General features: G+C 41.9%; 11 protein-coding genes and 1 pseudogene across 17 annotated transcripts in view; 6 read left to right on the forward strand and 6 right to left on the reverse strand.

Annotated features, from left to right (window-relative positions):
- The first annotated feature begins 10,168 nt into the window (after positions 1-10,168).
- Positions 10,169-21,110, forward strand: LOC113566430 (protein CDV3 homolog). Of its 2 annotated transcripts, XM_026991913.1 has the most exons (2): positions 10,169-10,738; positions 20,876-21,110. In XM_026991913.1, the coding sequence occupies exons 1-2, from the start codon at positions 10,184-10,186 to the stop codon at positions 21,017-21,019; spliced, it is 699 nt and encodes a 232-aa protein (XP_026847714.1). In that variant the 5' UTR covers positions 10,169-10,183; the 3' UTR covers positions 21,020-21,110. The 2 variants fall into 2 exon arrangements, with proteins under 2 accessions (XP_026847714.1, XP_026847713.1); XM_026991912.1 differs by lacking the exon at positions 20,876-21,110 and having other exon boundaries at positions 10,169-10,973.
- On the reverse strand, positions 11,473-12,553 carry LOC113566433 (borealin-like). Of its 2 annotated transcripts, none has more exons than XM_026991917.1 (3): positions 12,288-12,553; positions 11,743-12,233; positions 11,473-11,680 (listed from the first exon to the last, which is right to left on the reverse strand). In XM_026991917.1, the coding sequence occupies exons 1-2, from the start codon at positions 12,550-12,552 to the stop codon at positions 11,806-11,808; spliced, it is 693 nt and encodes a 230-aa protein (XP_026847718.1). In that variant the 5' UTR covers position 12,553; the 3' UTR covers positions 11,473-11,680; positions 11,743-11,805. The 2 variants fall into 2 exon arrangements, with proteins under 2 accessions (XP_026847718.1, XP_026847719.1); XM_026991918.1 differs by having other exon boundaries at positions 11,739-12,233.
- Positions 14,452-15,247, forward strand: LOC113566432 (protein CDV3 homolog). The gene has a single exon (XM_026991916.1). The coding sequence runs from the start codon at positions 14,467-14,469 to the stop codon at positions 15,163-15,165; it is 699 nt and encodes a 232-aa protein (XP_026847717.1). The 5' UTR covers positions 14,452-14,466; the 3' UTR covers positions 15,166-15,247.
- On the reverse strand, positions 15,706-16,772 carry LOC6604276 (annotated as a pseudogene).
- Positions 21,111-21,559: 449 nt separating the features above from the next.
- LOC113566429 (borealin-like) lies at positions 21,560-22,606 on the reverse strand. 2 transcript variants are annotated; one of them, XM_026991910.1, is made up of 3 exons: positions 22,324-22,606; positions 21,826-22,269; positions 21,560-21,767 (listed from the first exon to the last, which is right to left on the reverse strand). In XM_026991910.1, exons 1-3 carry the CDS (start codon positions 22,574-22,576, stop codon positions 21,619-21,621), a joined length of 846 nt encoding a protein of 281 aa, XP_026847711.1. In that variant the 5' UTR covers positions 22,577-22,606; the 3' UTR covers positions 21,560-21,618. The 2 variants fall into 2 exon arrangements, with proteins under 2 accessions (XP_026847711.1, XP_026847712.1); XM_026991911.1 differs by having other exon boundaries at positions 21,658-21,767; positions 21,830-22,269; positions 22,324-22,576.
- Positions 22,607-24,233: 1,627 nt separating this feature from the next.
- On the forward strand, positions 24,234-25,023 carry LOC113566431. Its single transcript, XM_026991914.1, has one exon. It carries the CDS (start codon positions 24,234-24,236, stop codon positions 24,930-24,932), a length of 699 nt encoding a protein of 232 aa, XP_026847715.1. The 3' UTR covers positions 24,933-25,023.
- Positions 25,024-25,472: 449 nt separating this feature from the next.
- LOC6603967 (borealin) lies at positions 25,473-26,540 on the reverse strand. Of its 2 annotated transcripts, none has more exons than XM_026991903.1 (3): positions 26,288-26,540; positions 25,743-26,233; positions 25,473-25,680 (listed from the first exon to the last, which is right to left on the reverse strand). In XM_026991903.1, exons 1-2 carry the CDS (start codon positions 26,538-26,540, stop codon positions 25,806-25,808), a joined length of 681 nt encoding a protein of 226 aa, XP_026847704.1. In that variant the 3' UTR covers positions 25,473-25,680; positions 25,743-25,805. The 2 variants fall into 2 exon arrangements, with proteins under 2 accessions (XP_026847704.1, XP_026847705.1); XM_026991904.1 differs by having other exon boundaries at positions 25,739-26,233.
- A 1,901-nt stretch (positions 26,541-28,441) lies between these two features.
- On the forward strand, positions 28,442-29,246 carry LOC113566422 (protein CDV3 homolog). The gene has a single exon (XM_026991895.1). The coding sequence runs from the start codon at positions 28,457-28,459 to the stop codon at positions 29,153-29,155; it is 699 nt and encodes a 232-aa protein (XP_026847696.1). The 5' UTR covers positions 28,442-28,456; the 3' UTR covers positions 29,156-29,246.
- A 449-nt stretch (positions 29,247-29,695) lies between these two features.
- Positions 29,696-30,826, reverse strand: LOC113566426 (borealin-like). 2 transcript variants are annotated; one of them, XM_026991901.1, is made up of 3 exons: positions 30,574-30,826; positions 30,029-30,519; positions 29,696-29,903 (listed from the first exon to the last, which is right to left on the reverse strand). In XM_026991901.1, the coding sequence occupies exons 1-2, from the start codon at positions 30,824-30,826 to the stop codon at positions 30,092-30,094; spliced, it is 681 nt and encodes a 226-aa protein (XP_026847702.1). In that variant the 3' UTR covers positions 29,696-29,903; positions 30,029-30,091. The 2 variants fall into 2 exon arrangements, with proteins under 2 accessions (XP_026847702.1, XP_026847703.1); XM_026991902.1 differs by having other exon boundaries at positions 30,025-30,519.
- Positions 30,827-32,727: 1,901 nt separating this feature from the next.
- LOC113566423 (protein CDV3 homolog) lies at positions 32,728-33,532 on the forward strand. Its single transcript, XM_026991896.1, has one exon. The coding sequence runs from the start codon at positions 32,743-32,745 to the stop codon at positions 33,439-33,441; it is 699 nt and encodes a 232-aa protein (XP_026847697.1). The 5' UTR covers positions 32,728-32,742; the 3' UTR covers positions 33,442-33,532.
- Positions 33,533-33,981: 449 nt separating this feature from the next.
- On the reverse strand, positions 33,982-35,049 carry LOC6603966 (borealin). Of its 2 annotated transcripts, none has more exons than XM_026991899.1 (3): positions 34,797-35,049; positions 34,252-34,742; positions 33,982-34,189 (listed from the first exon to the last, which is right to left on the reverse strand). In XM_026991899.1, exons 1-2 carry the CDS (start codon positions 35,047-35,049, stop codon positions 34,315-34,317), a joined length of 681 nt encoding a protein of 226 aa, XP_026847700.1. In that variant the 3' UTR covers positions 33,982-34,189; positions 34,252-34,314. The 2 variants fall into 2 exon arrangements, with proteins under 2 accessions (XP_026847700.1, XP_026847701.1); XM_026991900.1 differs by having other exon boundaries at positions 34,248-34,742.
- Positions 35,050-68,251: 33,202 nt separating this feature from the next.
- LOC113566425 (protein CDV3 homolog) overlaps positions 68,252-68,319 on the forward strand; it is an 805-nt gene continuing 737 nt past the window's right edge. Inside the window, exon 1 of the mRNA XM_026991898.1 lies at positions 68,252-68,319. This exon is cut by the window's right edge and continues 737 nt beyond it. Within this exon, the coding sequence (XP_026847699.1) occupies positions 68,267-68,319 (53 nt within the window). The 5' untranslated portion in view covers positions 68,252-68,266.

The following is a 68,319-nucleotide window of genomic DNA, read 5'->3' on the forward strand; positions in this document are numbered from 1 at the left end:
AAGTTGGCTTACATATGCACATAAATTGTGAATTATAAACAGCCTCTCGATTTTCATTAACTTCAAATTGCAACAGTTATTAAAAACGCTTAATAGCTTAACAACGGACTTAAATGAGATAAAACATTTTATCGGTATCAGAGTAGAAATGTTTGAAGACAAAATATATTTGAGTCAAGCTGCATATGTAAAAAGAATTTTAAATAAATTTAACATGAATAGTTGCAATTCAGTCAGTACTCCATTACTAAATAAACTAAATTATGAGTTACTTAACTCAGATGAAGACTACAATGCTACACTCCAATAAGGTTACGTTATTGGATGTTTAATGTACATAATGCTGTGTACACGACCAGATTTAACTACCGCTGTAAATATCTTGAGTAGATATAGTCGCAAGAACAATGCTGAGTTATGGCAATGTTTAAAAAGGGTTATTAGATATTTAAAGGGAACTATCGTTATGAAGCTTATATTTAAAAAGAATACATAATTTGAAAATACATTAGTTGGCTATGTAGATTCCGATTGGGGTAGTAATGAGATTGATAGAAAAAGTACAACGGGTTATTTGTTTAAAATTTTCGATTCCAATTTAATTTGTTGGAATACAAAAAGACAGAATTCAGTGGCAGCTTCATCAACTGAAGCTGAATATGGCCCTATTTGAAGCTATAAGAGAAGCTTTATGGCTAAAGTCTCTTCTAAATAGTATTAATCTTAAACTCGACAAACCCATACAAATTTATGAAGACAACTAAGGCTGTATTAGCATTGCAAATAATCCATCATGTCATAAAAGAGCAAAGCATATTGATATAAAATATCATTTTTCAAGAGAACAGATAGAAACTAATTAGATTTCTCTTGAGTATATTAATACAGACAACCAACTTGCTGACATCTTCACGAAGCCACTACCTGCTGGAAGATTTGCGGAACTGCGGAACATATTAGGACTACTACAAGAAGAATGATTCCAACTTAATGAAAACATGAACATTAACGAATTTATTACATTAGTTCATAGTTTTATTTTTTTTTTTTTTGATTTGAACCAAAAGAACCAATGAATTGTTAAAATAATTTAATTTTATGTTAATCTAATTTTAAAGTTTTCTTATCGGGTTTTTCTGGGTTTTCCCCGTATCCTTAGAGCAAATGCTAGATCACATAACACTTCCCAGAATGCACACCAACCATATTAGAATAACAATTGAATGTTACCTTTTTGATTTAATGATGAAAACTTTTTTTTTTATTTTTATGATTTTGATGATGAATGTTATTAATATAATAACATTAAATAATATTATCACACTTGAAGTGTCCACTCTCTCTCTTCTTTTGTGTGATCTCGAATTGAATGTGTGGATCGGTGTTGCAGCAAAAATAAATCAAAGAATACATAAATAATCATTAAAGAAAAACATAACTTAATACTGTCATTCGCTTACTAATTAACATAGCTAGTCAACCAATAGCCCCAATAAAGCCATTCTTCTTTCATCTCACTAAATATTGGGGTGAGTGAAAGTGGAACCGGGGGTGAGAGCACCGGTGAATGACGATCGGCGATAGGGTCTTTCGAGTGGAGAAGAGAGTGTGGGAGTTGGCGGACATGGAGTGTTCCACCATGAACCTCGTCTGCCACTCTCATCTCGTCCACCCGCTCGAGAGGTTGCGATCGTCGGACGTACGTTTATAACCGTGTCGTGTCGTTTCGTGTCGCCTTTTGATTGTTTTTGCCGTGTCGCCATTTCCGTTTTTCCGTGGTGCCCTGTTTTCTTGTGGTGTCTGTCGTGTGCCGTGCCGTGCCCCCTTTCTGCTCCCCAATAAATAACATTAATTTACAAAAAACGAGGGGGAACGTTGTGAGTTGCTGCGGACACCGCAACTCTAGAGTTATACCCGATACTAAGTCAGTATGGCTCTCCTCCGGCAGACGCCGCTAATATTTAACGACACGACAAAGAGTGCGTGCGAGAGAGACAGAAAATCAGTCTGAGCGTGACGTCGGGCGCTGCGTAGCCACTGCAAATTGATTTGTTCCTTTTGGCTAAAAAAATGGTCTGATCTGATCCAGATTCAGCAATCTTTTAGATATGGTCATTATCTATGATTCTGCGTTTTTAGTTTTCTCAAATCTGCAATATTGTGGATGCAACAGATTTTCGTCCTTTGTGGGGGCGGATGGGGGTGGGGCGAAATTCTGAGATATACGTTTTATAGTGACATCTTAAAGGAGTGTGTGTACCAAATTTGGTTACTCTAGCCTTAATAGTCTCTGAGATTTGTGGTTGCCTCAGATTTTCGTCCTTTGCGGGGGCGGAAGGGGGTGTGGCGAAATTTGGACATGAAACGGTCAAGGTTCGATATCACAGGAGTGTGGATACCAAATTTGGTTGCTCTGGCTTTTATAGGTTCTGAGATCCTTGAACTCATATTTTGCAATTGGCAAAACCGACCATGAAACCTGTGTGTTAGAGTGAGACAGAGCGAGAAAGAGTGAAATTGTTTTCGTGATTCTGGCTATAATAATTATACGATCTGGTTCAGATTTTGCACTCTAGAAGATATAGTCATCTTCTACGATTCTGCGTTTTTAGTTTTCTCGTATCGTCGAAATTGTGGATGCCACAGATTTTCGCCCTTTGTGGGGGCGGAAGTGGGCGGGGCAAAGTTTTGAAATATTTTTGGAGCAGTGACATATCACAGAAGTCTGGATCCAAAACATCGTTGTTCTAGCTCTTATAGTCTTTGAGCATTAGGCGCTGAAGGGGACGGACAGACGGACAGACGGACGGACGGACAGACAGACAGGGCTCAATCGACTCGGCTATTGATGCTGATCAAGAATATATATACTTTATAGGGTCGGAAACGATTCCTTCTGGACGTTACACACATCCACTTTTACCACAAATCTAATATACCCCAATACTCATTTTGAGTATCGGGTATAAAAAAACACACAAACTAACGAGAGAAAACTGTGTAAAGAGTTAGAAAGTGCCAATAAATACATTAAACACAAACACACACACACAAGAGACTTTTCAATTAAAAACAACAAACAGGCAGCAAATCGCCAACACACAAACTAACAACAACCATGACGAAGGGAATGGTCAGACGAGGGTCAAACAGACGCCACAGCGACGGCGGCAGAGCGGCCCGCAGAGGGGCCCTAGCGGCAGCAGCAGCAGCCATCTACACCAACACCAATTCCGCCAATAGCAGCAGCAGCAGCACAGCCCTCGGCGCAGACGCCAACACCAACGTCAACGCCAATGCAGAGCGCCAACGCAACTCTACAGTTATACCCGATACTAAGTCAGTATGGCTCTCCTCCGGCAGACGCCGCTAACATTAAGCGACACGACAAAGAATGCGTGCGAGAGAGACAGAAAATCAGTCTGAGCGTGACGTCGGGCGCTGCTTAGCCACTGCAAATTTATTTGTTCCTTTTGGCTATAAAAATAATCCGATTAAGCAATCTGATAGATATATCATTATCTATGATTCTGCGTTTTTAGTTTTCTCGAATGTGCAATATTGTGGATACAACAGATTTTCGTCCTTTGTGGGGGCGGAAGAGGGTGGGGCGAAATTTTGAGATATACGTATTATCTGAAATCTTAAAGGAGTGTGTGCACCAAATTTGGTTACTCTAGCCTTAATGGTCTCTGAGATTTGTGGATGCCACAGATTTTCGCCCAAAGTTTTGAAATATTTTTGGAGCAGTGACATATCACAGAAGTCTGGATCCAAAACAACGTTGCTCTAGCTCTATAAACGATTCCTTCTGGACGTTACACACATCCACTTTTACCACAAATCTAATATACCCCAATACTCATTTTGAGTATCGGGAATAAAAAAGGAGACGGAACATTGTGAGTTGCTGCGGACACCGCAACTCTACATTTATACCCGATACTAAGTCAGTATGGCTCTCCTCCGGCAGACGCCGCTAATATTAAACGACACGACAAAGAGTGCGTGCGAGAGAGACAGAAAATCAGTCTGAGCGTGACGTCGGGGCTGCGTAGCCACTGAAAATTGATTTGTTCCTTTTGGCTATAAAAATGATCCGATCTGATCCAAATTCAGCAACCGGATAGATATGGTCATTCTCTATGATTCTGCGTTTTTAGTTTTCTCGAATCTCCAATATTGTGGATGCAACAGATTTTCGTTCTTTGTGGGGGCGGATGGGGGTGGGGCGAAATTCTGAACATTTTATAGTGAGATCTAACAAAAGTGCGGATACCAAATTAGTTTACTCTAGCCTTAATAGTCTCTGAGATTTGTGGTTGCCCCAGATTTTCGTCCTTTGCGGGGGCGGAAGGGGGTGTGTCGAAACGCTTAACAGCGTCCCCGAGCAGCTCTATCGCTCTCATACGCTCTCGCTCGCGTGTAAGCTTGCTGCATAGGGCCCGGCAATTTGGCCCGACAGCCCTTTCATGGGCAGTCTTGAGCTAATCGTCGCAGCTATTAGATTAACATCCTCGCATCAATCGTTCGCCCAATCATCCCCATATGTACATACGCGATAAGTTGGTTTACATATGCAAATAAATTGTGAATTATAAACAGCCTCTCGACTTTCATTAACTTCAAATTGCAACAGTTATTAAAAACGCTTAATAGCTTAACAACTGACTTAAATGAGATAAAACATTTTATCGGTATCAGAGTAGAAATGTTTGAAGACAAAATATATTTGAGTCAAGCTGCATATGTAAAAAGAATTTTAAATAAATTTAACATGGATAGTTGCAATTCAGTCAGTACTCCATTACTAAATAAACTAAATTATGAGTTACTTAACTCAGATGAAGACTACAATGCTCCATGTCGTAACCTTATTGGCTGTTTAATGTACATAATGCTGTGTACACGACCAGATTTAGCTACCGCTGTAAATATCTTGAGTAGATATAGTCGCAAGAACAATGCTGAGTTATGGCAATGTTTAAAAAGGGTTATTAGATATTTAAAGGGAACTATCGATTTAACTATCGAGCTTATATTTAAAAAGAATACATCATTTGAAAATACATTAGTTGGCTATGTAGATTCCGTTTGGGGTAGTAATGAGATTGATAGAAAAAGTACAACGGGTTATTTGTTTAAAATTTTCGATTCCAATTTAATTTGTTGGAATACAAAAAGACAGAATTCAGTGGCAGCTTCATCAACTGAAGCTGAATATGGCCCTATTTGAAGCTATAAGAGAAGCTTTATGGCTAAAGTCTCTTCTAAATAGTATTAATCTTAAACTCGACAAACCCATAAAAATTTATGAAGACAACTAAGGCTGTATTAGCATTGCAAATAATCCATCATGTCATAAAAGAGCAAAGCATATTGATATAAAATATCATTTTTCAAGACAACAGATAGAAACTAATTAGATTTCTCTTGAGTATATTAATACAGACAACCAACTTGCTGACATCTTCACGAAGCCACTACCTGCTGGAAGATTTGCGGAACTGCGGAACAAATTAGGACTACTACACGAAGAATGATTCCAATTTAATGAGAACATGAACATGATGCTTTATTAACGAATTTATTACATTAATTCATATTTAATTTTTGTTTGTTTTGATTTGAACCAAAAGAACCAAGAATTGTTAAAGTAATTTAATTTTATGTTAATCTAATTTTAAAGTGTTCTGATCGGGTTTTTCTGGGTTTTCCCCGTATCCTTAGAGCAAATGCTAGATCACATAACACTTCCCAGAATGCACACCAACCACATTAGAAAAACAATTGAATGTTACCGTTTTGATTTAATGATGAAAACTTTTTTTTTTATTTTTATGATTTTGATGATGAATGTTATTAATATAATAACATTAAATAATATTATCACACTTGAAGTGTCCACTCTCTCTCTTCTTTTGTGTGATCTCGAATTGAATGTGTGGATCGGTGTTGCAGCAAAAATAAATCAAAGAATACATAAATAATCATTAAAGAAAAACATAACTTAATACTGTCATTCGCTTACTAATTAACATAGCTAGTCAACCAATAGCCCCAATAAAGCCATTCTTCTTTCATCTCACTAAATATTGGGGTGAGTGAAAGTGGAACCGGGGGTGAGAGCACCGGTGAATGACGATCGGCGATAGGGTCTTTCGAGTGGAGAAGAGAGTGTGGGAGTTGGCGGACATGGAGTGTTCCACCATGAACCTCGTCTGCCACTCTCATCTCGTCCACCCGCTCGAGAGGTTGCGATCGTCGGACGTAAGTTTATAACCGTGTCGTGTCGTTTCGTGTCGCCTTTTGATTGTTTTTGCCGTGTCGCCATTTCCGTTTTTCCGTGGTGCCCTGTTTTCTTGTGGTGTCTGTCGTGTGCCGTGCCGTGCCGTGCCCCCTTTCTGCTCCCCAATAAATAACATTAATTTAAAAAAAAAAAACACAAACTAACGAGAGAAAACTGTGTAAAGAGTTAGAAAGTGCCAATAAATACATTAAACACAAACACACACACACAAGAGACTTTTAAATTAAAAACAACAAACAGGTAGCAAATCGCCAACACACAAACTAACAACAACCATGACGAAGGGAATGGTCAGACGAGGGTCAAACAGACGCCACAGCGACGGCGGCAGAGCGGCCCGCAGAGGGGCCCTAGCGGCAGCAGCAGCAGCCATCAACACCAACTCCGCCAATAACAGCAGCAGCAGCACAGCCCTCGGCGCAGACGTCAACACCAACGTCAACGCCAATGCAGAGCGCCAACGCAACTCTACAGTTATACCCGATACTAAGTCAGTATGGCTCTCCTCCGGCAGACGCCGCTAATATTAAACGACACGACAAAGAGTGCGTGCGAGAGAGACAGAAAATCAGTCTGAGCGTGACGTCGGGCGCTGCGTAGCCACTGCAAATTGATTTGTTCCCTTTGGCTATAAAAATAATCTGATCTGATCCAAATTCAGCAACCTGATATATATGATCATTATCTATGATTCTGCGTTTTTAGTTTTCTCGAATGTGTAATATTGTGGATACAACAGATTTTCGTTCTTTGTGGGGGCGGATGGGTGTGGGGCGAAATTCTGAACATTTTATAGTGAGATCTAACAAAAGTGCGGATACCAAATTAGTTTACTCTAGCCTTAATAGTCTCTGAGATTTGTGGTTGCCCCAGATTTTCGTCCTTTGCGGGGGCGGAAGGGGGTGTGTCGAATCGCTTAACAGCGTCCCCGAGCAGCTCAATCGCTCTCGGGCTATCATACGCTCTCGCTCGCGTGTAAGCTTGCTGCATAGGGCCCGGCAATTTGGCCCGACAGCCCTTGCATGGGCAGTCTTGAGCTAATCGTCGCAGCTATTAGATTAACATCCTCGCATCAATCGTTCGCCCAATCATCCCCATATGTACATACGCGATAAGTTGGTTTACATATGCAAATAAAGTGTGAATTATAAACAGCCTCTCGACTTTCATTAACTTTAAATTGCAACAGTTATTAAAAACGCTTAATAGCTTAACAACTGACTTAAATGAGATAAAACATTTTATCGGTATCAGAGTAGAAAGTTTGAAGACAAAATATATTTGAGTCAAGCTGCATATGTAAAAAGAATTTTAAATAAATTTAACATGGATAGTTGCAATTCAGTCAGTACTCCATTACTAAATAAACTAAATTATGAGTTACTTAACTCAGATGAAGACTACAATGCTCCATGTCGTAACCTTATTGGCTGTTTAATGTACATAATGCTGTGTACACGACCAGATTTAACTACCGCTGTAAATATCTTGAGTAGATATAGTAGCAAGAACAATGCTGAGTTATGGCAATGTTTAAAAAGGGTTATTAGATATTTAAAGGGAACTATTGATATGAAGCTTATATTTAAAAAGAATACATCATTTGAAAATACATTAGTTGGCTATGTAGATTCCGATTGGGGTAGTAATGAGATTGATAGAAAAAGTACAACGGGTTATTTGTTTAAAATTTTCGATTCCAATTTAATTTGTTGGAATACAAAAAGACAGAATTCAGTGGCAGCTTCATCAACTGAAGCTGAATATAAGGCCCTATTGGCTAAAGTCTCTTCTAAATAGAATTAATCTTAAACTCGACAAACCCATTAAAATTTATGAAGACAACTAAGGCTGTATTAGCATTGCAAATAATCCCTCATGTCATAAATGAGCAAAGCATAATGATATAAAATATCATTTTTCAAGACAACAGATAGAAACTAATTAGATATCTCTTGAGTATATTAATACAAACAACCAACTTGCTGACATCTTCACGAAGCCACTACCTGCTGGAAGATTTGCGGAACTGCGGAACAAATTAGGACTACTACAAGAAGAATGATTCCAATTTAATGAAAACATGAACATGATGCTTTATTAACGAATTTATTACATTAATTCATATTTAATTTTTTTTTTTTTGATTTGAACCAAAAGAACTAATGAATTGTTAAAGTAATTATACCCGATACTCAAAATGAGTATTGGGGTATACTAGATTTGTGGTAAAAGTGGATGTGTGTAACGTCCAGAAGGAATCGTTTCCGACCCCATAAAGTATATATATTCTTGATCAGCATCAATAGCCGAGTCGATTGAGCCATGTCTGTCTGTCCGTCTGTCCGTCCGTCCGTCTGTCCGTCCCCTTCAGCGCCTAATGCTCAAAGACTATAAGAGCCAGAGCAACGATGTTTTGGATCCAGACTTCTGTGATATGACACTGCTACAAAAATATTGCAAAACTTTGCCCCGCCCACTTCCGCCCCCACAAAGGGCGAAAATCTGTGGCATCCACAATTTTAAAGATACGAGAAAACAAAAAACGCAGAATCGTAGAGAATGACCATATCTTTTAGACTGCAGAATCTGAATTGGATCGTATTATTATAATAGCCAGCATCACGAAAACAATTTCATTTTTTCTCGCCCTGTCTCTCTCTAACACACAGGTAGCATAGGCGGCTTTGCTTAGAGTAAAACATTAGCGCCTAGATCTCAGAGACTATTAAAGCTAGAGCAACCAAATTTGGTATCCACACTCCTAATATATCGGACCGAGACGAGTTTGTTTCAAAATTTCGCCACACCCCCTTCCGCCCCCGCAAAGGATGCAAATCTGGGGACAATCACAAATCTCAGAGACTATCAACGCTAGAGTAACCAAATTTGGTATCCGCACTTCTGTTAGATCTCACTATAAAACGTATATCTCAAAATTTCGCCCCACCCCCTTCCGCCCACACAAAGAACGAAAATCTGTTGCATCCACAATATTGCAGATTTGAGAAAACTAAAAACGCAGAATCATAGAATCAGATTGCTGAATCTGAATCAGATCAGATCATTTTTATAGCCAAAGGAAACAAATCAATTTGCAGTGGCTACGCAGCGCGTGACGTCACGCTCAGACTGATTTTCTGTCTCTCTCGCACGCACTCTTTGTCGTGTCGTTTAATATTAGCGGCCTCTGCCGGAGGAGAGACATACTGACTTAGTATCGGGTATAACTCTAGAGTTGCGGTGTCCGCAGCAACTCACAACGTTCCCCCTCGTTTTAGTTTAGTTTAGATCTTTGAGCAGAAGCTCCTGGTCTTAATGAAAATACAACTTGGAGATATATACATTATATATATACAGTATAATTACATTATTTTCTTATGGTCATTCACTATGATTGTGCGTTTAATTTTCGCGTATCTTCTAAATTATAGATGCCACAGATTTTTAGTCCATTGTGTGGCTGGAAGAGGGCGGGGCAATTGTAACAGCGAAATCTAACAGGAGTGTGGATAACCAGATGGATGCTGATCATGAATATATATACTTTATATATACTTATATACAAATGCAATAATCCAATAATTGATAGAAGAAGCTCAGATCGATGTCCGTTTTGCTGTAGTAAATTTCAGTGACAACTGTGGCTGCGATTCATCGGAAGACGAGGTGCATAGACGCCCCATGAGCTGCGGCGTTAGTCTATTTATTTCTCAATATCAAGTAGGCTCTTATTAACCAATAGTTTTGCTGTCAATTTCAGACGAGTTTCTCCAAAAATAGATATTTCGCAGAAAAATTGTACTAGTAGGAAAAACAATCCGAAAGTTTTGTTCCTGGCAGAGACTAAAATATACATACAAATATACAAAAATGTCCAATCTCGAAGATTTCTTTTCCAAAAAGGATAACAAAAAGTCAAAAAGAAGTGCCGAATATTTGGCCGCTGAGGAGCTGTACAAAACGCTCGAAGAATCAACGAAGTATTCGTCGGAGGACAACTCCAACCTGGAGGATGCCTTTCAATCGGAGGCATCGGGAACTGATTCTAAAGGAGCCTCAGCTTCGCTGAAATTCGGGATCCGTTTCTCAGATGAGGCCTTCAGCGAAGAGGATGAATGGTCTGACTTCACCGAGGAGAATCGTCGTCAATTTACTTACGTGCCACGCACCTTATCGATGGCGCTTACATCCCCTGTCCCTGCACCTGCCCCATTCGCTGGTGACGATCTGAAGGAGGAGCCGGAGCAGCTGGACACTGGAGGTGATGGCGTTGATGTGGGATCAAAGGATGGGGAACGCGCGCTTGCCACAACATGTCCCTGGCAGAAGTCGGAGCAGGATAGCCAGGGACAATCAGACAGGAAAGCGAATACCCCGGTGGTCAAGAAACAAATCTACATTCCCCCGGCTCTCCGTCAGAGCCAGGGCGACTTTAACAAACGCAAGGCGCAGCCACTTCAGCGCAAGGCTCCGTCTACGATGCCGTTCAAGCCCCAAGCCCCCGATCTCAATAGCCTGGAGTACTTTCCGTCCTTGAGTGACTCAAAGATATTGAAGCGCCCTAAGTAACAGCCGGGACGCCTCTACTTGTTCTGTTCAAATTTAAAATCAACCATAGCTCCCTTAATAATAAATACAACAAGAAGACTCACTCTCCCTATTTTCACCCTGTATATTCTGACAGACAAATTGGCACTCCATAGACCCATTAGCATTACACGACTCGCTGGTGGTCCCCGAGGTGTCATTAGCTCTAAACGAGCCAAATATTTACAATAAAATCGGCTATAGCTTTAAATGCACCCCGTGGACTTCGAGCAAAACCCAACCCAACAGCAGTCCTGAAAAATTTAACTCCCCAATACTAGCCTGGTCTGCAGGAAAACGTGGAAAACGTAAAAAAGGCATGGGTGGCAATTTCTGTGGGGTTCTTCCACGGTTAAAATGTTGTCTGTAATTTTCTTCTCTACTTCTTTTGGCTAATAAATTGAGGTTGATGGAAGTGAAAGTGGTTTGAAAATGAATGAACAAAACGGCTTCGTTATTCAGTAAGCTAGATGTACGTAAAAGGTACTTTTTATTCCCATTGTAATGTGAGTTTAATGTTCTTATGCTACAGCTGGCTTGACATGGGATTACCAACTGATACGAGCACATCATTGGTTTTAATATAATTTATTCATCATTCTGTAGAGGATACAAAATGAAACGAAAAAAGTTAGTTGGGATGGAGCAGCAGAAGGCATTGTTGATTGGAGGATTGGTTGATTGGGTTGGATAAGGCGTGGTTCGTGGGAAGATCAAAGTCGAGTTTAGCAAGCAAACTTAAGTTTGCCATTTGTTCCATATGAGTAATCCATTTTGTACCTATGTAATATAATATTATTTTATACTTAGAAAAATGTATTATCCACTTATTTCTTACATACATCTTTGTCGGGTATTACTGGTTGTAAGCTCGTCCAAAGTAGCGGTCCAGGGCAGGGCGTACACTACATCTTGCCCATTTTGGTGGCCATGTCCACAATTACTTCTAGATTACTCTTCAAAGTCTTCACTTGGTTCAGTACATTCGCGTCCAGTTGCATGAGCACCTCACGGTTCACCTGCTTCATTTTAAGAGGTTTTACCATGAACACGCCCTTTTTGGTGGGTATGTGTACGTCGGCACAGTCCTCCCGCCGATCAGTCTGAACAGCCAGCGGGCTGCCTCCACTGGACAGCACCAACTCTCCGGCGCGTGGAAAACGTAAAAAAGGCATGGGTGGCACTTTCTGTGGGGTTCTTCCACGGTTAAAATTACCCCCGTCCATCGATTGTGTGAGTGAGCGCGGCAGAAGGGAGGTCTGGGGAGTACGCGAACGTCCGCGAGCGGTGCTGATCGAGCTGCTGCGTGCTCGGCTGGTTGGTGGCTCGGGAACTGAAGAGGATAACTGTGAGGCTGTCATAGTAGCAAGTATTTGCATTCACTTACCCTTCCACTTGTAGTCGGTGAAATATTTCAGCTTCAGATTCAAAGACTCCGACATTTTCATCTCAAGCAAATGATTGTCAGTCCGGGCGTGGATGAGCTTGATTTGAGTGTATACCTGATTCTTGGCGCGCTTCTCAAGCTCATCGACCTGCTCCAGAACGGCATCGATCTTGATTTGAGTTAGGCGTACCTTCTCCTCTTGGTCGGCTTTCTCGCGCTTCGCCTGACGCGACACAATTCGGGTGCGAGGCATCTTTCTGAACATCCGACCGACTTATGAATTATGATACTTGCTACAATAATTATAACGAATACAATAATTCACAGGCTACTTGGTTATGAAAAAACATTAACTAGTGCATTATTTCTGAACTGAACTTTATGGAAACATACTAAAATAAATTACATCTAGATACGATTTAGCACGTTGAATGAGAAACAAAACTCAAGGATAGATCGATTTTATCAGTAAAATTGTTGTTTTTTATACCCGATACTCAAAATGAGTATTGGGGTATATTAGATTTGTGGTAAAAGTGGATGTGTGTAACGTCCAGAAGGAATCGTTTCCGACCCCATAAAGTTTATATATTCTTGATCAGCATCAATAGCCGAGTCGATTGAGCCATGTCTGTCTGTCCGTCTGTCCGTCTGTCCGTCCGTCCGTCTGTCCGTCTGTCCGTCCCCTTCAGCGCCTAATGCTCAAAGACTATAAGAGCCAGAGCAACGATGTTTTGGATCCAGACTTCTGTGATATGTCACTGCTACAAAAATATTTCAAAACTTTGCCCGCCCACTTCCGCCCCCACAAAGGGCGAAAATCTGTGGCATCCACAATTTTAAAGATACGATAAAACCAAAAACGCAGAATCGTAGATAATGACCGTATCTTTTAGACTGCGGAATCTGAATTGGATCGTATTATTATTATAGCCAGCATCAAGAAAACAATTTCATTTTTTCTCGCCCTGTCTCTCTCTAACACACAGGTAGCATAGGCGGCTTTGCTTAGAGTAAAACATTAGCGCCTAGATCTCAGAGACTATAAAAGCTAGAGCAACCAAATTTGGTATCCACACTCCTAATATATCGAGACGAGTTTGTTTCAAAATTTCGCCACACCCCCTTCCGCCCCCGCAAAGAATGCAAATCTGGGGATAATCACAAATCTCAGAGACTATCAACGCTAGAGTAACCAAATTTGGTATCCGCACTTCTGTTAGATCTCACTATAAAACGTATATCTCAAAATTTCGCCCCACCCCCTTCCGCCCACACAAAGGACGAAAATCTGTTGCATCCACAATATTGCAAATTCGAGTAAACTAAAAACGCAGAATCATAGAGAATGACCATATCTATCCGGTCGCCGAATCTGGATCAGATCGGATCATTTTTGTAGCCAAAAGCAAGAAATCAATTTTTAGTGGCTACGCAGCGCCCGACGTCACGCTCAGACTGATTTTCTGTCTCTCTCGCACGCACTCTTTGTCGTGTCGTTAAATATTAGCGCCGTCTGCCGGAGGAGAGCCATACTGACTTAGTATCGGGTATAACTCTAGAGTTGCGGTGTCCGCAGCAACTCACAACGTTCCCCCTCGTTTTAGTTTAGTTTAGATCTTTGAGCAGAAGCTCCTGGTCTTAATGAAAATACAACTTGGAGATATATAATTACATTATTTTCTTATGGTCATTCACTATGATTGTGCGTTTAATTTTCGCGTATCTTCTAAATTATAGATGCCACAGATTTTTAGTCCATTGTATGGCTGGAAGGGGGCGGGGCAATTGTAACAGCGAAATCTAACAGGAGTGTGGATAACCAGATGGATGCTGATCATGTATATTTATACTTTATATATACTTATATACAAATGCAATAATCCAATAATTGATAGAAGAAGCTCAGATCGATGTCCGTTTTGCTGTAGTAAATTTCAGTGACAACTGTGGCTGCGATTCATCGGAAGACGAGGTGCATAGACGCCCCATGAGCTGCGGCGTTAGTCTATTTATTTCTCAATATCAAGTAGGCTCTTATTAACCAATAGTTTTGCTGTCAATTTCAGACGAGTTTCTCCAAAAATAGATATTTCGCAGAAAAATTGTACTAGTAGGAAAAACAATCCGAAAGTTTTGTTCCTGGCAGAGACTAAAATATACATACAAATATACAAAAATGTCCAATCTCGAAGATTTCTTTTCCAAAAAGGATAACAAAAAGTCAAAAAGAAGTGCCGAATATTTGGCCGCTGAGGAGCTGTACAAAACGCTCGAAGAATCAACGAAGTATTCGTCGGAGGACAACTCCAACCTGGAGGATGCCTTTCAATCGGAGGCATCGGGAACTGATTCTAAAGGAGCCTCAGCTTCGCTGAAATTCGGGATCCGTTTCTCAGATGAGGCCTTCAGCGAAGAGGATGAATGGTCTGACTTCACCGAGGAGAATCGTCGTCAATTTACTTACGTGCCACGCACCTTATCGATGGCGCTTACATCCCCTGTCCCTGCACCTGCCCCATTCGCTGGTGACGATCTGAAGGAGGAGCCGGAGCAGCTGGACACTGGAGGTGATGGCGTTGATGTGGGATCAAAGGATGGGGAACGCGCGCTTGCCACAACATGTCCCTGGCAGAAGTCGGAGCAGGATAGCCAGGGACAATCAGACAGGAAAGCGAATACCCCGGTGGTCAAGAAACAAATCTACATTCCCCCGGCTCTCCGTCAGAGCCAGGGCGACTTTAACAAACGCAAGGCGCAGCCACTTCAGCGCAAGGCTCCGTCTACGATGCCGTTCAAGCCCCAAGCCCCCGATCTCAATAGCCTGGAGTACTTTCCGTCCTTGAGTGACTCAAAGATATTGAAGCGCCCCAAGTAACAGCCGGGACGCCTCTACTTGTTCTGTTCAAATTTAAAATCAACCATAGCTCCCTTAATAATAAATACAACAAGAAGCCTCACTCTCCCTATTTTCACCCTGTATATTCTGACAGACAAATTGGCACTCCATAGACCCATTAGCATTACACGACTCGCTGGTGGTCCCCGAGGTGTCATTAGCTCTAAACGAGCCAAATATTTACAATAAAATCGGCTATAGCCTTAAATGCACCCCGTGGACTTCGAGCAAAACCCAACCCAACAGCAGTCCTGAAAAATTGAACTCCCCAATACTAGCCTGGTCTGCAGCAATCGGCAAGCTAATGTTGTCTGTAATTTTCTTCTATACTTCTTTTGGCTAATAAATTGAGGTTGATGGAAGTGAAAGTGGTTTGAAAATGAATGAACAAAACGGCTTCGTTATTCAGTAAGCTAGATGTACGTAAAAGGTACTTTTTATTCCCATTGTAATGTGAGTTTAATGTTCTCATGCTACAGCTGGCTTGACATGGGATTACCAACTGATACGAGCACATCATTGGTTTTAATATAATTTATTCATCATTCTGTAGAGGATACAAAATGAAACGAAAAAAGTTAGTTGGGATGGAGCAGCAGAAGGCATTGTTGATTGGAGGATTGGTTGATTGGGTTGGATAAGGCGTGGTTCGTGGGAAGATCAAAGTCGAGTTTAGCAAGCAAACTTAAGTTTGCCATTTGTTCCATATGAGTAATCCATTTTGTACCTATGTAATATAATATTATTTTATACTTAGAAAAATGTATTATCCACTTATTTCTTACATACATCTTTGTCGGGTATTACTGGTAGTAAGCTCGTCCAAAGTAGCGGTCCAGGGCAGGGCGTACACTACATCTTGCCCATTTTGGTGGCCATGTCCACAATTACTTCTAGATTACTCTTCAAAGTCTTCACTTGGTTCAGTACATTCGCGTCCAGTTGCATGAGCACCTCACGGTTCACCTGCTTCATTTTAAGAGGTTTTACCATGACACGCCCTTTTTGGTGGGTATGTGTACGTCGGCACAGTCCTCCCGCCGATCAGTCTGAACAGCCAGCGGGCTGCCTCCACTGGACAGCACCAACTCTCCGGCGCGTGGAAAACGTAAAAAAGGCATGGGTGGCACTTTCTGTGGGGTTCTTCCACGGTTAAAATTACCCCTGTCCATCGATTGTATGAGTGAGCGCGGCAGAAGGGAGGTCTGGGGAGTACGCGAACGTCCGCGAGCGGTGCTGATCGAGCTGCTGCGTGCTCGGCTGGTTGGTGGCTCGGGAACTGAAGAGGATAACTGTGAGGCTGTCATAGTAGCAAGTATTTGCCTTCACTTACCCTTCCACTTGTAGTCGGTGAAATATTTCAGCTTCAGATTCAAAGACTCCGACATTTTCATCTCAAGCAAATGATTGTCAGTCCGGGCGTGGATGAGCTTGATTTGAGTGTATACCTGATTCTTGGCGCGCTTCTCAAGCTCATCGACCTGCTCCAGAACGGCATCGATCTTGATTTGAGTTAGGCGTACCTTCTCCTCTTGGTCGGCTTTCTCGCGCTTCGCCTGACGCGACACAATTCGGGTGCGAGGCATCTTTCTGAACTTCCGACCGACTTATGAATTATGATACTTGCTACAATAATTCTAACGAATACAATAATTCACAGGCTACTTGGTTATGAAAAAACATTAACTAGTGCATTATTTCTGAACTGAACTTTATGGAAACATACTAAAATAAATTACATCTAGATACGATTTAGCACCTTGAATGAGAAACAAAACTCAAGGATAGATCGATTTTATCAGTATGTTTGTTTTTGTTTTTTATACCCGATACTCAAAATGAGTATTGGGGTATATTAGATTTGTGGTAAAAGTGGATGTGTGTAACGTCCAGAAGGAATCGTTTCCGACCCCATAAAGTATATATATTCTTGATCAGCATCAATAGCCGAGTCGATTGAGCCATGTCTGTCTGTCCGTCTGTCCGTCCGTCCGTCTGTCCGTCCCATTCAGCGCCTAATGCTCAAAGACTATAAGAGCTAGAGCAACGATGTTTTGGATCCAGACTTCTGTGATATGTCACTGCTACAAAAATATTTCAAAACCCACGCCCACTTCCGCCCCCACAAAGGGCGAAAATCTGTGGCAAAATTTCGCCACACCCCCTTCCGCCCCCGCAAAGGATGCAAATCTGGGGATAATCACAAATCTCAGAGACTATCAATGCTAGAGTAACCAAATTTGGTATCCGCACTTCTGTTAGATCTCACTATAAAACGTATATCTCAAAATTTCGCCCCACCCCCTTCCGCCCACACAAAGAACGAAAATCTGTTGCATCCACAATATTGCAGATTTGAGAAAACTAAAAACGCAGAATCATAGATAATGACCATATCTATTAGATTGCTGAATCTGAATCAGATCAGATCATTTTTATAGCCAAAGGAAACAAATCAATTTGCAGTGGCTACGCAGCGCGTGACGTCACGCTCAGACTGATTTTCTGTCTCTCTCGCAAGCACTCTTTGTCGTGTCGTTTAATATTAGCGGCCTCTGCCGGAGGAGATCCATACTGACTTAGTATCGGGTATAACTCTAGAGTTGCGGTGTCCGCAGCAACTCACAACGTTCCCCCTCGTTATACCCGAAACTCAAAATGAGTATTGGGGTATATTAGATTTGTGGTAAAAGTGGATGTGTGTAACGTCCAGAAGGAATCGTTTCCGACCCCATAAAGTATATATATTCTTGATCAGCATCAATAGCCGAGTCGATTGAGCCATGTCTGTCTGTCCGTCTGTCCGTCCGTCCGTCTGTCCGTCCCATTCAGCGCCTAATGCTCAAAGACTATAAGAGCTAGAGCAACGATGTTTTGGATCCAGACTTCTGTGATATGTCACTGCTACAAAAATATTTCAAAACCCACGCCCACTTCCGCCCCCACAAAGGGCGAAAATCTGTGGCAAAATTTCGCCACACCCCCTTCCGCCCCCGCAAAGGATGCAAATCTGGGGATAATCACAAATCTCAGAGACTATCAATGCTAGAGTAACCAAATTTGGTATCCGCACTTCTGTTAGATCTCACTATAAAACGTATATCTCAAAATTTCGCCCCACCCCCTTCCGCCCACACAAAGAACGAAAATCTGTTGCATCCACAATATTGCAGATTTGAGAAAACTAAAAACGCAGAATCATAGATAATGACCATATCTATTAGATTGCTGAATCTGAATCAGATCAGATCATTTTTATAGCCAAAGGAAACAAATCAATTTGCAGTGGCTACGCAGCGCGTGACGTCACGCTCAGACTGATTTTCTGTCTCTCTCGCAAGCACTCTTTGTCGTGTCGTTTAATATTAGCGGCCTCTGCCGGAGGATATCCATACTGACTTAGTATCGGGTATAACTCTAGAGTTGCGGTGTCCGCAGCAACTCACAACGTTCCCCCTCGTTATACCCGAAACTCAAAATGAGTATTGGGGTATATTAGATTTGTGGTAAAAGTGGATGTGTGTAACGTCCAGAAGGAATCGTTTCCGACCCCATAAAGTATATATATTCTTGATCAGCATCAATAGCCGAGTCGATTGAGCCATGTCTGTCTGTCCGTCCGTCCGTCTGTCCGTCTGTCCGTCCGTCCGTCTGTCCGTCTGTCCGTCCCCTTCAGCGCCTAATGCTCAAAGACTATAAGAGCTAGAGCAACGATGTTTTGGATCCAGACTTCTGTGATATGTCACTAATACAAAAATATTTCAAAACTTTGCCCGCGCACTTCCGCCCCCACAAAGGGCGAAAATCTGTGGCATCCACAATTTTAAAGATACGAGAAAACCAAAAACGCAGAATCGTAGAGAATGACCATATCTTTTAGACTGCAGAATCTGAATTGGATCGTATTATTATTATAGCCAGCATCACGAAAACAATTTAATTTTTTCTCGCCCTGTCTCTCTCTAACACACACGTAGCATAGGCGGCTTTGCTTAGAGTAAAACATTAGCGCCTAGATCTCAGAGACTATAAAAGCTAGAGCAACGAAATTTGGTATCCACACTCCTAATATATCGGACCGAGACGAGTTTGTTTCAAAATTTCGCCACACCCCCTTCCGCCCCCGCAAAGGATGCAGATCTGGGGATATTCATAAATCTCAGAGACTATTAAGGCTAGAGTAACCAAATTTGGTATCCGCACTCCTGTTAGATCTCACTATAAAACGTATATCTCAAAATTTCGCCCCACCCCCTTCCGCCCACACAAAGGACGAAAATCTGTTGCATCCACAATATTGCAAAATCGAGTAAACTAAAAACGCAGAATCATAGACAATGACCATATCTATCCGGTTGCCGAATCTGGATCAGATCGGATCATTTTTGTAGCCAAAAGCAAGAAATCAATTTTTAGTGGCTACGCAGCGCCCGACGTCACGCTCAGACTGATTTTCTGTCTCTCTCGCACGCACTCTTTGTCGTGTCGTTAAATATTAGCGGCGTCTGCCGGAGGAGAGCCATACTGACTTAGTATCGGGTATAACCGTAGAGTTGCGGTGTCCGCAGCAACTCACAACGTTCCCCCTCGTTTTAGTTTAGTTTAGATCTTTGAGCAGAAGCTCCTGGTCTTAATGAAAATACAACTTGGAGATGTATAATTACATTATTTTCTTATGGTCATTCACTATGATTGTGCGTTTAATTTTCGCGTATCTTCTAAATTATAGATGCCACAGATTTTTAGTCCATTGTATGGCTGGAAGGGGGCGGGGCAATTGTAACAGCGAAATCTAACAGGAGTGTGGATAACCAGATGGATGCTGATCATGAATATATATACTTTATATATACTTATATACAATTGCAATAATCCAATAATTGATAGAAGAAGCTCAGATCGATGTCCGTTTTGCTGTAGTAAATTTCAGTGACAACTGTGGCTGCGATTCATCGGAAGACGAGGTGCATAGACGCCCCATGAGCTGCGGCGCTAGTCTATTTATTTCTCAATATCAAGTAGGCTCTTATTAACCAATAGTTTTGCTGTCAATTTCAGACGAGTTTCTCCAAAAATAGATATTTCGCAGAAAAATTGTACTAGTAGGAAAAACAATCCGAAAGTTTTGTTCCTGGCAGAGACTAAAATATACATACAAATATACAAAAATGTCCAATCTCGAAGATTTCTTTCCAAAAAGGATAACAAAAAGTCAAAAAGAAGTGCCGAATATTTGGCCGCTGAGGAGCTGTACAAAACGCTCGAAGAATCAACGAAGTATTCGTCGGAGGACAACTCCAACCTGGAGGATGCCTTTCAATCGGAGGCATCGGGAACTGATTCTAAAGGAGCCTCAGCTTCGCTGAAATTCGGGATCCGTTTCTCAGATGAGGCCTTCAGCGAAGAGGATGAATGGTCTGACTTCACCGAGGAGAATCGTCGTCAATTTACTTACGTGCCGCGCACCTTATCGATGGCGCTTACATCCCCTGTCCCTGCACCTGCCCCATTCGCTGGTGACGATCTGAAGGAGGAGCCGGAGCAGCTGGACACTGGAGGTGATGGCGTTGATGTGGGATCAAAGGATGGGGAACGCGCGCTTGCCACAACATGTCCCTGGCAGAAGTCGGAGCAGGATAGCCAGGGACAATCAGACAGGAAAGCGAATACCCCGGTGGTCAAGAGCCAGGGCGACTTTAACAAACGCAAGGCGCAGCCACTTCAGCGCAAGGCTCCGTCTACGATGCCGTTCAAGCCCCAAGCCCCCGATCTCAATAGCCTGGAGTACTTTCCGTCCTTGAGTGACTCAAAGATATTGAAGCGCCCCAAGTAACAGCCGGGACGCCTCTACTTGTTCTGTTCAAATTTAAAATCAACCATAGCTCCCTTAATAATAAATACAACAAGAAGACTCACTCTCCCTATTTTCACCCTGTATATTCTGACAGACAAATTGGCACTCCATAGACCCATTAGCATTACACGACTCGCTGGTGGTCCCCGAGGTGTCATTAGCTCTAAACGAGCCAAATATTTACAATAAAATCGGCTATATCCTTAAATGCACCCCGTGGACTTCGAGCAAAACCCAACCCAACAGCAGTCCTGAAAAATTTAACTCCCCAATACTAGCCTGGTCTGCAGCAATCGGCAAGCTAATGTTGTCTGTAATTTTCTTCTCTACTTCTTTTGGCTAATAAATTGAGGTTGATGGAAGTGAAAGTGGTTTGAAAATGAATGAACAAAACGGCTTCGTTATTCAGTAAGCTAGATGTACGTAAAAGGTACTTTTTATTCCCATTGTAATGTGAGTTTAATGTTCTCATGCTACAGCTGGCTTGACATGGGATTACCAACTGATACGAGCACATCATTGGTTTTAATATAATTTATTCATCATTCTGTAGAGGATACAAAATGAAACGAAAAAAGTTAGTTGGGATGGAGCAGCAGAAGGCATTGTTGATTGGAGGATTGGTTGATTGGGTTGGATAAGGCGTGGTTCGTGGCAAGATCAAAGTCGAGTTTAGCAAGCAAACTTAAGTTTGCCATTTGTTCCATATGAGTAATCCATTTTGTACCTATGTAATATAATATTATTTTATACTTAGAAAAATGTATTATCCACTTATTTCTTACATACATCTTTGTCGGGTATTACTGGTTGTAAGCTCGTCCAAAGTAGCACAATTACTTCTAGATTACTCTTTAAAGTCTTCACTTGGTTCAGTACATTCGCGTCCAGTTGCATGAGCACCTCACGGTTCACCTGCTTCATTTTAAGAGGTTTTACTATGAACACGCCCTTTTTGGTGGGTATGTGTACGTCGGAACAGTCCTCCCGCCGATCAGTCTGAACAGCCAGCGGGCTGCCTCCGCTGGACAGCACCAACTCTCCGGCGCGTGGAAAACGTAAAAAAGGCATGGGTGGCACTTTCTGTGGGGTTCTTCCACGGTTAAAATTACCCCTGTCCATCGATTGTGTGAGTGAGCGCGGCAGAAGGGAGGTCTGGGGAGTACGCGAACGTCCGCGAGCGGTGCTGATCGAGCTGCTGCGTGCTCGGCTGGTTGGTGGCTCGGGAACTGAAGAGGATAACTGTGAGGCTGTCATAGTAGCAAGTATTTGCATTCACTTACCCTTCCACTTGTAGTCGGTGAAATATTTCAGCTTCAGATTCAAAGACTCCGACATTTTCATCTCAAGCAAATGATTGTCAGTCCGGGCGTGGATGAGCTTGATTTGAGTGTATACCTGATTCTTGGCGCGCTTCTCAAGCTCATCGACCTGCTCCAGAACGGCATCGATCTTGATTTGAGTTAGGCGTACCTTCTCCTCTTGGTCGGCTTTCTCGCGCTTCGCCTGACGCGACACAATTCGGGTGCGAGGCATCTTTCTGAACTTCCGACCGACTTATGAATTATGATACTTGCTACAATAATTCTAACGAATACAATAATTCACAGGCTACTTGGTTATGAAAAAACATTAACTAGTGCATTATTTCTGAACTGAACTTTATGGAAACATACTAAAATAAATTACATCTAGATACGATTTAGCACGTTGAATGAGAAACAAAACTCAAGGATAGATCGATTTTATCAGTAAAATTGTTGTTTTTTATACCCGATACTCAAAATGAGTATTGGGGTATATTAGATTTGTGGTAAAAGTGGATGTGTGTAACGTCCAGAAGGAATCGTTTCCGACCCCATAAAGTATATATATTCTTGATCAGCATCAATAGCCGAGTCGATTGAGCCATGTCTGTCTGTCCGTCTGTCCGTCTGTCCGTCCGTCCGTCTGTCCGTCCCCTTCAGCGCCTAATGCTCAAAGACTATAAGAGCTAGAGCAACGATGTTTTGGATCCAGACTTCTGTGATATGTCACTGCTACAAAAATATTTCAAAACCCACGCCCACTTCCGCCCCCACAAAGGGCGAAAATCTGTGGCAAAATTTCGCCACACCCCCTTCCGCCCCCGCAAAGGATGCAAATCTGGGGATAATCACAAATCTCAGAGACTATCAACGCTAGAGTAACCAAATTTGGTATCCGCACTTCTGTTAGATCTCACTATAAAACGTATATCTCAAAATTTCGCCCCACCCCCTTCCGCCCACACAAAAAACGAAAATCTGTTGCATCCACAATATTGCAGATTTGAGAAAACTAAAAACGCAGAATCATAGATAATGACCATATCTATTAGATTGCTAAATCTGGATCAGATCAGATCATTTTTATAGCCAAAAGGAACAAATCAATTTGCAGTGGCTACGCAGCGCCCGACGTCACGCTCAGACTGATTTTCTGTCTCTCTCGCACGCACTCTTTGTCGTGTCGTTAAATATTAGCGGCGTCTGCCGGAGGAGAGCCATACTGACTTAGTATCGGGTATAACCGTAGAGTTGCGGTGTCCGCAGCAACTCACAACGTTCCCCCTCGTTTTAGTTTAGTTTAGATCTTTGAGCAGAAGCTCCTGGTCTTAATGAAAATACAACTTGGAGATGTATACATTATATATATACAGTATAATTACATTATTTTCTTATGGTCATTCACTATGATTGTGCGTTTAATTTTCGCGTATCTTCTAAATTATAGATGCCACAGATTTTTAGTCCATTGTATGGCTGGAAGGGGGCGGGGCAATTGTAACAGCGAAATCTAACAGGAGTGTGGATAACCAGATGGATGCTGATCATGAATATATATACTTTATATATACTTATATACAAATGCAATAATCCAATAATTGATAGAAGAAGCTCAGATCGATGTCCGTTTTGCTGTAGTAAATTTCAGTGACAACTGTGGCTGCGATTCATCGGAAGACGAGGTGCATAGACGCCCCATGAGCTGCGGCGTTAGTCTATTTATTTCTCAATATCAAGTAGGCTCTTATTAACCAATAGTTTTGCTGTCAATTTCAGACGAGTTTCTCCAAAAATAGATATTTCGCAGAAAAATTGTACTAGTAGGAAAAACAACCCGAAAGTTTTGTTCCTGGCAGAGACTAAAATATACATACAAATATACAAAAATGTCCAATCTCGAAGATTTCTTTTCCAAAAAGAATAACAAAAAGTCAAAAAGAAGTGCCGAATATTTGGCCGCTGAGGAGCTGTACAAAACGCTCGAAGAATCAACGAAGTATTCGTCGGAGGACAACTCCAACCTGGAGGATGCCTTTCAATCGGAGGCATCGGGAACTGATTCTAAAGGAGCCTCAGCTTCGCTGAAATTCGGGATCCGTTTCTCAGATGAGGCCTTCAGCGAAGAGGATGAATGGTCTGACTTCACCGAGGAGAATCGTCGTCAATTTACTTACGTGCCGCGCACCTTATCGATGGCGCTTACATCCCCTGTCCCTGCACCTGCCCCATTCGCTGGTGACGATCTGAAGGAGGAGCCGGAGCAGCTGGACACTGGAGGTGATGGCGTTGATGTGGGATCAAAGGATGGGGAACGCGCGCTTGCCACAACATGTCCCTGGCAGAAGTCGGAGCATGATAGCCAGGGACAATCAGACAGGAAAGCGAATACCCCGGTGGTCAAGAAACAAATCTACATTCCCCCGGCTCTCCGTCAGAGCCAGGGCGACTTTAACAAACGCAAGGCGCAGCCACTTCAGCGCAAGGCCCCGTCTACGATGCCGTTCAAGCCCCAAGCCCCCGATCTCAATAGCCTGGAGTACTTTCCGTCCTTGAGTGACTCAAAGATATTGAAGCGCCCCAAGTAACAGCCGGGACGCCTCTACTTGTTCTGTTCAAATTTAAAATCAACCATAGCTCCCTTAATAATAAATACAACAAGAAGACTCACTCTCCCTATTTTCACCCTGTATATTCTGACAGACAAATTGGCACTCCATAGACCCATTAGCATTACACGACTCGCTGGTGGTCCCCGAGGTGTCATTAGCTCTAAACGAGCCAAATATTTACAATAAAATCGGCTATATCCTTAAATGCACCCCGTGGACTTCGAGCAAAACCCAACCCAACAGCAGTCCTGAAAAATTGAACTCCCCAATACTAGCCTGGTCTGCAGCAATCGGCAAGCTAATGTTGTCTGTAATTTTCTTCTCTACTTCTTTTGGCTAATAAATTGAGGTTGATGGAAGTGAAAGTGGTTTGAAAATGAATGAACAAAACGGCTTCGTTATTCAGTAAGCTAGATGTACGTAAAAGGTACTTTTTATTCCCATTGTAATGTGAGTTTAATGTTCTCATGCTACAGCTGGCTTGACATGGGATTACCAACTGATACGAGCACATCATTGGTTTTAATATAATTTATTCATCATTCTGTAGAGGATACAAAATGAAACGAAAAAAGTTAGTTGGGATGGAGCAGCAGAAGGCATTGTTGATTGGAGGATTGGTTGATTGGGTTGGATAAGGCGTGGTTCGTGGCAAGATCAAAGTCGAGTTTAGCAAGCAAACTTAAGTTTGCCATTTGTTCCATATGAGTAATCCATTTTGTACCTATGTAATATAATATTATTTTATACTTAGAAAAATGTATTATCCACTTATTTCTTACATACATCTTTGTCGGGTATTACTGGTTGTAAGCTCGTCCAAAGTAGCGGTCCAGGGCAGGGCGTACACTACATCTTGCCCATTTTGGTGGCCATGTCCACAATTACTTCTAGATTACTCTTCAAAGTCTTCACTTGGTTCAGTACATTCGCGTCCAGTTGCATGAGCACCTCACGGTTCACCTGCTTCATTTTAAGAGGTTTTACTATGAACACGCCCTTTTTGGTGGGTATGTGTACGTCGGAACAGTCCTCCCGCCGATCAGTCTGAACAGCCAGCGGGCTGCCTCCACTGGACAGCACCAACTCTCCGGCGCGTGGAAAACGTAAAAAAGGCATGGGTGGCACTTTCTGTGGGGTTCTTCCACGGTTAAAATTACCCCTGTCCATCGATTGTGTGAGTGAGCGCGGCAGAAGGGAGGTCTGGGGAGTACGCGAACGTCCGCGAGCGGTGCTGATCGAGCTGCTGCGTGCTCGGCTGGTTGGTGGCTCGGGAACTGAAGAGGATAACTGTGAGGCTGTCATAGTAGCAAGTATTTGCATTCACTTACCCTTCCACTTGTAGTCGGTGAAATATTTCAGCTTCAGATTCAAAGACTCCGACATTTTCATCTCAAGCAAATGATTGTCAGTCCGGGCGTGGATGAGCTTGATTTGAGTGTATACCTGATTCTTGGCGCGCTTCTCAAGCTCATCGACCTGCTCCAGAACGGCATCGATCTTGATTTGAGTTAGGCGTACCTTCTCCTCTTGGTCGGCTTTCTCGCGCTTCGCCTGACGCGACACAATTCGGGTGCGAGGCATCTTTCTGAACTTCCGACCGACTTATGAATTATGATACTTGCTACAATAATTCTAACGAATACAATAATTCACAGGCTACTTGGTTATGAAAAAACATTAACTAGTGCATTATTTCTGAACTGAACTTTATGGAAACATACTAAAATAAATTACATCTAGATACGATTTAGCACGTTGAATGAGAAACAAAACTCAAGGATAGATCGATTTTATCAGTAAAATTGTTGTTTTTTATACCCGATACTCAAAATGAGTATTGGGGTATATTAGATTTGTGGTAAAAGTGGATGTGTGTAACGTCCAGAAGGAATCGTTTCCGACCCCATAAAGTATATATATTCTTGATTAGCATCAATAGCCGAGTCGATTGAGCCATGTCTGTCTGTCCGTCTGTCCGTCCGTCCGTCTGTCCGTCCCCTTCAGCGCCTAATGCTCAAAGACTATAAGAGCCAGAGCAACGATGTTTTGGATCCAGACTTCTGTGATATGTCACTGCTACAAAAATATTGCAAAACTTTGCCCCGCCCACTTCCGCCCCCACAAAGGGCGAAAATCTGTGGCATCCACAATTTTAAAGATACGAGAACACCAAAAACGCAGAATCGTAGAGAATGACCATATCTTTTAGACTGCAGAATCTGAATTGGATCGTATTATTATTATAGCCAGCATCACGAAAACAATTTAATTTTTTCTCGCCCTGTCTCTCTCTAACACACACGTAGCATAGGCGGCTTTGCTTAGAGTAAAACATTAGCGCCTAGATCTCAGAGACTATAAAAGCTAGAGCAACGAAATTTGGTATCCACACTCCTAATATATCGGACCGAGACGAGTTTGTTTCAAAATTTCGCCACACCCGCTTCCGCCCCCGCAAAGGATGCAGATCTGGGGATATTCATAAATCTCAGAGACTATCAACGCTAGAGTAACCAAATTTGGTATCCGCACTTCTGTTAGATCTCACTATAAAACGTATATCTCAAAATTTCGCCCCACCCCCTTCCGCCCACACAAAAAACGAAAATCTGTTGCATCCACAATATTGCAGATTTGAGAAAACTAAAAACGCAGAATCATAGAGAATGACCATATCTATCCGGTCGCCGAATCTGGATCAGATCGGATCATTTTTGTAGCCAAAAGCAAGAAATTAATTTTTAGTGGCTACGCAGCGCCCGACGTCACGCTCAGACTGATTTTCTGTCTCTCTCGCACGCACTCTTTGTCGTGTCGTTAAATATTAGCGGCGTCTGCCGGAGGAGAGCCATACTGACTTAGTATCGGGTATAACCGTAGAGTTGCGGTGTCCGCAGCAACTCACAACGTTCCCCCTCGTTTTAGTTTAGTTTAGATCTTTGAGCAGAAGCTCCTGGTCTTAATGAAAATACAACTTGGAGATGTATAATTACATTATTTTCTTATGGTCATTCACTATGATTGTGCGTTTAATTTTCGCGTATCTTCTAAATTATAGATGCCACAGATTTTTAGTCCATTGTATGGCTGGAAGGGGGCGGGGCAATTGTAACAGCGAAATCTAACAGGAGTGTGGATAACCAGATGGATGCTGATCATGAATATATATACTTTATATATACTTATATACAAATGCAATAATCCAATAATTGATAGAAGAAGCTCAGATCGATGTCCGTTTTGCTGTAGTAAATTTCAGTGACAACTGTGGCTGCGATTCATCGGAAGACGAGGTGCATAGACGCCCCATGAGCTGCGGCGTTAGTCTATTTATTTCTCAATATCAAGTAGGCTCTTATTAACCAATAGTTTTGCTGTCAATTTCAGACGAGTTTCTCCAAAAATAGATATTTCGCAGAAAAATTGTACTAGTAGGAAAAACAATCCGAAAGTTTTGTTCCTGGCAGAGACTAAAATATACATACAAATATACAAAAATGTCCAATCTCGAAGATTTCTTTTCCAAAAAGGATAACAAAAAGTCAAAAAGAAATGCCGAATATTTGGCCGCTGAGGAGCTGTACAAAACGCTCGAAGAATCAACGAAGTATTCGTCGGAGGACAACTCCAACCTGGAGGATGCCTTTCAATCGGAGGCATCGGGAACTGATTCTAAAGGAGCCTCAGCTTCGCTGAAATTCGGGATCCGTTTCTCAGATGAGGCCTTCAGCGAAGAGGATGAATGGTCTGACTTCACCGAGGAGAATCGTCGTCAATTTACTTACGTGCCGCGCACCTTATCGATGGCGCTTACATCCCCTGTCCCTGCACCTGCCCCATTCGCTGGTGACGATCTGAAGGAGGAGCCGGAGCAGCTGGACACTGGAGGTGATGGCGTTGATGTGGGATCAAAGGATGGGGAACGCGCGCTTGCCACAACATGTCCCTGGCAGAAGTCGGAGCAGGATAGCCAGGGACAATCAGACAGGAAAGCGAATACCCCGGTGGTCAAGAAACAAATCTACATTCCCCCGGCTCTCCGTCAGAGCCAGGGCGACTTTAACAAACGCAAGGCGCAGCCACTTCAGCGCAAGGCTCCGTCTACGATGCCGTTCAAGCCCCAAGCCCCCGATCTCAATAGCCTGGAGTACTTTCCGTCCTTGAGTGACTCAAAGATATTGAAGCGCCCCAAGTAACAGCCGGGACGCCTCTACTTGTTCTGTTCAAATTTAAAATCAACCATAGCTCCCTTAATAATAAATACAACAAGAAGACTCACTCTCCCTATTTTCACCCTGTATATTCTGACAGACAAATTGGCACTCCATAGACCCATTAGCATTACACGACTCGCTGGTGGTCCCCGAGGTGTCATTAGCTCTAAACGAGCCAAATATTTACAATAAAATCGGCTATATCCTTAAATGCACCCCGTGGACTTCGAGCAAAACCCAACCCAACAGCAGTCCTGAAAAATTGAACTCCCCAATACTAGCCTGGTCTGCAGCAATCGGCAAGCTAATGTTGTCTGTAATTTTCTTCTCTACTTCTCTTGGCTAATAAATTGAGGTTGATGGAAGTGAAAGTGGTTTGAAAATGAATGAACAAAACGGCTTCGTTATTCAGTAAGCTAGATGTACGTAAAAGGTACTTTTTATTCCCATTGTAATGTGAGTTTAATGTTCTCATGCTACAGCTGGCTTGACATGGGATTACCAACTGATACGAGCACATCATTGGTTTTAATATAATTTATTCATCATTCTGTAGAGGATACAAAATGAAACGAAAAAAGTTAGTTGGGATGGAGCAGCAGAAGGCATTGTTGATTGGAGGATTGGTTGATTGGGTTGGATAAGGCGTGGTTCGTGGCAAGATCAAAGTCGAGTTTAGCAAGCAAACTTAAGTTTGCCATTTGTTCCATATGAGTAATCCATTTTGTACCTATGTAATATAATATTATTTTATACTTAGAAAAATGTATTATCCACTTATTTCTTACATACATCTTTGTCGGGTATTACTGGTTATACTTAGAAAAATGTATTATCCACTTATTTCTTACATACATCTTTGTCGGGTATTACTGGTTGTAAGCTCGTCCAAAGTAGCGGTCCAGGGCAGGGCGTACACTACATCTTGCCCATTTTGGTGGCCATGTCCACAATTACTTCTAGATTACTCTTCAAAGTCTTCACTTGGTTCAGTACATTCGCGTCCAGTTGCATGAGCACCTCACGGTTCACCTGCTTCATTTTAAGAGGTTTTACTATGAACACGCCCTTTTTGGTGGGTATGTGTACGTCGGAACAGTCCTCCCGCCGATCAGTCTGAACAGCCAGCGGGCTGCCTCCACTGGACAGCACCAACTCTCCGGCGCGTGGAAAACGTAAAAAAGGCATGGGTGGCACTTTCTGTGGGGTTCTTCCACGGTTAAAATTACCCCTGTCCATCGATTGTGTGAGTGAGCGCGGCAGAAGGGAGGTCTGGGGAGTACGCGAACGTCCGCGAGCGGTGCTGATCGAGCTGCTGCGTGCTCGGCTGGTTGGTGGCTCGGGAACTGAAGAGGATAACTGTGAGGCTGTCATAGTAGCAAGTATTTGCATTCACTTACCCTTCCACTTGTAGTCGGTGAAATATTTCAGCTTCAGATTCAAAGACTCCGACATTTTCATCTCAAGCAAATGATTGTCAGTCCGGGCGTGGATGAGCTTGATTTGAGTGTATACCTGATTCTTGGCGCGCTTCTCAAGCTCATCGACCTGCTCCAGAACGGCATCGATCTTGATTTGAGTTAGGCGTACCTTCTCCTCTTGGTCGGCTTTCTCGCGCTTCGCCTGACGCGACACAATTCGGGTGCGAGGCATCTTTCTGAACTTCCGACCGACTTATGAATTATGATACTTGCTACAATAATTCTAACGAATACAATAATTCACAGGCTACTTGGTTATGAAAAAACATTAACTAGTGCATTATTTCTGAACTGAACTTTATGGAAACATACTAAAATAAATTACATCTAGATACGATTTAGCACGTTGAATGAGAAACAAAACTCAAGGATAGATCGATTTTATCAGTAAAATTGTTGTTTTTTATACCCGATACTCAAAATGAGTATTGGGGTATATTAGATATGTGGTAAAAGTGGATGTGTGTAACGTCCAGAAGGAATCGTTTCCGACCCCATAAAGTATATATATTCTTGATTAGCATCAATAGCCGAGTCGATTGAGCCATGTCTGTCTGTCCGTCTGTCCGTCCGTCCGTCTGTCCGTCCCCTTCAGCGCCTAATGCTCAAAGACTATAAGAGCCAGAGCAACGATGTTTTGGATCCAGACTTCTGTGATATGTCACTGCTACAAAAATATTGCAAAACTTTGCCCCGCCCACTTCCGCCCCCACAAAGGGCGAAAATCTGTGGCATCCACAATTTTAAAGATACGAGAACACCAAAAACGCAGAATCGTAGAGAATGACCATATCTTTTAGACTGCAGAATCTGAATTGGATCGTATTATTATTATAGCCAGCATCACGAAAACAATTTAATTTTTTCTCGCCCTGTCTCTCTCTAACACACACGTAGCATAGGCGGCTTTGCTTAGAGTAAAACATTAGCGCCTAGATCTCAGAGACTATAAAAGCTAGAGCAACGAAATTTGGTATCCACACTCCTAATATATCGGACCGAGACGAGTTTGTTTCAAAATTTCGCCACACCCCCTTCCGCCCCCGCAAAGGATGCAGATCTGGGGATATTCATAAATCTCAGAGACTATCAACGCTAGAGTAACCAAATTTGGTATCCGCACTTCTGTTAGATCTCACTATAAAACGTATATCTCAAAATTTCGCCCCACCCCCTTCTGCCCACACAAAAAACGAAAATCTGTTGCATCCACAATATTGCAGATTTGAGAAAACTAAAAACGCAGAATCATAGAGAATGACCATATCTATCCGGTCGCCGAATCTGGATCAGATCGGATCATTTTTGTAGCCAAAAGCAAGAAATCAATTTTTAGTGGCTACGCAGCGCCCGACGTCACGCTCAGACTGATTTTCTGTCTCTCTCGCACGCACTCTTTGTCGTGTCGTTAAATATTAGCGGCGTCTGCCGGAGGAGAGCCATACTGACTTAGTATCGGGTATAACCGTAGAGTTGCGGTGTCCGCAGCAACTCACAACGTTCCCCCTCGTTTTAGTTTAGTTTAGATCTTTGAGCAGAAGCTCCTGGTCTTAATGAAAATACAACTTGGAGATGTATAATTACATTATTTTCTTATGGTCATTCACTATGATTGTGCGTTTAATTTTCGCGTATCTTCTAAATTATAGATGCCACAGATTTTTAGTCCATTGTATGGCTGGAAGGGGGCGGGGCAATTGTAACAGCGAAATCTAACAGGAGTGTGGATAACCAGATGGATGCTGATCATGAATATATATACTTTATATATACTTATATACAAATGCAATAATCCAATAATTGATAGAAGAAGCTCAGATCGATGTCCGTTTTGCTGTAGTAAATTTCAGTGACAACTGTGGCTGCGATTCATCGGAAGACGAGGTGCATAGACGCCCCATGAGCTGCGGCGTTAGTCTATTTATTTCTCAATATCAAGTAGGCTCTTATTAACCAATAGTTTTGCTGTCAATTTCAGACGAGTTTCTCCAAAAATAGATATTTCGCAGAAAAATTGTACTAGTAGGAAAAACAATCCGAAAGTTTTGTTCCTGGCAGAGACTAAAATATACATACAAATATACAAAAATGTCCAATCTCGAAGATTTCTTTTCCAAAAAGGATAACAAAAAGTCAAAAAGAAATGCCGAATATTTGGCCGCTGAGGAGCTGTACAAAACGCTCGAAGAATCAACGAAGTATTCGTCGGAGGACAACTCCAACCTGGAGGATGCCTTTCAATCGGAGGCATCGGGAACTGATTCTAAAGGAGCCTCAGCTTCGCTGAAATTCGGGATCCGTTTCTCAGATGAGGCCTTCAGCGAAGAGGATGAATGGTCTGACTTCACCGAGGAGAATCGTCGTCAATTTACTTACGTGCCGCGCACCTTATCGATGGCGCTTACATCCCCTGTCCCTGCACCTGCCCCATTCGCTGGTGACGATCTGAAGGAGGAGCCGGAGCAGCTGGACACTGGAGGTGATGGCGTTGATGTGGGATCAAAGGATGGGGAACGCGCGCTTGCCACAACATGTCCCTGGCAGAAGTCGGAGCAGGATAGCCAGGGACAATCAGACAGGAAAGCGAATACCCCGGTGGTCAAGAAACAAATCTACATTCCCCCGGCTCTCCGTCAGAGCCAGGGCGACTTTAACAAACGCAAGGCGCAGCCACTTCAGCGCAAGGCTCCGTCTACGATGCCGTTCAAGCCCCAAGCCCCCGATCTCAATAGCCTGGAGTACTTTCCGTCCTTGAGTGACTCAAAGATATTGAAGCGCCCCAAGTAACAGCCGGGACGCCTCTACTTGTTCTGTTCAAATTTAAAATCAACCATAGCTCCCTTAATAATAAATACAACAAGAAGACTCACTCTCCCTATTTTCACCCTGTATATTCTGACAGACAAATTGGCACTCCATAGACCCATTAGCATTACACGACTCGCTGGTGGTCCCCGAGGTGTCATTAGCTCTAAACGAGCCAAATATTTACAATAAAATCGGCTATATCCTTAAATGCACCCCGTGGACTTCGAGCAAAACCCAACCCAACAGCAGTCCTGAAAAATTGAACTCCCCAATACTAGCCTGGTCTGCAGCAATCGGCAAGCTAATGTTATCTGTAATTTTCTTCTCTACTTCTCTTGGCTAATAAATTGAGGTTGATGGAAGTGAAAGTGGTTTGAAAATGAATGAACAAAACGGCTTCGTTATTCAGTAAGCTAGATGTACGTAAAAGGTACTTTTTATTCCCATTGTAATGTGAGTTTAATGTTCTCATGCTACAGCTGGCTTGACATGGGATTACCAACTGATACGAGCACATCATTGGTTTTAATATAATTTATTCATCATTCTGTAGAGGATACAAAATGAAACGAAAAAAGTTAGTTGGGATGGAGCAGCAGAAGGCATTGTTGATTGGAGGATTGGTTGATTGGGTTGGATAAGGCGTGGTTCGTGGGAAGATCAAAGTCGAGTTTAGCAAGCAAACTTAAGTTTGCCATTTGTTCCATATGAGTAATCCATTTTGTACCTATGTAATATAATATTATTTTATACTTAGAAAAATGTATTATCCACTTATTTCTTACATACATCTTTGTCGGGTATTACTGGTTGTAAGCTCGTCCAAAGTAGCGGTCCAGGGCAGGGCGTACACTACATCTTGCCCATTTTGGTGGCCATGTCCACAATTACTTCTAGATTACTCTTCAAAGTCTTCACTTGGTTCAGTACATTCGCGTCCAGTTGCATGAGCACCTCACGGTTCACCTGCTTCATTTTAAGAGGTTTTACTATGAACACGCCCTTTTTGGTGGGTATGTGTACGTCGGAACAGTCCTCCCGCCGATCAGTCTGAACAGCCAGCGGGCTGCCTCCACTGGACAGCACCAACTCTCCGGCGCGTGGAAAACGTAAAAAAGGCATGGGTGGCACTTTCTGTGGGGTTCTTCCACGGTTAAAATTACCCCTGTCCATCGATTGTGTGAGTGAGCGCGGCAGAAGGGAGGTCTGGGGAGTACGCGAACGTCCGCGAGCGGTGCTGATCGAGCTGCTGCGTGCTCGGCTGGTTGGTGGCTCGGGAACTGAAGAGGATAACTGTGAGGCTGTCATAGTAGCAAGTATTTGCATTCACTTACCCTTCCACTTGTAGTCGGTGAAATATTTCAGCTTCAGATTCAAAGACTCCGACATTTTCATCTCAAGCAAATGATTGTCAGTCCGGGCGTGGATGAGCTTGATTTGAGTGTATACCTGATTCTTGGCGCGCTTCTCAAGCTCATCGACCTGCTCCAGAACGGCATCGATCTTGATTTGAGTTAGGCGTACCTTCTCCTCTTGGTCGGCTTTCTCGCGCTTCGCCTGACGCGACACAATTCGGGTGCGAGGCATCTTTCTGAACTTCCGACCGACTTATGAATTATAATACTTGCTACAATAATTTTAACGAATACAATAATTCACAGGCTACTTGGTTATGAAAAAACATTAACTAGTGCATTATTTCTGAGCTGAACTTTATGGAAACATACTAAAATAAATTACATCTAGATACGATTTAGCACGTTGAATGAGAAACAAAACTCAAGGATAGATCGATTTTATCAGTAAAATTGTTGTTTTTTATACCCGATACTCAAAATGAGTATTGGGGTATATTAGATTTGTGGTAAAAGTGGATGTGTGTAACGTCCAGAAGGAATCGTTTCCGACCCCATAAAGTATATATATTCTTGATCAGCATCAATAGCCAAGTCGATTGAGCCATGTCTGTCTGTCCGTCTGTCCGTCCGTCCGTCTGTCCGTCCCCTTCAGCGCCTAATGCTCAAAGACTATAAGAGCTAGAGCAACGATGTTTTGGATCCAGACTTCTGTGATATGTCACTGCTACAAAAATATTTCAAAACTTTGCCCCGCCCACTTCCGCCCCCACAAAGGGCGAAAATCTGTGGCATCCACAATTTTCAAGATACGATAAAACCAAAAACGCAGAATCGTAGAGAATGACCATATCTTTTAGACTGCGGAATCTGAATTGGATCGTGTTATTATTATAGCCAGCATCAAGAAAACAATTTCATTTTTTCTCGCCCTGTCTCTCTCTAACACACAGGTAGCATAGGCGGCTTTGCTTAGAGTAAAACATTAGCGCCTAGATCTCAGAGACTATAAAAGCTAGAGCAACCAAATTTGGTAACCACACTCCTAATATATCGGACCGAGACGAGTTTGTTTCAAAATTTCGCCACACCCCCTTCCGCCCCCGCAAAGGATGCAAATCTGGGGATATTCACAAATCTCAGAGACTATCAACGCTAGAGTAACAAAATTTGGAATCCGCACTTCTCTTAGATCTCACTATAAAATGTGTATCTCAAAATTTCGCCCCACCCCCTTCCGCCCACACAAAGGACGAAAATCTGTTGCATCCACAATATTGCAGATTTGAGAAAACTAAAAACGCAGAATCATAGATAACGACCATATCTATCAGATTGCTGAATCTGGATCAGATCAGATAATTTTTGTAGCCAAAAGGATCAAATCAATTTGCATTGGCTACGCAGCGCCCGACGTCACGCTCAGACTGATTTTCTGTCTCTCTCGCACACACTCTTTGTCGTGTCGTTTAATATTAGCGGCGTCTGCCGGAGGAGAGCTTAGTATCGGGTATAACTGTAGAGTTGCGGTGTACGTAGCAACTCACAACGTTCCCCCTCGTTTAATTTTATGTTAATCTAATTTTAAAGTTTTCTGATCGGGTTTTTCTGGGTTTTCCCCGTATCCTTAGAGCAAATGCTAGATCACATAACACTTCCCAGAATGCACACCAACCATATTAGAATAACAATTGAATGTTACCTTTTTGATTTAATGATGAAAACTTTATTTTTTATTTTTATGATTTTGATGATGTATATTATTTTTGAGGGGGCCGTGTTGGAATACGCCTATAATAACATTAAATAATATTATCACACTTGAAGTGTCCACTCTCTCTCTTCTTTTGTGTGATCTCGAATTGAATGTGTGGATCGGTGTTGCAGCAAAAATAAATCAAAGAATACGTAAATAATCATTAAAGAAAAACATAACATAATACTGTCATTCGTTTACTAATTAACATAGCTAGTCAACCAATAGCCCCAATAAAGTCATTCTTCTTTCATCTCACTAAATATTGGGGTGAGTGAAAGTGGAACCGGGGGTGAGAGCACCGGTAAATGACGATCGGCGATCGGGTCTTTCGAGTGGAGGGGAGAGTGTTGGAGTTGGTGGAGTGTTCCACCATGAACCTCGTCTGCCACTCTCATCTCGTCCACCCGCTCGAGAGGTTGCGATCGTCGGACGTAAGTTTATAACCGTGTCGCCATTTCCGTTTTTCCGTGGTGCCCTGTTTTCTTGTGGTGTCTGTAGTGTGCCGTGCCGTGCCCCCTGACATGACAAAAGTCCCTTCCCCCCACCGCCACTACTACTACCGACAAACTTTCTGCTCCCCAATAAATAACAATAATTAAACAAAAAAAAAAAACACAAACTAACGAGAGAAAACTGTGTAAAGAGTTAGAAAGTGCCAATAAATACATTAAACACAAACACACACACACAAGAGACTTTTCAATTAAAAGCAACAAACAGGCAGCAAATCGCCAACACACAAACTAACAACAACCATGACGAAGGGAATGGTCAGACGAGGGTCAAACAGACGCCACAGCGACGGCGGCAGAGCGGCCCGCAGAGGGGCCCTAGCGGCAGCAGCAGCAGCCATCTACACCAACACCAATTCCGCCAATAGCAGCAGCAGCAGCACAGCCCTCGGCGCAGACGCCAACACCAACGTCAACGCCAATGCAGAGCGCCAACGCCACAGAGACACTTTTCCCGCCCTGCATACGAAACAAGTAAACCAACTGAGAGAGTCGAAAGGGGGAAACGACAAAGAGAGCGGACTAACAGTGAAGAGTCCACAGAAGAATAGGCCTCGAAACATACCTGCCTTCGCGATTACACGCACATACATACAGACGATAGTGCAGCCCGAGCGGAAGAAGCAGCGAACGGATCGAACATTACAAACGAACCTGGTTCGAGTTTGAGCTTGAACCACCCCCCCCCCAGACGAAGAAAATAAGTTTAAAACGAGGGCGAACGTTGTGACTTGCTGCGGACACCGCAACTCTACAGTTATACCCGATACTAAGTCAGTATGGCTCTCCTCCGGCAGACGCCGCTAATATTTAACGACACGACAAAGAGTGCGTGCGAGAGAGACAGAAAATCAGTCTGAGCGTGACGTCGGGCGCTGCGTAGCCACTGCAAATTGATTTGTTCCTTTTGGCTATAAAAATTATCTGATCTGATCCAGATTCAGCAATCTAATAGATATGGTCATTATCTATGATTCTGCGTTTTTAGTTTTCTCAAATCTGCAATATTGTGGATGCAACAGATTTTCGTCCTTTGTGGGGGCGGATGGGGGTGGGGCGAAATTCTGAGATATACGTTTTATAGTGACATCGTAAAGGAGAGTGTGCACCAAATTTGGTTACTCTAGCCTTAATAGTCTCTGAGATTTGTGGTTGCCTCAGATTTTCGTCCTTTGCGGGGGCGGAAGGGGGTGTGGCGAAATTTGGACAGGAAAGGTCAAGGTCCGATATCACAGGAGTGTGGATACCAAATTTGGTTGCTCTGGCTTTTATAGGTTCTGAGATCCTTGAACTCATATTTTGCAATTGGCAAAACCGACCATGAAACCTGTGTGTTAGAGTGAGACAGAGCGAGAAAGAGTGAAATTGTTTTCGTGATTCTGGCTGTAATAATTATACGATCTGGTTCAGATTTTGCACTCTAGAAGATATAGTCATCTTCTACGATTCTGCGTTTTTAGTTTTCTCGTATCGTCGAAATTGTGGATGCCACAGATTTTCGCCCTTTGTGGGGGCGGAAGTGGGCGGGGCAAAGTTTTGAAATATTTTTGGAGCAGTGACATATCACAGAAGTCTGGATCCAAAACATCGTTGCTCTAGCTCTTATAGTCTTTGACGGACAGACAGACAGGGCTCAATCGACTCGGCTATTGATGCTGATCAAGAATATATATACTTTATAGGGTCGGAAACGATTCCTTCTGGACGTTACACACATCCACTTTTACCACAAATCTAATATACCCCAATACTCATTTTGAGTATCGGGTATAAAAAGAATACATCATTTGAAAATACATTAGTTGGCTATGTAGATTCCGATTGGGGTAGTAATGAGATTGATAGAAAAAGTACAAGTATTTTATTTGTTTAAAATTTTCGATTCCAATTTAATTTGTTGGAATACAAAAAGACAGAATTCAGTGGCAGCTTCATCAACTGAAGCTGAATATAAGGCCCTATTTGAAACTATAAGAGAAGCTTTATGGCTAAAGTCTCTTCTAAATAGTATTAATCTTAAACTCGACAAACCCATAAAAATTTATGAAGACAACTAAGGCTGTATTAGCATTGCAAATAACCCATCATGTCATAAAATAGCAAAGCATATTGATATAAAATATCATTTTTCAAGACAACAGATAGAAACTAATTAGATTTCTCTTGAGTATATTAATACAGACAACCAACTTGCTGACATCTTCACGAAGCCACTACCTGCTGGAAGATTTGCGGAACTGCGGAACAAATTAGGACTACTACAAGAAGAATGATTCCAATTTAATGAAAACATGAACATGAAGCTTTATTAACGAATTTATTAAATTAATTCATATTTAATTTTTTTTTTTTGATTTGAACCAAAAGAACCAATGAATTGTTAAAGTAATTTAATTTTATGTTAATCTAATTTTAAAGTGTTCTGGGTTTTTCTGGGCTTTTCTGGGGTTTTCTGGGTTTTCCCCGTATCCTTAGAGCAAATGCTAGATCACATAACACTTCCCAGAATGCACACCAACCACATTAGAATAACAATTGAATGTTACCTTTTTGATTTAATGATGAAAACTTTTTTTTTTATTTTTATGATTTTGATGATGTATGTTATTTTTGAGGGGGCCGTGTTGGAATACGCCTATAATAACATTAAATAATATTATCACACTTGAAGTGTCCACTCTCTCTCTTCTTTTGTGTGATCTCGAATTGAATGTGTGGATCGGTGTTGCAGCAAAAATAAATCAAAGAATACACAAATAATCATTAAAGAAAAACATAACTTAATACTGTCATTCGTTTACTAATTAACATATCTAGTCAACCAATAGCCCCAATAAAGCCATTTCAACCGCCCACAAGATGCTATGCGGGCGACTCCTCGGAGCGTCTCGCGCCCGGATCGTAAGATCCGGAAGTTTACAGTATCCGGGCGGTTATACGGGAGCAGGCAAATTTCCCCGTTCCCTTCCCATCCCATCCCCTTACAACAGAGCAGCCAATACAACCAGCACAGAGAACATGCGACACGGGCCATGAACCACCAACAACACAGACAGTCACTAAAACAGCCATGAAATTTTCCATTGCCTACTTATCGGTGCTGCTGCCCAAGGACTTCTTTCATCTCACTAAATATTCGGGTGAGTGAAAGTGGAACCGGGGGTGAGAGCACCGGTAAATGACGATCGACGATCGGGTCTTTCGAGTGGAGGGGAGAGTGTTGGAGTTGGCGGACATGGAGTGTTCCACCATGAACCTCGTCTGCCACTCTCATCTCGTCCACCCGCTCGAGAGGTTGCGATCGTCGGACGTACGTTTATAACCGTGTCGTGTCGCCTTTTGATTGTTTTTGCCGTGTCGCCATTTCCGTTTTTCCGTGGTGCCCTGTTTTCTTGTGGTGTCTGTCGTGTGCCGTGCCGTGCCGTGCCCCCTGACATGACAAAAGTCCCTTCCCCCCACCGCAACTACTACTACCGACAAACTTTCTGCTCCCCAATAAATAACATTAATTTAAAAAAAAAAAAACAGAAACTAACGAGAGAAAACTGTGTAAAGAGTAAGAAAGTGCCAATAAATACATTAAACACAAACACACGAGACTTTTCAATTAAAAACAACAAACAGGCAGCAAATCGCCAACACACAAACTAACAACAACCATGACGAAGGGAATGGCCAGACGAGGGTCAAACAGACGCCACAGCGACAGCCGCAGAGCGGCCCGCAGAGGGGCCCTAGCGGCAGCAGCAGCAGCCATCTACACCAACACCAATTCCGCCAATAGCAGCAGCAGCAGCACAGCCCTCGGCGCAGACGCCAACACCAACGTCAACGCCAATGCAGAGCGCCAACGCCACAGAGACACTTTTCCCGCCCTGCATACGAAACAAGTAAACCAACTGAGAGAGTCGAAAGGGGGAAACGACAAAGAGAGCGGACTAACAGTGAAGAGTCCACAGAAGAATAGGCCTCGAAACATACCACTATGGTCCGAACGACCACTTTTGTTGGCCAAAATTAATAACTCCCGAACGGAACAAGATTTTTTCATTTAGTTTTTTGTATTGGATATATATAATCAAAAAGAACTGGATTTAAGAAAAAAAATGGGTGTGGCACCGCCCCTTTTTTAAATAATGCATATTTAAATTTTTAGTTATAGTGAAAAAAAGTATTAAGCATATTTTATTTAAGAAAACGGCGTTGGACGACTAAAAAAAATTTTGATTTAAATAAAAATAAAATCGTTCAAAGGTTTCCGTAAATTATTGCCGAAATCCTTGTCTAGAAGCAAGGTTAACGCCTCGTTAGGTGATGTGTGTGCCGGCTTTCCGACTGGGTCCTGTAAAACCTTACGAACTTAGTTAGCATTCTCTGGACATAAAGATAAATGTATTGAAATAAAGGCTTGTGGCCAATCCACATATTTTCGTTCCAACATCTTTGAATTTTACCGGCATTTGTTCCGGTATGTTGCCAAACGATAACAAATTTTCTTGCTGGTACCTTTAAAAGCTTTATTAATTTCATATGATATGTCGCCTTAAGATCCGTTTTCAAATAATTGATAATTTTACCCTTCTCTGAATTCCATACGGCAAAGAAATCTGCATTTTCGAATTTGAGGTTATGCTCTATTAATGCAAATTCCAAGAATTGTGGTCAAAAGTGGCATTTCTAACTATATACATTTTAAAAAGAATTTATTAATCTACGACACACAAAAGGTTTCAGGGTGGGACTAGGTAGGACTCACTTTGTACACCTTTTCAAAAATTAGTTTTCATTACAAGTTGGCACATGTTAAAGGCCTCACTTTAACCTTCAATTACGAAGACATCACAACTACTAGAGACAGTTAAAAACTCAAAACACGTAGTAAGAACCCGACAGATTAAGATTCATCAAAAAAATTTAATCACGTCTTGGCGTTTTTCAATTTTTGAGAGATCTAAAGTGGTAATTTATTTGGCACTTTTTCCCTTCACGTGCTTTACTATAAAAACAGTTGGGTTGCACAGCTGATTTTGCGAATGTGGCGCCATCTATGGAAATTTCTGGTACGCAGATTTAATGGTCGATCTTTTTCTAATGCAGAGCGATGAAAACCAGGTTTCAGTTTTGACTTTGAAAAATTAGGTTTTGGCCAACAAAAGTGGTCGTTCGGACCATAGTGCATACCTGCCTTCGCGATTACACGCACATACATACAGACGATAGTGCAGCCCGAGCGGAAGAAGCAGCGAACGGATCGAACATTACAAACGAACCTGGTTCGAGTTAGAGCTTGAACCCCCCCCCCCCTCTCACGACGAAGAAAATAAGTTTAAAACGAGGGGGAACGTTGTGAGTTGCTGCGGACACCGCAACTCTACGAAGGAGGTACGGTGGCGACTAGAGCCGCGGGGTCGAACACTATTCGACAGTTGGTGATTCGAACAAAGGTACAGGACCCACCGCCGCGCACCCGACGCACGAGTCTTCGTGGCGAAATTCTGAACATTTTATAGTGAGATCTAACAAAAGTGCGGATACGAAATTTTGACACAAAACGGTCAAGGTCCGATATCACAGGAGTGTGGATACCAAATTTGGTTGCTCTAGCTCTTATTGGTTCTGAGATACTTGAACTCATATTTTGCAATTGGCAAAACCGACCATGAAACCTGTGTGTTAGAGAGAGACAGAGCGAGAAAGCGTGAAATTGTTTTCTTGATTCTGGCTATAATAATTTTACGATCTGGTTGAGATTTTACATTCAAGAACATATAAACATCCTCTACGATTCTGCGTTTTTGGTTTTATCGTATCTTTAAAAATGTGGATGCCACAGATTTTCGTTCTTTGTGGGGCGGAAGTGGGCGGGGCAAAGTTTTGAAATATTTTTGTATTAGTGACATATCACAGAAGTCTGGATCCAAAACATCGTTGCTCTAGCTCTTATAGTCTTTGAGAACTAGGCGCTGAAGGGGACGGACAGACGGACAGACAGACATGGCTCAATCGACTCGGCTATTGATGCTGATCAAGAATATATATACTTTATTGGGTCGGAAATGATTCCTTCTGGACGTTACACACATCCACTTTTACCACAAATCTAATATCTAATATACCCCATGAGCTGGAGGTTATTGTCCAGGAGCAGCTGAGGCAGCACGAGCTGCGGCAGCAACAGCAGAAGCAGCAGAAACGGACAACAAAGGCAGCCAACACCAACACAGTTGCCGATCCTGCCACCCTGCCACAATCTACACAGCCAACACATGCCCCTGCCCCTGCCCCTGACACTACTGTAAATGCCAATAGCCGGACCCACAGACATCACCAACATCGAAAACAGCCAATACATAGACAATCACCAGCCAATCACACAGACAATACCGACAATACAGACAATAGCAATAAAAATAATGACGCCAATACAAATACAATTACAAATACACCTGCCAATACCAACACCAACACCACCAGCGCCATCACCATTACAAACACCCCTGCCACTACCACCGACGATGACATCCGGCACGGCGAATTCGGTCATCAGCCCAGCCAGGAACGTGGCTTGAGGATCCTCATCCGAGGACTCTCCCACTCCACGCTGCCGGATTGGATTCGCAGCAGTATGCTGAACGAGGGGTTCACGGCTCGGTTTGTAAGGGTGATCACCGATCGATTCGATCGCAGCCGCCAATTCAACCTCTTCGAGGCTGAGATCGCCCCCAAACCGGACCGTGGCCAATTTGACGTGTTGAAGCTGCGACGCCTGGGCGGGAGGACCGTTACGGTTGCGAGACTTGGAGTCTCCCGTGACCATGCCCAGTGCCATCGATGTCAGGTGTTTTTCCACACCTGCGCATATTGTAGACGCGCTGCAGTTTACATGAAATGCGCGGGTGGACACCTGACGACGGAGTGCAGCAAGTCGAGAAACGTGGCTCCCAAATGCGCCAACTGCCGGGGCGCCCACATCAGCGCCTACAAGGGCTGCAGCGCCTACAAGGCAGCCAGGCAGCGGCTCCTGGCCCACAGGGTCGCTGTCCAGGAGCATCGACGGCAGCAGCAGCCTCAGCCACTACGGCAACAGCCACAGCCAATGCAGCAGCCACTTCAGCAGCAACAGCCAGCACATCGTCTCCAGCAGCCACTACAACGTCACCAGCAGCCACTACAGCGACAGTTGCAGCAGCAGCCACCCACACAGCCACTCCACCCACAGCCGCAGCAGCAACGCCAACGCGGTCCGGGTCGGCATCATCGGCAACAGCTACAGCATCGCGACCAACATCCCCAGCCATCGACCAGGGGGCGCCAACACCAGAGGTTCCAGCCGATGCAGCCGATCGCGGATGATGCTCCGACGCTACGCCAACACCAGCAGCAGCAGCAATGCGCCCAGTGCGATGGGAGCTGTGCCCAAATACTGCAATTAAACGCACAGCGTATAAAAGAGATGGAAAGGAGGATCGACCAGATGGCAGATCAACTCACCAAATTGACTGCAGCAAATGGCAAGGGCACAACAGCCATGCCCCCACTCCAACCAATAGCAGCAGCAGTTCCTGCCCCTCTGCCAACACCATCACTCGACGCCAATACAGCAGCAGCCATATCGGATTCAGAGTCCGATGTGGACTGCGACGCGTCTGAATTAGACGATGACGACGACGACCAATGGACCGATCACGATCCATTCGAGGCGCTGGATGGCCTGGCTGAAATATGGAGGGCACTAATCGCCGGCGTACGCGAAAGCATGCCCCAGGCACCAGCCCTGAAGACAGCCACTAAAATACAGAGAAAAAAACAGTCAATTCACGCCAACACGAAAAACTGCCAAAACACACGAAAATCACACTTACCTGCCAATCACCAGACAGAGCTGGTGCCCCCCAGCAGCTGGCTCGCCACCAACACTGACAATTTCCTGCCAAATAAGGGTCGCCACAAATAACATCCAAACGCCGACAAGTACCTGCAAATAAACACAAATTAAATCACACGCCAAAACGAACACCTCTCATCTGGCTGGCCGGACCAGCAGCCACTCAAAATTACATCAACAACCCGACGATGAACGTGGCCGAGGAGGTCAGGCCAATTCTACTGACAACGCATCCTGGTGGCCGGACCAGCAGCCACTCGGATGCGGCCAATGACATGATTCGATCTGAATTGTTTTCGCATAAACAGGAATAAGGCCGAAAGCATATTTATATTTATATTCCGAGAAAGTATAGAAAAAATGTATTCATGGCCAAAAACAACCCAGAACAGGGACATGCAGCGGATTCCATCAAGACAACTGATCATATTCGGATTCGATTTGCTGTCGACAATGCGGAAGATGGCACGGGAACTTGACCGTGCCGAGAAAATCTTCACAATCGCAGGTACACTACCTGAAAAGCAAAAGACGAGGTAAATCATCTTGCAAATCATTCCGTTCTCTCCGGTCCTCACTCTGATCCTGGCATAGGAAGTAGTCGTAGAGCGTGCATAGAGCCACGATAGTACCCATCAAGCCAAGAAGTACACTGCAATCCATAGTATGAGTCACAGAATTTGATTATGATACGGTCTAACTTACACTGTGCACTAATTGTTCTAGAAACAAATCCATGATTGCCGCAGAGCACGAATCCGGAAAGCATGATACGATCTTCAATGAGTTGGTTAGTAACGCCACAGGAAACAGTACTTTCCATTTCTGCTGTGACTACTGGTGATCTCTTTGCTGATCTTGGACGATGGACGAAGATGGACGATGTTGCCATACAGCAGTCGCGACGGAATGGAGCCCCAATGGAGCCTGCATGAACTGCGCCATGTCCGCGAGACACAACAGATCCTCCTGACTGGGTAATTGGGGGGTGGAATAAATCCAAGTCCGTGAGCGATGCATTTCGAAAGTGTTCGGCAAACTCGACTCCCAGCGAGCGGATCACCGTCAGCCGCTGATAATCTTGCAGGACATCTCCGCCTTTCAGTTGTGCGGTACTGACAAGTACCAGTCCGCAGACAAATACGGCTAATACGTTCACCATTGGTAGCACAAATTCGATTGAAGGTGCTAGATAAACTACCAGGAAATTTATTAAAACGAGGGGGAACGTTGTGAGTTGCTGCGGACACCGCAACTCTACAGTTATACCCGATACTAAGTCAGTATGGCTCTCCTCCGGCAGACGCCTCTAATATTAAACGACCCGACAAAGAGTGCGTGCGAGAGAGACAGAAAATCAGTCTGAGCGTGACGTCGGGCGCTGCGTAGCCACTGAAAATTGATTTCTTGCTTTTGGCCACAAAAATGATCCGATCTGATTCAAATTGAGCAATCTTTTAGATATGGTCATTATCTATGATTCTGCGTTTTTAGTTTTCTCGAATGAGCAATATTGTGAATGCAACAGATTTTCGTTCTTTGCGGGGGCGGAAGGGTGTGCCGAAATTTGGACACGAAACCGTCAAGGTCCGATATCACAGGAGTGTGGATACAAAATTTGGTTGCTCTGTCTCTTATAGGTTCTGAGATCCTTGAACTCATATTTTGAGCAAAACCGACCATGAAACCTGTGTGTTAGAGAGAGACAGAGCGAGAAAGAATGAAATTGTTTTCTTGATTCTGGCTATCCTGGTTTCTGGTTTTATCCTATCTTTAAAAATGTGGATACCACAGATTTTCGTTCTTTGTGGGGCGGTTTTGAAATATTTTTGTGGCGTTGTGGGATGGGGTGGGGGACCTGAAAAGAAGGGAGAATATGTTAGGAACACAACATCGAAGTGGGTCCTGAACTATCACTTGGAGACGTTCATAACTGGCTCTGGGAATCATTCAGTACAAATATCGAAAGTACAGGGAACATAAAGTAAATAAAAATACAAATACAAAACAAACCCTAGAACGAATATTTCCTCACAGGTGCTGGAATAAGATGAATCCAACTATTAACAGCAGCCCCCAGCTCCCCTGCAGATTCAATGCTGTGCCACAGATGGCATCGATGGGACCACCGCCCGTGTTGAGCTCCCTCTGGACAGGCGGCGCTTCTCCGGACAGCCGCGGAGACTACTACGACGGCCCGCACGAAGAGTATTCCGACGGCCGCTACGATGGCGACTACGAGGGCGACTACTCGATGCCCACCGAGAAGGACCAAGAGGAGGAGTCGTGCTCTTGTCAGAGCCAGACCTGTCAGAGCCAGAGCGAGTTCAGCTCGATAGAACGCTCCGAGTCGGACTCGGAGTGGGAGGAGCTCTCCGACGGCCCTTCCCCCAGGGTCTCCCCGCTGGAGTCCCTCGGCGCAGTCGTGCTCTCCACAATGCAGCCGGACCACCGTCAGCGCATGGTGGCCTTGTACCACCTCGTCTTGGAGACCGCTGTAGTGAAGGTCGTGCTACTGGTGCTGCAGATGCTGTGCTGCGCGGTGTTCTGGCTGGCTCGACGCGCCTCTGATTGTGGAACAGCAAGTTCAAGCTGCGCACCATCCAGCGCCAGTTGCTGTGGCGTATGGCCAATGCCCGGGGCGACGAGACGCTCGTCTTCTTTGCCGTGCTCATGACCACGCCCTGGCTGTTCTCCCTCAGCCTCCTGGGATTCATCCTGTCCTTGGCGGCGCTCCTGAAGAAGACCGTCGAGGAGCTGGTGTTCCAGATACACCTGCACCTCGTGCTCTAGGGGGCAGCCATCGACCAGAAAGCAGCAAGCAGTATCCAATCTCACACTGACAGAAGACAAACGTCCACACGCCCGACACTCCACCGCTCCCCTCAGAGATGTTTGCACTTCCTTTTGGTCATCTATTTTCGTTGATGCCAGAATCGCAATGCACGGAATCGTCTCCGTTTTTGGCCGCAATGAGAAGTTTTGAAATATTTTTGTGGCGTTGTGGGGTGGTGTGGGTAGAGCCGAAATATTCGAAATTCAAAGTCAAATTCAAACACAAGAGTTTCCAGTCGATCAGCTATATCGTTTCTGCATATTACGATCCGTTCCGTTTGGACGGGAGGCCACTTGCTCATCCCTCATCCCCGTGATTGCATTTATTATTATTTTTAATTCGCTGCATATTTGTTCTGCAATTTATTCAATGATAAACGGATGAGGAGAGCATGCAGCAGCAGCAAAACATTTCCGCTGCAGCAGCGATTGTGGCAGCCGTGGGGCCTTTGTTGCCCCCAATTGCAGGCCCCCGCATACGCACTTCGGAGGCACGGAATCCACCAGAAGCGGCAGCAAATTAATCATTAAATATTCACTGTACTCGTGTTGATTCAGTGATCAGTGATCAAAACAACACAACAAAAGCGTCATCATCCACGATCCACGACCCATGATCCCTGATCCAGAATCCGTAGAAGCATCCATTTTCAGGGCTCTCTTGGGCGCTGGTTGGGGTACGCCTCCGATTCCAATCCCTTGCCACACGGGCAACCCGAGCAAGCCCCGATATGTAAACAGGGTCAAGACTACCTGTGCGAAGGGAGCCAAGGGAGGCGCAGGATCTTCTTGGGATCCGATTACCGAACCGATTGCATAATACTCGGCCCGGAAGTGGACATACTCGTGTGCAGCCCTTTCCCCGGCTATGGATATTCCCATTTGTGATTACAGTCTGTAGCGCCACAGCAGCTCCTATAGTCTTTGAGCACTTGGCGCTGAAGGGGACGGACAGTCGGACGGACGGACAGACGGACGGACGGACAGACGGACAGACAGACAGGGCTCAATCGACTCGGCTATTGATGCTGATCAAGAATATATATACTTTATGGCGTCGGAAACGATTCCTTCTGGACGTTACACACATCCACTTTTACCACAAATCTAATACACCCCAATACTCATTTTGAGTATCGGGTATAAAAATTGCAAACAGAGATGCAAAAAAAAACGAGGGGGAACGTTGTGAGTTGCTGCGGACACCGCAACTCTACAGTTATACCGGATACTAAGTCAGTATGGCTCTCCTCCGGCAGACGCCGCTAATATTAAACGACACGACAAAGAATGCGTGCGAGAGAGACAGAAAATCAGTCTGAGCGTGACGTCACGCGCTGCGTAGCCAATGCAAATTGATTTGTTCCTTTTGGCTACAAAAATTATCTGATCTGATCCAAATTCAGCAACCGGATAGATATAGTCATTCTCTATGATTCTGCGTTTTTAGTTTTCTAGAATCTGCAATATTGTGGATGCAACAGATTTTCGTTCTTTGTGGGGGCGGAAGGGGGTGCGGCGAAATTTTGACACGAAACGGTCAAGGTCCGATATCACAGGAGTGTGGATACCAAATTTGGTTGCTCTGGCTTTTATAGGTTCTGAGATCCTTGAACTCATATTTTGCAATTGGCAAAACCGACCATGAAACCTGTATGTTAGAGTGAGACAGAGCGAGAAAGAGTGAAATTGTTTTCGTGATTCTGGCTATAATAATAATACGATCTGCTTCAGATTTTGCACTCTGTAAGATATAGTCATCTTCTACGATTCTGCGTTTTTAGTTTTCTCGTATCGTCGAAATTGTGTATGCCACAGATTTTCGCCTTTTGTGGGGGCGGAAGTGGGCGGGGCACAGTTTTGAAGTATTCCTGTAGCAGTGACATATCACAGAAGTCTGGATCCAAAACATCGTTCCTCTAGCTCTTATAGTCTTTCAGCACTAGGCGCTGAAGGGGACGGACAGTCGGACGGACGGACAGACGGACGGACAGACGGACAGACAGACATGGCTCAATCGACTCGGCTATTGATGCTGATCAAGTATATATATACTTTATGGGGTCGGAAACGATTTCTTCTGGACGTTACACACATCCACTTTTACCACAAATCTAATATACCCCAATACTCATTTTGAGTATCGGGTATAACAAAACAGGCAGAAAATCCCTACTGCCGTCATCGACAGCGATACAAACCCTGGCGCTTACGTATAAAATATGTTCTATGTACATAAATAAGCAACCTTTTCGGTTTTATTTGCCGATCGTTTTCTGACATGATAATTATACTACGAGAACGAAGAATACAATAAGTATAGACAATGGAAGAGTTTACTTGGAAGAGTACAATTTTTTATTAGTTGAATTTGTGAGTAAAGCGCTTGTCGAATAGTTATTTGTAACAGCTAATATCTCAAGTGGCTTCAAAGTCTTAACTTAATAGCAAACTTAAACATGTCTGGTCGGCGAAAAGTCATTGAATACAAGACAAAACACGACTATTAGCATCTTACATTTAACTATTCTGAAACAGTCGTTGTGGCTTCTTCCTTAGGCTCTTCAAGTTCATCCAGATTCCTTCCGTCATTCAACTGATCCTGCTGGACATCTACTGTTCGCTTGGAGCTCGTGGCTGCCGGATTCGTAGAAGACTATCGAGTCCGCCAAAAGGAGCCTCAATGATAACATAAAGCACATACGACATCAAAATAGTGATCCCAATGACAGACCAGAAATTAAGCATCTGCAAAGCATAAAATATTATACATTTGTTATAATGCACTAATTTCTATCAACTATCCAACACAAAACTTACAAAGTTGCAGTTCGAAAAATATGTATTGGTCCGTAGAATTCTGCTGTTTACTTCCAGAGTGAACATATGCCAGATGTACACGGAATAGGAGAGTCTCGAGAGAGGCTGCCACAATGACGAGGATAGGAAACTATCTGCCAGACCGCCATGGCCCTGCATGCAGGCAAGGATGATCCAACACAGCGCTAGGGGCCAGCCCACCCGGGTAAGCGTGTAGTAGAGAAACTCCTCGAGTATGGTTAGAGGAGGAGCCCTAAACTTGGATGCGGGATACATGGCAAAGATTGAGGTGAAGATCATGGCCAGGCTAAGCAGCCATCCAGACCACACGATAATCCGGCTTAGCTGGAACTTCCTTTCACGATTCAGGTGCAAGAAGTACCCGAAGAGAAATCCAGTCAGCCATGGACCCGCATGCGTGTGTGTGGATCCATAGACATCCAAACCATCACCTCCGTTACTTCCATTCCTGAATTAAATGAGGCTTAATAACTCCAAATTCAAATAGAAAGATCGTGACTTACTTCGTGAGCATTGATTCATTGTTGACCATCATCGTGACAAAGAGGCAGGTTGTAGTGCTCATGGGTGGCAGAAATAAAAGAAACATAAACTTGTATGTAGTTTTTCTCCAATTAAGATTTTTATTGTCGACTAGGCGGGAAATTCAAACACATTACGTTTTTACTTACAATTCGCGAGTTTTGCAGCACTATCAGCTGTTGCGAAAGACGATTGACTCGATCGTTCTAAATGGAGCGAGAAGGGGTTCTTGAAGGGCTCAGAGATTTGTCTCTTTTCCTTTTGGATTTTACAAGCGCAACTGAACAGACCTTTTTGTCTTAAAATAAAGAACTCACGCGAATAAAACCAAAAAATATATGCACAGAAGAAGACCTGACCAGTAATTTGAATCGCAAAGTATTGAAGGCATCCGTGGACAATTTTAAATAATTCCCGGTATTAATTGTGGCAAAAGTTACATAGATTTCGGCCAGGTAAATATAGAGTGAAAAGAATTTAAAAGAATACACATGGATTTTCAAAAATGTATTCTCCAATAGTTTTCGGATGGCCAGGGCGTTTCCAACCTGTGTTTTTGTTCACAACGAGCTACACAAGTAGGCGGAAAAATTACGGTTCTATAGAAAAGGTGAGAAACCAGGAATTTCTCTCTGCAAAGAAAAAAAAAACAAATTCTGACATAACCTTTCCTTAAAACAATCAGATCAGTTTTCCTCAAGGGCAGGAAAGCCCTAGAAAAGTGGCTAGGCTCCCCGACGCAACATTCTTTGGCAGACCAGCAGCCGCAGCAACGCGAATTTTGCGCAGTCTGGATCTGTTTGATTGTCAGGAGCGGGTGAGCGGGGTCAACGACCGGAGCAGAACGTCGGGAGAAAGAAACTCTGGAGGCAAAAAAGAAAGAAAGCAGAGCACAGGCGAGGGCATGCCGGCAGAATTGTGCTACTTCAGTTCGATCTCGGAAGTGTAGTGCAGTTTGGGTTTAACGAAACGTTAAAATCTGTTAAAGTTAAAATATCGAAAACCAAAAACAAATTCAAGATCACAAACACATTCTCAACCGGACCAAAAAAAAGAACAAGTGAAAATTAACTGTAACATGCAAACTGTGTGCAAGAAGATCCGAAATGACTTGTGAAATAACCAAAACAACAATGTAACATGACACAAATACTCTATTGAGACCAAAATTTAAACCCAAAAACATCTAACTACAACCGATTTTCGAGAAGGCCTTCGTCGAGTATCTGGGTGAGTCTCAACAAACAAAACCAAGAAAGAGGAAAGAATTAAATAAAAGAACTATGTTAAATCAATTGAAACACAGCACGATCGTCGAAGCGACATTACCCTTCTTTGCAAGATAGAGCGTGCGCTTGAGCGACTTGTAAACGAAGAAGAGTGTGGAGTGAGAGAACGATGCAAGCAGCAAAGCCCGTACTCCGATTCTTACGGTGTTTGTTTTAATTATTGCGTTTGCTGACTTCTTCGTCTTATTGGTGATTGAATTAGAAAACATTTGCATTTCATCTTTATATACTTACAAACTATTATTAATGTTGCTTTTGCTATTGATTAACTAATAATTCTTTTCAGCCGGTTGTGTTGTGTTAAGTGAAATTATGAAGAGAGAAAATTGTTAAGTTAAATTATGAAGAGAGAAAATTGTTAAGGAAAATTACGAAGAGAAAGAATTGTTCAAGAAAGATATGAAGAAATAGAATCGTTAGAGAAGAAGATTGGCAAAAAAGGGGAAGAAAAATTATGAAAAGAATACACTAAAGAAAAGCAAACATACATTTACATACAAAATACATTTATCCGATTACAAATATATAAATACAAAAATATATAGAGAACAAGAAAACAACAAAGTCAAGTGTAGGTGGCACAATGGTGGTGGGTAGTTTTATAAGTTATGAGAACTTGTTATGAATTTAAGAATTAAAGTTTTAGTAAATATTATGGATTAATAAACAAGTATATTTCCTGGAAGTAATGTGAAAAAGAAGAGAGATAATAGGTATCGGTTTTGGGAGTTTTTACAGATTCTTATTACGCGCAGAAAAGCTCAAAGGTCGGGAGGGTTGTGATGCGTTGCTGCATAACATCAAGCAGACTCACTAATACATATATATATTAAAATGTGTGTATTGGTTGAGAAATAGAGGAAATGTCAGGCTCAAATGAAACTATAACGTCATTCGTTGGTGATCGCGTTGCCCTCTGCATTGCGCGACTCGACGGATGCAAATATTAAGGCAAGGGACATTTTTTAAATGTGTGCCCTGAGGTTGGAGATGGAATTGGTCAAGAACCCCACCACAGGCTGTTTTTGCTAGCTGTGTCCCATCGACCTTCCTCACCAAGCGGATACTCAGGGAAAGGCCAACGGTAAGACCGGCCTTACGCTACGGTCTGCACTGTTTTTGCTGTTTACAATTATACAGAGGCGGCTGGTACATTACATATTTATGAATCCCAACGTGGGGCGAGCTGATTCAGTTTCCATAGGTCGGGAAAGACAAGTGAGAATACCCAGTGGTGCGTGGCATATGTAATTACATTACATATTTTTACGCTCAACTTGGTGCAAACTAGTCCAAGATCGCAGGTTCCAAAACATCAGGGACAGCAGTTGTGAACAAGATAGAAACTATTTTGCGCGACAGAGCAATTGACTAGGGAGTGAATTAGTTCCTTCATTTTTTTAGTTCCAGCTTTATTTTTAAAAATCCATTTATCCAGAGTGCGATTAGGATTGACTGGCGAAGCAGATTGTTGGCGGGACCGAGAATCTACCGCTCGTTAAACTACTGTATGCAAACAAAATACCATATTTCATTTCAGTTATCTGGAAAAAGATTTATTTCCTGATTGGCGAGCTTGACACCCAAATTGTCTTAGAATTATATATTTGGACGGATTCGGATTATAACTAGGTTTAGAGGTGTTAACTTGAAGCAGTCAGGATAGTCTCTAGGAAAGTTAAGGGGAAACCAAAGTTTTTAGTGGGCGTTGGGTTAGGATAACTCCGATTCGAATACAATATCTCTTGATATTTATGATCAAGATTGTACGTTCAATAGTTGTCGTAACTAAAATCTGCTTATTGACTTGGTGCACCCAAGAAATTTCTTCTTCTTTTTTTTGGTTAATTGAGCAAGACTATTACTTAACTCGGAATGAATTTGACCGGATCGTTACGGATAGGAAATATTTTAAGAATTTAGGAAAACATTTTTGGTTTTGCTTTGAGGGAAAGTTATTTTTCAAAGACACCATGAATAGAACAATTGTTCAACATAGTCCCAGAATGGCTCGGGAGAAGTCTAACGACAGCATTATGATTTTCGAAGCGGAACATCGCTGCAATATTTGTAAGGAAGCAATATTGTCAAAGGAAGAGTGTAGTGTCACCCTGTGATCACTTCTTTCATCAGCATTGCATAGTCCCGCATATTGAAATGTATAAGGAATGTCAAGTTTGTAAGAAGTTGGTTAGTGTTAAAGACATTAAATCAGTCCATGTGGCACAGACCGCAGTTAGGCAAAAATATCCCTCAGTAAATACTCGAGGTTTACGCATGACTGTCTTAGCAGCGATTTTAAAGCCATCTGCAAAAATCTACACATTCTGCTTGCTGGAAAAGCGAGAGATTGGTATTGGCAATATCGAAAAGAAGTCGTCGTGATCGAGTGGCAGGAGTTCTGTACGGCCCTTAAACGGCAATATGTGGATTTGCGTACTGACGATGAGACAGAAGAGGAAATGAGGGCTAGAAAGCAGGAAGTAGGAGAAAGCTTTGATTGACTACTATGATGACGTTATGAGTATTGCAACACGGTTGACAGTACCTCTGGAAGAAGCGCGACTCATAAAGATTCTCATCCGAAATCTTCGTATGGAAATACGACATCAGATTTTATTCGAAGAAATTTCATCCGTGGGACAATTAAGAAAAATGTGTCGTATGAGAAAAAATTTGATAACAGAACAAGCAGGATTAAAGTCGCAAAACAAGATTTTTGATAGATTTGGAAAGCAAAAGAAAGTAGCAGAACTGGAAAGCGATCAAGAACATTTTGAAAGTGTCTCAGGCGAAATAGAAGCGGTGCAGGTGGCGAAGCGTATTTTGAAATGTTGGAATTGTGAGCAAGAAGGACATTGTTGGGATATGTGTACTCAAGTAAGAACAATTTTTTGCTATGGATGTGGTGAGAAAAATGATTATAAGCCGCAGTGTGCAGTCTGCCTTAATAGGAAGTCGAAAAACCAGAAGAAGGGTCCATTCGATCACGATCGTCGTTTGGTCCCAAAGTAGATCAGGAAAGTACTCAATAAGAGCAGGTGGTCATTCCAAATGAGACCGAAATAAGACCACAACCGAAAGAACAACAAAATTTACAGATAGAGATAATTTTGGAAAGGCTAATGTAAGAAATCGTATTCCGGAAAGTTCAGGTCACAAGAAAACATATCAGGAACGAATAGAAGCTTACAAATTTACGCGAGAACAAATATTTAACAATTCAGCGAACAAGAAACTATCTACTCAAAGAGCACGAAAATATTGGAACGAGGTGAAAAATACAAGAAAATTGCTAGTATCGTCAATTGTGGATTGCGAAGAGGATGGGCGACTTTACGCTAACGTCTCATTTCTAGATTATCAAGAACTCGGTTTATTAGACACCGGAGCAAAAATTAGTTGTGTCGGAGCAGATCTTGCAACCCAAGATTGGTCCAAATATACAGGTTTTAAACGGATTTTGAGGAATGTGAAGACAGCAGACGGAAAAGGACATACAGTCATAGGACATATTATAGTTACCATGACGTATAACAAACTTAGCAGAGATTTGAAATTATTCGTCATTCCATCATTGCATAAAAGGGAAATATTGGGAATCGATTTTTGAAAAACATTTAAATTGGCTCCAAACTTAATCGCGAGCGTCGAAGCAGACACGCTCATAACCAAAGACGCGAGTCAAGCAGCAACAGCATCAGCTAAGGGCGGTAATAAAAATGTTTCCAAATTTTGAAATCCAAGGTCTAGGACGAGCACGAGATTGATATCGGGATAGGTAAAATGTTATACCAAGAAGTTTATCGCATGTTAGATATGGACGTCATTGAAGTTTCTTCCAGTCCGTGGAGCTCTCCAATGCGCATGGTCATTAAACCAGGCAAAGTCAGACTGTGTTTGGATACGAGAAAAGGACGCATACCCATTGCCTAACATTGAGGGAATATTTTCGAGAATGCCGAAAGCAAATATAATAACCAAATTGGACCTAAGAATGCCTTTTGTGTAGTGGCCAGTGAAGCAAACCCAGATTAAATTCCCTAATAATTTCCCAGATATAAAGCAGATTCAAATCACGCGCCAACTTGATTAGTTCGAACACCAAGGCTTTGAAAACAGCTACTTCGAATATGGAGCTTTAATTGCTCGAATGTTCTTTTTCGTCTCTCGAGACCGAATTCCATGGAAGGGTCCCGTTAAAGCTCGTCTATGCCGCTTAAGCCGACAGCGACGGTGAACACGCGGATCAATTCCATTTTTCTCCCAAAACACTTCGGTTGTGCCTGTGCCAATAGTGCCAAACTCTAGTGGAAGTTCACGTGTCCCTGTATTACATAATACATACCAAATTACATAACTGCAAGTCGGCGGAGAATCGACTAAAAAGCAAGATCAAGCTATATTGTGTGGTGAAAGTGCAAAGTGCTACGTAGAGGAAAAGAAGGTGATTATAGATGAAAGCAGGTTTGGTACATTCACTGAATTCCGAATCTATTACAGAATCTCTTGGTCACTGGGGGTCTGCCGTGCTTTGGCGCTCTCACGCCTAAACCCCCCACGCAACCTCCAGTGTCTTATTTTGGCCGCTTCGAATTACCAGCGTTTCCGTTGTACGGACGATCTGCATCGACTTTTGAATGCCCTCTAATCGTATCTTGCGAGATGCAACTCAACATCCTTGATGCGGAATCGACAACGCCTAGGAATTAAAGTGGAAATTTATGTCAGCTAAAATTGTGCAGAAGATGTGAATACAAGATCAGGAATCGGAATCTATGGTGACCTGTGTCGTGGACAACATGTGATCATCGATTCGTGAGTACGAACATACCCGCGAAATAGCAGGGTATAGCAGCGGTGCAGCGTAATGAAAGGGAGAGCGTGATAACTCACACGCCAAGAGCGAGCTTTCGTTCGAAGAGAATTCGGACATATGCGTGCGTATGCAAATTAAATAACTGCGGTAGCGGATTGTGTTTTTAAAAAGTTTTTATTTTACTTCGAACTTCACTGATATATATTTAAGTAGAGGGTCACAAAGGAATTCCGGGCCAAGGGATTGCGCGATCTTAATTATACCCGATACTCAAAATGAGTATTGGGGTATATTAGATTTGTGGTAAAAGTGGATGTGTGTAACGTCCAGAAGGAATCGTTTCCGACCCCATAAAGTTTATATATTCTTGATCAGCATCAATAGCCGAGTCGATTGAGCCATGTCTGTCTGTCCGTCTGTCCGTCCGTCCGTCTGTCCGTCTGTCCGTCCCCTTCAGCGCCTAATGCTCAAAGACTATAAGACCCAGAGCAACGATGTTTTGGATCCAGACTTCTGTGATATGTCACTGCTACAAAAATATTGCAAAACTTTGCCCCGCTACTTCCGCCCCCACAAAGGGCGAAAATCTGTGGCATCCACAATTTTAAAGATACGAGAACACCAAAAACGCAGAATCGTAGAGAATGACCATATCTTTTAGACAGCGGAATCTGAATTGGATCGTATTATTATTATAGTCAGCATCAAGAAAACAATTTCATTTTTTCTCGCCCTGTCTCTCTCTAACACACACGTAGCATAGGCGGCTTTGCTTAGAGTAAAACATTAGCGCCTAGATCTCAGAGACTATAAAAGCTAGAGCAACCAAATTTGGTATCCACACTCCTAATATATCGGACCGAGACGAGTTTGTTTCAAAATTTCGCCACACCCCCTTCCGCCCCCGCAAAGAATGCAAATGTGGGGATATTCACAAATCTCAGAGACTATTAAAGCTAGAGTAACCAAATTTGGTATCCGCACTTCCGTTAGATCTCACTATAAAACGTATATCTCAAAATTTCGCCCCACCCCTTTCCGCCCACACAAAGGACGAAAATCTGTTGCATCCACAATATTGCAGATTTGAGAAAACTAAAAACGCAGAATCATAGATAACGACCATATCTATCAGATTGCTGAATCTGGATCAGATCAGATCATTTTTATAGCGAAAGGAAACAAATCAATTTGCACTGGCTACGCAGCGTCCGACGTCACGCTCAGACTGATTTTCTGTCTCTCTCGCACGCACTCTTTGTCGTGTCGTTTAATATTAGCGGCGTCTGCCGGAGGAGAGCCATACTGACTTAGTATCGGGTATAACTGTAGAGTTGCGGTGTCCGCAGCAACTCACAACGTTCCCCCTCGTTTTTAGCTAGACTTTGCGGTGTCGCTGCTGGATCAAGACTGACTTGAACTTTCTGATCTTCGCATTGTTGATCCCTTTCGGGAATCGTTTTTCTATAAACATTTCAATTGATTTCGCCATCCCGAGTATTGGATTTCGTCATCCAAAGAGAGAACTGTAAAATGCCTAAAGTGCAGGATCTGCAGAAAGCCGGGAGTGAGATTGTTTATGAGAAGCCGGGTGTGGGCAAACATTGGTTTTCCATTTAGGCGAGTGTCAAAGATTGGGATTGCGGCGGGGGCGCTTGAGATTGTACATCTTAGAAATCAATTAGGCGGAGGCCCAAGATTGAAATTGTTATCGTTTTGGAAAGCCAAAGATTGTTTACAACTCGTATAAGAGCTCAATAGAATTGGGTACGTTAACTCCCCCCATTCTTAAATGTTTCGTCCCGATACATTTTGAAGTTCTGATAGAGCTCTAATTTCTTCTGACAGTATTTGAATTTTGCTTTCCACTGTTTCTTCTGACGGTATTCTTATTGATTTAATAAGTACAAATTTGGTTAATTTATAGCCGAAGTAAAATAACATTATCAATATCAAAATGATTAAAAATAATGTTGTTAATGGTAAGGCCGTATTACCTAATGTTATAAGGGGATTTAAAATATTAACATTATCAAAAGAAAATTGCTTATCATTCGATTGTATATAATCAACTAATTCAAAATCGCTATATCTATGAATCTATCTATCTATCTATCTTAGAATTTTACCCTTATCATTTATGTGGGTTATATTATTTATTACAATTGTGTTGTTGAATATAAGGAGATACGCTCCTAACAAAGTAGTATTGTCTACGATATTTTTGCCTGAAACTAATATGGCACCATCCTGAATGATGTCTATTTCTTTGTTTTTTTCCCTTTTTTTAGTGCAGTTGGCTTTAAAGCCATTAAGTAAATTGGTGAAACAGGTATTCTTTAAATTTATTTGTGCGTAATTGTTAAAAGTTTCACTTTTAAAATTATTCATTAAATAGTATTTCTCCTTACATTCACAAACTTTTTCACTTATAACTAACATTCCATCATTTTGTGAGATGGCTCTTGCATGGTAAAACTTGCAAATATCTTTAATTTGAGGATATTTTATGTAAATGATTATTAAATCTGCATTTCGAATTATTTTAACCGTTGCTATGTTCAACAGATCAGACAGTTCAACAGGATTTTTTTCATGCTTATAAATGTCCTCTATTTCGTTTTTATTTAAAATTTTTGTATTGAAAATGTTTACTTTTAAGAGGGTTATGGTATCAACTAAATTTAGTAGGTCAAAAGTTATTAATTTTAAACGATGCTTTCTCAGTATCGTTTCTTCATTGAAGATGACATTTTTTAATGAATTTGATAGCAATTCAATTTCTTTGAAAAATTTGGAATTTATTACAAATTGTTTATTATTATTTTCAGTTAATTCATTTACTTTATTTTGTATTTTCAAAAAGTCGTCATGATCAGGGCTGCGTGCTATCCATTTCCAAATGGTACCTAATTCATTAATTCCCCTTTCATTCCGTTTTGGAACTAATTCTGAAATCATTAATTTTAATAGACTTAAGTCCATTGATATTTCCCACTCATCGTCTGAATTAATTGATTTGTTGACATATTTGGATTCTTTATCAATTATCTCTCTATAAAAACTCAAATTAGTAATATGGAAAAGTTCAGCGTATGTTTCATAAGTGTAAACGTCTCTGTCGTCTTTGAGCAATAGATAGTCACTATGCGTATAGTCAATTACTTCCGAAGTCGTCAATATAACAAAAGTCAGTATAAGTATATTCGCATACATTTTCTGGAAAAAGTATTTAATATGTGATGTTATCTTTATGTATAATTCTGTTTCTATTGTTGGTTATAATTTTATTCGGTCGATTTTCCTTAACTACCTGCTTTTTGTATCGGGATTGAAGTTTATTTCTTTCCCCGAATTTCTCTTCATAAACTACTTCTCCTATTTTATAATCTTTTTCTCTTCTATCTTTGTTATGTAGCTTAAGCATTTTGGTCTGAGCTTCCTTAAGTAATATTGGATTATGTTTGTGTTCTATTTTGTTATACAATATGTCATATGGCATTTGATTGGTCGTTGAATGTATCGTCAGGTTATATTTCAGTGCCGCCCTTATTATTATTTCTGAATAATCTGTTAGATTTAGTTCATCCTTGATGCACCGCGCTATTTCTGTTAGTGTGGAATGTACCCTTTCTACCTGACCATTTGAGGTGCTGTGTCTGGGATCAGCATAATAAATAGTTAAGTTACTTCTTTGTATGAATGATCTAAATTGTGCCGAAGTAAAGCTTGGTTCGTTGTCAGTCATTAATGATGTTGCTAACGGAAAGTGTTGCAAAATTTCCATTACCTTATTTTCAATGTTTAATTTACTTTGAATTGTCTTGACCACCAAGTATTTGGAATAAGAATCTATACAAGTTATGAATGTTAGGTTTTGGGCATAGTATATGTCTAAGTGTAATTGATCTCCTTCTTTTGCTGGAATGGGAGCTTCCCCAATTGGAATTTTTACAGGGTGTCTGTGATATTTGTTTTTGTTACAGATCTCACAATTTTTTATATATTCTTTTAATTTTTTGTGCAGGTTTGGCCAATAATACAGCTTAGTTATTTGTTTGTAATTTTCATCTAGTCCTCTATGGGCTCTGCAATGTGTTTCTTCTATAATTATAGCTTTATCTTCTGAATTTACTACATCTTGGAGGAACATTCTCGTGAAGAGAAATTTATTTATGAAGTTTTCCTTTAGCTTATTTTGGATAAGGTATAAATCTTCTAAAGTGCAGTGTATTCCTGTGGTTAAGTGAGGCTGAATAAATTCTTTTAAAATGATTAGCAGATTGTCAACCGTATCAAATTCAATAATATGTCGGGTATTTTCATAAACTCTTACTAACTCATGAACTGTGAATCTCCCTTGCGCTAATAGTAGCTGCTGTTTAAATTGGTTTAGAGGCCTGCTAGTCTCTTGAATAACGTTTTCAAAACTACTCTCTGCTGAATGCTGAGTATTTATGTCTGATTCTGATTCTGTCTGGTCGACATCACTATCTGTCATATGATTTATTTTAATCCGAGATAAAGCGTCCGCTACTACGTTAGTTGAGCCTGGCTTATAAATGATTTTTGGTGTGAAACTTTCTATGAAGTAATACCAACGTTTCATTTCAACATTTGGATTTTTTTGCGACATTGCAAAGGACAAAGGTTGGTGATCTGTATGTATTTCAATTCCACTCACTCCGTATAAATAATTTCGCAAATTTTTTAATGCCCATACAATAGCTAATAATTCCTTTTTATTAGTAGCATATAATTGCTCGGTTTTACTTAAAGTTTTAGAAATAAATGTTATGGGATTCCCATATTGCGACAAAACCGCACCTATTGCTATGTCCGATGCATCTGTGGTTAATGTGAATTTTTTATTGTAATCTGGTTGTACTAATTCAATATGTGCTATTAAACTGTCCTTTAAATTATTAAATGCTCCAATTGCTGGTTCATCCAGCTGTATTAATGTTTTCTTGGATGCACTTCGTGAAACTTTCCCATTTACTCCACTCAGATATTTTGTTAATGGTTTGGCAATTGTAGCATAATTTCGGACAAATTTTTATGTAATACCCTGTTAGTCCTAAGAAGCTACGTAGCTCTCTGATATTTTTAGGAATTGGATAGTTTTTTATTGTGGAGATTTTGTCTGGATCTGTTTTAATGATATTTTGGGAAACAATGTATCCCAGAAATTTGGTTTCCAATTGAAAGAATTTAGACTTTTCTAGGGAAATTTTCATGTTAGCGTTTTGCAATATCTGTATTATATGAATTAGATCTTTATAATGTTGTTCTATAGTTTTTGAAAATATTATTATATCGTCCATATAAACGTGACAAGTTTTCCCAACTTGATCTCTAAGTATATCGTCCATTGCCCTTTGGAAAATTCTGGTTATCTGATTCCCTCATTAAAATCTGATAGAAACCTGACTCTAAATCAATGGCCGAGAAATACTTTGCTTTACCTAAATTGGCAAGGATTACTGAAGGATCTTGCATAGGGTATCTATCCGGTATGGTGTTTTCATTAAGTTTCTTAAAGTCTATTACTAATCTATGTTTAGGAGTTCCGTCCTCATTTACTCCCTTCTTCGGTACTACTATTACCTGTGAATTATATGGGCTTTTACTAGGTCTGATTATACCTTCATCTAACATTTTACTTATTTCGTTATTAACGAAATCGTAAACCGAATAAGCATATGGATACTGCTTGCCATATACCGGTCTATCATGTTCAGTGTTAATCTCTCCTTTTATATCCGTTCTGAACGGTAACTGTAAATTTATATTGGCATGGTCTTCTTCGATGATAGATACCATTTTCTCTCTGAGATTCTCTAAATTGTCCTCTTTGTAGGTTATTGTGTTATACAATTTCATTTTTTTCAATTCAGAATTTGCATAATTTTGAATGTCGGATATTTCTACGACAGCGCGTTCAGGATTTTTGCATCCCAAACTTTTAAATTGTTCATTGTCGGATAATTCAACGACGGCGTGTTCAGGATTCTTTAATCCCAAACTATTTGAACTTTTAATGTCGGATAATTCAACGACGGCGTGCTCAGGATATTTTAATCCCAAACTATTAAAACTTTGGATGTCGGATAATTCAACGACGGCGGGTTCAGGATATTTGAATCCCAAACTATTGACGGATAATTCTTCGTCGGCGTGCTCAGGATTTTTTGATCCCAAGCTATATAAACTTCCTTCTACCTTTACTGAATCACTTTTCATTTCTTTTTCTTCTTCAAAATATTTTTTTATTATATATTCCTTCAACGGAAGGATGGTTTTTCCTTCTATAAAGGTTAATTTGTTTAAAGAAAGGACCTCGTCATATATTAGTTTCTCCTCATTGTCTTTATAACTTAAAGTCCCCTTTCCTGTATCAATAACAGCTCCGATTTTCTTTAATAGGTTAAATCCTATTAGTAAATCTGCCTCCATTCCATCTATTTCATAAAACACTTTTTTTGTGTTGAAAATAGTTATATTATGGAAATATTTAATTATTGAAAACCCATTCACTGTAGCAACTTTCTTATAAATTGATAATTCTTTTTTATTTTCGTAAATTCCTTTTTTTATTTAACAGGAAGTTGCTCCCGTATCTATCAAAACTTTTAATTCTCTGTTTATCTTTTTACTCTACTCTTTTTAAGTAGGGAAGTCCTACTTCGGGGGCTGATCTAAAAAATGATCCTCCTCAATGTTATTTATCCTCATGGCTTTATTAGCCGGTTGTTCCGACATTTCGTTTGGCTTTCGTTTCTGCGCTTGATTGTCGTTAGACTGATTATTCGGTACTACGTTTGCCCTAAAATGCTGGGCTTGGCTATAATTGTTATTATTTCTCCTATAATAACCGTTAGTATTCTCCCGATAATTTCTATTGTTATTATTTCCCCTGAATTGATTGCTGTTCTGTCGGTTCCGGATTTGTATCGATTCATCTACTTCCATTGGTTCTGGGGCCTGATTTTGTTGTCTACTACCCAAGAAATAGGGTTGTCCCCATGACATGTTATTCCTCTGAAAATCCCTTTTTTGGTCGAATGGTGAACTATTAGTCCTAGGTTGTCGTTGGTTGAATCTTAAGGTATTGTAATTATTATTCCCTGAATTTCTGGGGCCGCTGAATTGGTAGGCAAATTGGGCCCGAATGTTATTAGATTGCAACTCCTGTACCTTTGCCAAGGCATTCGGTAAATCTGGGGGATTCAATGAAAATAGAATTTCTGCAATGCCGCCGTTTAGGCCAGTGACAAAAATGCGTAAGGCATTGTCTCTAATTTTTATACCCGATACTCAAAATGAGTATTGGGGTATATTAGATTTGTGGTAAAAGTGGATGTGTGTAACGTCCAGAAGGAATCGTTTCCGACCCTATAAAGTATATATATTCTTGATCAGCATCAATAGCCGAGTCGATTGAGCCATGTCTGTCTGTCCGTCCGTCCGTCTGTCCGTCTGTCCGTCCCCTTCAGCGCCTAATGCTCAAAGACTATAAGAGCTAGAGCAACGATGTTTTGGATCCAGACTTCTGTGATATGTCACTGCTCCAAAAATATTTCAAAACTTTGCCCCGCCCACTTCCGCCCCCACAAAGGGCGAAAATCTGTGGCATCCACAATTTTAAAGATACGATAAAACCAAAAACGCAGAATCGTAGAGAATGACCATATCTTCTAGAGTGCAAAATCTGAACCAGATCGTATAATTATTATAGCCAGAATCACGAAAACAATTTCACTCTTTCTCGCTCTGTCTCACTCTAACACACAGGTTTCATGGTCGGTTTTGCCAATTGCAAAATATGAGTTCAAGGATCTCAGAACCTATAAAAGCCAGAAAACCAAACTTGGTATCCACACTCCTGTGATATCGGACCTTGACCGTTTCATGTCCAAATTTCGCCACACCCCCTTCCGCCCCCGCAAAGGACGAAAATCTGAGGCAACCACAAATCTCAGAGACTATTAAGGCTAGAGTAACCAAATTTGGTACACACACTCCTTTAAGATGTCACTATAAAACGTATATCTCAGAATTTCGCCCCACCCCCATCCGCCCCCACAAAGGACGAAAATCTGTTGCATCCACAATATTGCAGATTTGAGAAAACTAAAAACGCAGAATCATAGAGAATGATCATATCTATCAGATTGCTTAATCGGATTATTTTTATAGCCAAAAGGAACAAATCAATTTGCATTGGCTACGCAGCGCCCGACGTCACGCTCAGCCTGATTTTCTGTCTCTCTCGCACGCACTCTTTGTCGTGTCGTTTAATATTAGCGGCGTCTGCCGGAGGAAAGCCATACTGACTAAGTATCGGGTATAACTGTAGAGTTGCGGTGTCCGCAGCAACTCACAACGTTCCCCCTCGTTTTATTTGATTCTTTGGTGATTTCACTGTCCTTTCCGTGAGTCATTATTGTCTTATTTATTAACAAGGTCATTTTCTTGTTAACCTCGTTATAGAAATCTATAATTGAAAGGTTCCCTTGTCGGAGAACGCTTAACTCCTGATCTATTATGTAAATTGGTCTCTTGTCACTGTAAACAAAGTCAAGGCGTGAAAGTATGGCATCAAAATTTAAAACTGTCCCGTGGTTGGTCAGTGCGTCATGTGCTGGTCCTGTTATTTTGTTTCTCAAAATTGTTAATGCAATATAATATTGCTTACTTCCTTTCTTATATAACTTCACTGCAGTTTCTGCAGCTTCCCTCCATCCTACGTATTGGTTTAGTCCACCATTGAAAATTGGTAGGGATTCTATTACCTTTAATGTGGTGTCATCTTTTATTGTCTCGTCTATTGTTTCTGCCTGATAATCTGATACCTGATCGGATTTAGTTTCTATTTGTTGTTTTAAATTTACAATTTGCTCTTGTACTTGTGAAATTTGAAGTGCTATCAATTGTTTGACCAGATCTGCAGTGAGATCGGTCCTTGTTTGAGAGTTAATCATTTTTAGTTTTTCAAAATCTAAAGTTAGTTGATCCACCTTAAATTTTTCTTATATGTTTGTTTTTATAATCTAATATAACCTAATTGAACTTATATATTTATTAATACAACTTTTGCTCACGAACTATCCGGTAGGGGTCGTCCTTCTTAGTTTGGCTGACAGATCTTCGAACGGGTCTTCCTTCTTGATTTTCTTTGTTTAACTGGGTCTTCTGGGGGTCTTCCTTCTTTGGTTTCGCTGATAGTTTCACTTTCTTTGTGTTTTGTTTTGGTTGGTTTTGTTTAAAAACTTTGTTTTTTTTTGGTTTTTTTGTATTTATACCCGATACTCAAAATGAGTATTGGGGTATATTAGATTTGTGGTAAAAGTGGATGTGTGTAACGTCCAGAAGGAATCGTTTCCGACCCCATAAAGTATATATATTCTTGATTAGCATCAATAGCCGAGTCGATTGAGCCATGTCTGTCTGTCCGTCTGTCCGTCCGTCCGTCTGTCCGTCCCCTTCAGCGCCTAATGCTCAAAGACTATAAGAGCCAGAGCAACGATGTTTTGGTTCCAGACTTCTGTGATATGTCACTGCTACAAAAATATTGCAAAACTTTGCCCCGCCCACTTCCGCCCCCACAAAGGGCGAAAATCTGTGGCATCCACAATTTTAAAGATACGAGAACACCAAAAACGCAGAATCGTAGAGAATGACCATATCTTTTAGACTGCAGAATCTGAATTGGATCGTATTATTATTATAGCCAGCATCACGAAAACAATTTAATTTTTTCTCGCCCTGTCTCTCTCTAACACACACGTAGCATAGGCGGCTTTGCTTAGAGTAAAACATTAGCGCCTAGATCTCAGAGACTATAAAAGCTAGAGCAACGAAATTTGGTATCCACACTCCTAATATATCGGACCGAGACGAGTTTGTTTCAAAATTTCGCCACACCCCCTTCCGCCCCCGCAAAGGATGCAGATCTGGGGATATTCATAAATCTCAAAGACTATCAACGCTAGAGTAACCAAATTTGGTATCCGCACTTCTGTTAGATCTCACTATAAAACGTATATCTCAAAATTTCGCCCCACCCCCTTCCGCCCACACAAAAAACGAAAATCTGTTGCATCCACAATATTGCAGATTTGAGAAAACTAAAAACGCAGAATCATAGAGAATGACCATATCTATCCGGTCGCCGAATCTGGATCAGATCGGATCATTTTTGTAGCCAAAAGCAAGAAATCAATTTTTAGTGGCTACGCAGCGCCCGACGTCACGCTCAGACTGATTTTCTGTCTCTCTCGCACGCACTCTTTGTCGTGTCGTTAAATATTAGCGGCGTCTGCCGGAGGAGAGCCATACTGACTTAGTATCGGGTATAACCGTAGAGTTGCGGTGTCCGCAGCAACTCACAACGTTCCCCCTCGTTTTAGTTTAGTTTAGATCTTTGAGCAGAAGCTCCTGGTCTTAATGAAAATACAACTTGGAGATGTATAATTACATTATTTTCTTATGGTCATTCACTATGATTGTGCGTTTAATTTTCGCGTATCTTCTAAATTATAGATGCCACAGATTTTTAGTCCATTGTATGGCTGGAAGGGGGCGGGGCAATTGTAACAGCGAAATCTAACAGGAGTGTGGATAACCAGATGGATGCTGATCATGAATATATATACTTTATATATACTTATATACAAATGCAATAATCCAATAATTGATAGAAGAAGCTCAGATCGATGTCCGTTTTGCTGTAGTAAATTTCAGTGACAACTGTGGCTGCGATTCATCGGAAGACGAGGTGCATAGAAGCCCCATGAGCTGCGGCGTTAGTCTATTTATTTCTCAATATCAAGTAGGCTCTTATTAACCAATAGTTTTGCTGTCAATTTCAGACGAGTTTCTCCAAAAATAGATATTTCGCAGAAAAATTGTACTAGTAGGAAAAACAATCCGAAAGTTTTGTTCCTGGCAGAGACTAAAATATACATACAAATATACAAAAATGTCCAATCTCGAAGATTTCTTTTCCAAAAAGGATAACAAAAAGTCAAAAAG

This window comes from Drosophila persimilis, unplaced genomic scaffold, assembly GCF_003286085.1.
Source record: "Drosophila persimilis strain 14011-0111.01,24,50 unplaced genomic scaffold, DperRS2 tig00000693-arrow-arrow-pilon, whole genome shotgun sequence".
Lineage (NCBI taxonomy): Eukaryota > Metazoa > Arthropoda > Insecta > Diptera > Drosophilidae > Drosophila > Drosophila persimilis.

Bases quoted from the DNA above. Each gene is read 5' to 3' on its own strand.
- LOC113566430 (XM_026991913.1), top strand. From the start codon at position 10,184: ATGTCCAATCTCGAAGATTTCTTTTCCAAAAAGGATAACAAAAAGTCA. The intron at 10,739-20,875 runs GGCGACTTTAAC...GTCAAGAGCCAG, and splicing joins CGGCTCTCCGTCAGAGCCAG to GGCGACTTTAACAAACGCAA.
- LOC113566433 (XM_026991917.1), bottom strand. From the start codon at position 12,552: ATGTTCAGAAAGATGCCTCGCACCCGAATTGTGTCGCGTCAGGCGAAG. The intron at 12,234-12,287 runs GTAAGTGAATGC...TATCCTCTTCAG, and splicing joins CACCGACTACAAGTGGAAGG to TTCCCGAGCCACCAACCAGC.
- LOC113566432 (XM_026991916.1), top strand. From the start codon at position 14,467: ATGTCCAATCTCGAAGATTTCTTTTCCAAAAAGGATAACAAAAAGTCA.
- LOC113566429 (XM_026991910.1), bottom strand. From the start codon at position 22,576: ATGCCTCGCACCCGAATTGTGTCGCGTCAGGCGAAGCGCGAGAAAGCC. The intron at 22,270-22,323 runs GTAAGTGAATGC...TATCCTCTTCAG, and splicing joins CACCGACTACAAGTGGAAGG to TTCCCGAGCCACCAACCAGC. The intron at 21,768-21,825 runs GTAAGAAATAAG...TATATTACATAG, and splicing joins AATACCCGACAAAGATGTAT to GTACAAAATGGATTACTCAT.
- LOC113566431 (XM_026991914.1), top strand. From the start codon at position 24,234: ATGTCCAATCTCGAAGATTTCTTTTCCAAAAAGAATAACAAAAAGTCA.
- LOC6603967 (XM_026991903.1), bottom strand. From the start codon at position 26,540: ATGCCTCGCACCCGAATTGTGTCGCGTCAGGCGAAGCGCGAGAAAGCC. The intron at 26,234-26,287 runs GTAAGTGAATGC...TATCCTCTTCAG, and splicing joins CACCGACTACAAGTGGAAGG to TTCCCGAGCCACCAACCAGC.
- LOC113566422 (XM_026991895.1), top strand. From the start codon at position 28,457: ATGTCCAATCTCGAAGATTTCTTTTCCAAAAAGGATAACAAAAAGTCA.
- LOC113566426 (XM_026991901.1), bottom strand. From the start codon at position 30,826: ATGCCTCGCACCCGAATTGTGTCGCGTCAGGCGAAGCGCGAGAAAGCC. The intron at 30,520-30,573 runs GTAAGTGAATGC...TATCCTCTTCAG, and splicing joins CACCGACTACAAGTGGAAGG to TTCCCGAGCCACCAACCAGC.
- LOC113566423 (XM_026991896.1), top strand. From the start codon at position 32,743: ATGTCCAATCTCGAAGATTTCTTTTCCAAAAAGGATAACAAAAAGTCA.
- LOC6603966 (XM_026991899.1), bottom strand. From the start codon at position 35,049: ATGCCTCGCACCCGAATTGTGTCGCGTCAGGCGAAGCGCGAGAAAGCC. The intron at 34,743-34,796 runs GTAAGTGAATGC...TATCCTCTTCAG, and splicing joins CACCGACTACAAGTGGAAGG to TTCCCGAGCCACCAACCAGC.